Below are 71556 nucleotides of genomic sequence, written 5' to 3' on the forward strand. Positions count from 1 at the left end.
GAATATTCAAACATACATTAACAACTATTTCTTACTTTCCAAAATATATAATTGATAGAAATATTAATTATGTCCTAATTTATTGTATTTTAGTTGGTTATATAAAAAAATAAAAATTGTAATTTACATTATTGGTTATAAATACGGAACCTAAATTCAAATATAGTTATTCTGATTTTTTATAAAAGTATGATTTTAAATTTATAACTATTACTAAAATAAAAAAAATTATGGACCCTCTAAAATTTTGGACCCTGTTCGACCGCTCCACTTGCACGTGCTAAAAGACGGCCCTGTTCCGCGCATATGCACGGATAATCACCTAGTGAGAAACTATTGAAGAAAAAATACACATTTTTTTTTTGTGACCAACCCCATCATTCATTATGACCAACAAGGGAAAACGAAAAGATAAAATGAATCATTTTCATTAAATATTTCCGCATACTCTTTTCAATGCGTGTCTAGATTTTTCTTTTTGTAAAAATTTCCAGATACAAGATTCGACAACCGACAATACTATATGTCTTATGAAGATATACGCCTAACTGCATCATCTGAGTCGTCCTATGAAGATCTACGCCTGACCAGATTTACTTACACCATATTGAAGATCTCATGTAATCATTCTTTCCTTTCATAATATGCATAGTTGCCTAATAAATCGCGCTTTTTCCGGGACTTGAAACCTGGATTTGAGAAAATCTGCAATAAATTGCATAGTGTGGAAGTCGAACCTTAGACCTAGGTGTAGAAGCCTTTAGACCTTAACCATTAGGCTAAGGTGCTTCTACTACAAATAAACCATTAGGCAAAGAAAAAAAGTGGTGAATTTGTGTTGTTATATATGAAATTTCTGATGAGGTATAAATGTATAATACTCCCTCCGTTTCATTTTATTTGTCGTTCTAGATTTCGACACACAGATTAATAAAACATTTAAGTTTGTATATTAACTACACCTAACCAGATTTTAACCAATAGAAAAATAGCTTAGAATAAAAAATTAATAAATTTTGCATTGAAATCATAAATCGACATTTATTTTGAAACAAAAATTTTGCTCTAAAACGACATTTAATTCAAAACGGAGGGAGTATATTACAAAAGAATAATGTTTTCCCGTGTGCAAGTGTATTTAGTTTGGGAATGCGTTTATAAACGCTCCCCCAAGTTCGAATTCGGTTTTTAGCCAAAAAAAAAAAAAAAAAAAGTTCGAATTCGGCGAAGCAACGATTTTTTACGGTGCATCCATGCATGCATAGGTGTAAAGCAGGTTGAACCAGGTTCCTCCAAACCGGTGCTAGACTGCTAGGCCCAGTTTAAAATTGTCGGTGGGCTGGATTTCCTCTGTAGGGCTGACTTATGACTGGAATTAGTCGGAAGTCTCCACTGAACAAAAGCTATGGAAGAGATTAGGCGACAAGTCACATTTTATGGTTTTCTAACTTTACAAAAAGACAACTATTAAACCCTTTTCATTAGTGTTTCCTGTTAACTTGATTTCATATCATTATCATTAGAGACCATTAATTACAAGGGTTAAAAAGGTAAAAATGTCATCTTTTATCATTTTTGCATAGAATTATGTGAACGTCAACAAAAACTAACGCAATAAAACGTCTAAGAACATCTCTTAAAACTCTGTTTTTTCTTCTAATATAGAATAAAAGGAAATAGAAAATAAAATTATTTTAACCCTACTTTATTTTTTCTATAATGGAGTAATAAATAAACAAAATATAGATTATTCTATTTTTTTAAATAAACTCTATTATGGAGTGATATATAAAATTAGGTTGAATCATTTTTTTATTTTATTTCATTTTATTTTAGAGTAAAAATTGAGTGGAACTAGAAATGCCATAAGTAAATTTGAATGGATGGAGTATCTTTTTAAACCAATATTCCATGTTTTTCATATAGATGGCCTCCAAGGCTCCAACTAGTCAAACTTATCGAAAAACAATTGCCACATTAATCCATCAGTCATTCTCTATCTACTTCTTGTTACATACTATGTCTGTTACTTAAAAAAAAATATCACTTCAATATTTATTTTTTGTTAAAAATATTGTTTTAGAATTTCAATAGTACAATTTATAATACTTTTAATTTAATATTAATTATAAAATGTATTCATCTAATAATTAAATTTATTTATCTTAAATACTATCGATTGAACATATGTTATTAATTATTGGTTAAACAGATGTCATTACTATTCAAACGCATTTCAATTATTTTCTTAGTATGCGTAAAAGTGTCTGAATTCCTTTTTATGAAATGTAGAGAGTAGTTTTGTCCCTCGTTTTCCAAACTTTCAAACTATCTTGGAAAGGTGCTCGGGCTTGAAGTTTTGCTTCCCCATATAGCCATTCATATTTGAAGTTAAATTGTTATCGAGACCACATTTTCAGAATTTAAATAATAAAATATGGACTGTTTTTTTTATAAAAAAAAACCAAAGTGAATCTTATTCATATTTAAAATCTCTTACGTTAGTACTCCCTCCGTTTCATATTATTTGTCGTTCTAAGTCTTTGCGCAAAGATTAAGAAAACATTTAATTTTACATATTTCCAAAATAAAAATACTATTACCAATACACATCGACCAATATAAAAATAGAATAGAGAATATTTTCAATAAATTTTGCATTGAAAACCGAAAACGACACTTATTTTGAAACAAAAATTTTGCTCTAGAACGACATATAATTTGAAACGGAGGGAGTATCATGCAAAAGGAGTTTGAAATTTATGTTGCTGGTTGAAGTTTTCCCTTTTGTAGTTCAGAAGGTGCGAAATAAATAGAAACAATATTTTGTTAATCATCAAGTTTTACCATTTTGTGGAAAGATTAGGAATCATAAGTAAAAGTAGTTCTTGAAATATGTAAACACAAGAAAAATCTAGGGTTCATAGCAGCGAAAAGAGCCTTATTAATTTATCTACAAACATATATCACAAGCTCCTATTAAAACTAAACATAACATATCCACACATTAAGCCTTTTTACAAAAAGGAAAAAAAAACATACCCACACATCAGTACAATACTTATTATATATTACTGTAACTGATTAGATGTTTGCAAGAACATCTTTGTTTCAAGTATTTCATTTTAATTTTCTTAAAGTGGAAAAATAAAAAATTATTGTGTGGATCTCTCAAAGTACTAGGAAAAAATGAGGAACTTTTGTGTGGTGTTCAAGTATTCGGGAGATCATATATATATATATATTTTTTTTTTCTTTTTTGAACTACAAAACTAAAATCTTATAGTATATCAACATATATAATTTTCTTTTTGTTCAACCATTGATAAATTAAAAAAAAAAGGAAATTGGCCTAAACTTGGCCCAAACTCGAGTCCAATACAGAAGTAAGGACGCCTTTAGACCAGCCGCAACGGCGTCTCACACCAAATCCTTAGCTCGTTAACATATGTTAACACGTGTGGGAAATATTAAAAAAAGAAGGAATGGTAAGGATCAATCCTTAAATAAGGGGTTTACGGATCGAGTCCGTATCGACGTGGCATCTAGTCATTGGGCCGAGCAACGTAACGAATCCGTACCCCTTCGACTTCGCAGTCACCTTGTCGAGGATCAATAATCTCCGATTTCATCCTTCCGCCGAAGTCCCGCCGCATCACCAGCGAGTTTATCTGGCCGGATCCAAAAAATTCGAAGAAGAAGTCGAAGAAGCGATCCAGTTTCTTCGATCTGGACGAAGAATTCGAGGCTGATTTCAAAGGGTTCAAGGATGATGATTATTCTTCTTTTGACTGCGAAGATGTAACCTTCGCGGATGTGAAGAAGCCCTTTTTCTTCACTGCACCTACCAAACTCGTAGCTTCCCGTCCAACCACCTTTGCCACCACTGGTAACATATTTTCAGATATTCATAAAGTTTCAATTTTAATTCTAAAGGGTGGATGGATGATAAAGTTTCAATTTTAATTCTAAAGGGTGGATGGATGATAAAGTTTCGATTTTAACAGAGATAGGATGTGTGTGTTTTGCTAAAAAGTGTTGCCCTGTTTGATGTGTGTGTTTTGCTTCTCTGTTTCTTCAGCTATGGTTCATGAGAAGAATCTTTTGTAGCTTGAATCCATAAAAAATCAGTCAAAGATGAAACCCAATTCTTCTGTTCTCTGTACGAGTCTAATCCTTTTCTCTGTGTGTGTGTGTCTGCATTTGCCTTCCTTCTACAGAATTGCTAATGGTGTTGTCACTGCAGGTAAACGCTAGCTCTCAGTTCTGTGGAGTAGCGGAGATGATAGGACCTGTGGATTTTGAGAAGAGCGTTGATTACTGGCAACAAGACAAATGGAACGGACAGTTCCCGGTGAAGTGGCACACCATCAAAGACGTTCCAAACAGTCAGTTCCGCCACATTATATTGGAGAACAATGACAATAAGCCTGTGACGAACACTCGAGACACTCAAGAAGTAAGTCCTCTCAAGCTTTCTTGTGTTATAAGATACATCTTTTTTTTAAACCAACTTGCAGAATCACAACCTAAAAAATAACTACAGGTGAAACTAGAAGGCATTGAGATGCTGAAGATTTTCAAGAACTACGATGCTGAGACTTCAATCTTGGATGATTTTGGGTTTTATGAAGAGAGGGAGAAGATAATTCAAGAACGGAAGGCAAGAAGGCAGCCAAGCTTGCCATCTACAGGAGAGTAGGAGAAAACGAACATAAACCCGCTGCTGCTGCTGCATTGCAGACAGACTTTATCAAGAACATGTCTAAAAGTTTTGCTCAAGTCGTCCGCTTGGAGGAGGGAAGTTTTACACTGTGTTATAAATTTCATGGTATTCAGTTTCCAGCTTCATAGATTTCACTGTTGTTATGTTTTAGGATTTTGTATCAATCGCTGAAAATTGTTGGGTTTTGTGGTTTTGTTACAAAACGCTAAGGACTCTAATTAGAGTAACACCATTGGACTTGATCATTTTGATTAAGTCCTTAACTATTCAAAAAAACAAAAAACAAAAAAATTAATGCTAAACTAATCTTAAGGACTCCACAATGGAATCCACCATTGTGGATGCTCTTAGAGCCACTGTCAGAGCGTGGGCTCTTGAATTTTCAGATCGAGAAACATGCAGAAAAGAGAGAGAATCAAACACCGAGGGGATCTGCTTGATACACCGACGATTCCGTAGATTTCCTTGGTAGATTTCTCTGACGAGAGTTAGACAACATATATAATTAATCTATAAGTTTCATTTGTTATTCTTATTCCTCGATCGCAGTCCCTTCCTAGCTATCTTCAACAAATCACGAAGCAGAATGCTTAATTTATTTATTAAACATTTATGATTTTATTATTAAACAAACCTTTCATACATATTGAGTAGCTTCATAGCTGATGCTACTACACTTAGCTTCTCAAACATAAAAACTTCCTCATGACACACATATCTCTTTACAAACTCGGACAAGGCGTCTCCTTAGTCTTTATTTATAGTAATTTCAAAGACAGAACTTAAAGGCAAACACACAAATATAATTAGGGATATATGGGATTGAGACAAGAGAATTCATCCTCTATTCTTCGGACATGAGATGTGCATCGATCTCTTTGGAGACCTCGACGGCAAACTGGAGGAGAGTCTCAGGGTGAGCCACCTCCTCACTAATTTTCTCGTACTCAAAGTGCCAATGTAAAATACTTCCAGGTTCACCTTCATTAGGGGTCACTTGAAAGGTGATCAAGAAACTCTTGTACTCGTTCATTAAATCACCCTCTAACACCCTGTACGTGGCCCGATTGTTCTCCGGGTCTATTGACTCGATCCTCTCTTTCATTACTCTTGCCTCCCCATCTGACCATATATAGCATATTGACACATTATTATAGGTTTGAGATTGTTATAAATCTTACATTTGAATAAGAGCAGACAATATATATGTATGGATCAATCCACCCGTTTCAAATTAATTTTGATTCAAAAAGTTAATACTATATTTTAAAATAGATTCCCTATGCATGTATTCATATAACAAGAGAATTGTAGCGTTGACTTGCCGTGAAAGTAATTCCAGGTTACGATAGCACCAACTTGGCCAATTTCGCCTTCGTGCAGCTCAAAGCCCTGAACTAAGGATGGAGAAGCAGAGGGGATACGGTGTTTCCCGACAAACATGCCATGCACCTTCTCCGGCGAAGATTTTACCTCCACGGTTGTCTCAATGATCCCGACCAAACTTGATGCTTCTGCCATTTTTGATCTCTCGGTAAATTGCAAAAGTGTCTTTAGGGTTTTGTTTTTGTTTTGAGTATGAATCTGTTCCCTTCTAAGCTGTTTAACCCCTTTAAATAGAAGAATTAATGAAGCGAGAAATACACTGGAATTTATTTTATTACCGATAATTTTGATTAGTTCTTACTTCTCTTTGATCACGTTAACCTATCTGGTGCTAATTGATAAGACTGGATTATAAGTAATTAATAAAAAAATGTAAACGGTAAAGCTATATAAAATATCATTCGTAGCTCGTTCATACACATTGAATGAGTACTATTAGTGGGAAATCAGTCAGTTCGTGAGTCTTAAGATAATAAGACAAAATGATACAGGTTTAGGGTTTCATAAATCATGAACCATATTCGTTAACGTTAGAGCATCATTATTGGTAGTCCTTAGGATTAGATCCTTAATATACATATATGTATATGTATATATTGTATAAGCGTATATATATGTTTGCTAAGGACTTTACGGAAACCAAAGTCGAAAGTCCTTATTTAAGGAACTTTCGGTTTTGGTTTCCGTAAAGTCCTCAGCACACATATATATACGCTTATATAATATATATATACATATATGTGTATTAAAGACCTAATCCTAAAGACTACCAATAATCTTGCTCTAAGAGATTATGTAGTGCAACCATCGGTTTGCATCTACGATAATACATATTGTTTTGTGTCGATCTAGACAGAAAACATAGTACAATTCGAAGCTTGGAAGAGTACATTGATGATGAACCTAAGATTGGTATAGCGGCATGTAACTAATCTAATTTAAAAAGACAGATCATTCAAATTATTCAATGACACAATTCATTTCAGTTTTAAATTGATAAATTTCTTGAAAAGTTCTTACTCCGAAAATAGAAAGATTTTTTTATCGATTTATTCTTGGGTTCACGGGTGAACCTCTAGGTTCACCAACCAATAGGATTGTGTCATTTAAGATTCAATATCTTTTAAAAAAGGAAACAAAATATTATCGAATTATATTATACTTTTAAAATAAAAATTAAATAAAAATTATATTAATCACAAAAAAAACTTTTTAATCTAAAAAAAATATTTTCATGAAATATTTTTAACGCTCCCAACAAACATTAAATCTTAGACTTTTGGATAAATCTTAAATTTTAAGATTTATCCAAGAATTTCGGATTTATCCAAGGGTTTAGGGTTTACCCAAAGGTTTAGGATTATGATTTAGGGTATAGTTTTTTTGTTGATTGTGTTATAAATAGTTTTTTTTTAAATCAAAGTTTTATAATTTATCCAAAGGTTTACTAAAGGATTTAGGGTTTAACATTTAGAGATTAGTGTTTTTTGTGGTATTAATTTATTTTTTGAAAAAAATATTTATTTTTTGAAAAAAATATTTATTTTTTGCATTTTTAGTATTATTTTATTTATTTTTACTTTATTTTTTATTTTTAAAATGTAATATAATTTGACAATTTTTTTTCCTTTTTTAAATGATGTCAAGTTTGAAATAACTAAATCCTATTGGTTGGTGAATCTAGAGTTTCATCCTAGGGGGTGAACCCAAGAATAACTCTTTTTATCAAATAAAATATCTCTGGATAATCCCTAAATGATCATTCTGTCAATCCTGCAAGATCATATCTTTTGTAAATTGATAACACGTTATAACATAATATTAAAAGATCAATAAGCATTATTATAAATCGAGAAAGATTGTATATTTGGAAGCTGTATTCTCTTGAAGTGGAACAGAAACCAAAATTAATAATTTAAAATATCTCCCATTCTCTCTATAAAGTAAGGTCGGAATTTGATTTTAAAATATTTGATCACTAACCAATAGCTCACAGTTTTGACTTTCGAGCAAATAAACATATCAACCCTTATTATTGTAAATTATAAAATTATACTCCAGGCAACGTGTAGACAAAATTTTGAAAATTATTTGGTAAAGTCACCATCGGATATTGATTTTAAAATTTAAATTTGTAAAGTCTAGGGAGAATTGGTATTAATCAAATCAAAAAGTTATTTTTGTCCATTTTGATGGATCATGTTTTAGTTTATGGGGCTACTAGATATTTTATGATGAAACCAAAAGATAAAAAGTGACTCTAAACGTAAATCACTCATTTGATGCTCCTATATATAAATTTCAAATTGTCAATTATAGTCACTTAGATATGATGCGCGTTGTATGAGGCTATATATACCAGCGAAGTATATATATGAATTGATTATATCATTTGAGATAAATAAATTTAACTATTAATGAAGTGGTTTTGTGTATGTATCGCATGAATTGATTATGAAAAGTATAGAGGGTACACGATGACTGAATTATTTATGTATCATATAAAAAGTTCTTTTTTGGATAAACATCATATTAAATGTGGTTGCGCTGAAAACATCCTTTCTTGCTTTGTAAACTCTACTTACTGGTTAATCAATTAGGCGTTCAAAAAAAAAAAGATTCAGATAAATGTATGTAGTCAAAAAAGGTTGCTTGCCTAAATCCAAATGAATTTGATAAGTAAATCTTCATCTTATGTTCACCGTCAGACTGGACCATCTCAAAGTTAAAAAAATACATTTCTCAACCAAATCATTTCTTACCTCAAAACACCCAAAGTTAACTAGCATAGCATTATTACTATTACTGTTCATAAATCATCAGGACGATCTATCAAGCCTATAATAAAAAGTTTAAAACACATGGCTCACAGAGAAGCAACCGATATACTCAAAGCAATAACAGTGACTGATTTTTTTGGTTTAAACAAAGCAATAACTATACGGCCGCACGGTTCTTCAGTGATTTGAACGCTAAAAGCACCTCAAATGGTGATACTTTTAGAATATCTTAGTAATTAAAAAAAAAAGAGAAACTAGAAAAGTTTTCAAAACACATACTTTTAAATCTATATTATTAAAAGAGAAGTACCCATATAAAATACCTCTGAGTTTTCGATGTTAATTACAATGGTATGCCACTGACATTAAATAATACTTCCTATTTTAATGATGTCTTTTTTCACTTAGATTAATGTGTTTTCTAAAATTATATTTAAATTAAATACACAATTAAATGATACTTCCTATTTTAATGTTTTGTCTTTTCCACTTAGATAGTTAGATTAATGTGATTTCCAAAATTAAATTTGAATTTAATACACTTCATTAACTTCTCCATTAAATCAATGTCAAATTTTTTTAAAAAATATATGATTTTATTAGACAAACAATTCTGGAAATTATAATATCAATTTTTCATTTAAAAATCTGAACGAAAAAAGTATTAGCAAATTTGAACCGAAACTAGATAATATCCAAACTTGGTATCTAGAGAACCATAACCAAACTTTATCCGAACGAAATATTTTGGATATTTGAATATATTTAAATCATATTTATATACTTCAATATGTTAGCTATTTTTCGAATTAATCTCTAAGATATAAGTTATTTTAAGTTGTTTAAAATATTTGAAATATAAAAAATAATCAAAAGTTAACATTTAAAGTAGATAAACAATAATCAAAACATCAAAAATACTTAAAATATATATTTATTCTTCATCCAAATATTCAAGTTAAACCTATTTTTAATTTTTAACTTAGGTACTTTGGCTTTAGATTTAGAGAAATTTAAAGATATATAAATTTTGAAAATTTAAAAATAGTTTAAACGGGTTATCAAATCCGCAAAGATCTGAATCAAACCGGAACCAAAGGTTATAAATACTCGAATAGAGTTAGAATCTTTAAACTCAAAAAAACTCAAATCCGAATAAATTTTAACCGAATTCGAGTGGATATCCAAATATCCACCTCTACCTTAGTCAATATAAAACGATCAAATATTACAAATATACTATTTAGTATAAATAAATAAAAACTAAAACTAAAAATTAATACCCGTGCGGTCGCACGGGTCAAGATCTAGTACATGTTATAAATTCTCTGCACAAATGTCAGTTTATAGGTAAACTTAACACTTCGATTTATTTAAATAAATAAATTTTATAAAATTATTAGTTATAAACTCTCTGCACAAATGTCAGTTTATGTTACCCACATTCCTAATATCACTTTTCATGTTTACCTTAATCACATTCAATTTCATTTTTAAAGAGTTAAATAAACAACTAGGGTTCATTAGTCTAGATTTAGTATTTAGAATTAAGTAGAGAGTTTTTGGAATGTGGGTGTAGGATTTTGAGAAATATATAAATAAATACCTAATTTTTAGAAAAAATTATAAAGAAGTTCAAATTCGAAAATTTAAATTTGGAAAACTATAAAAAGAAATTATCTTTTCTTATCTTTTTAATTTTTTAAATAATTATTTATATTTATATATTTACACAGCAAGATATAAGAATATTTTGAGAAGAAGCAATTGTTATTTGTCTTTCATATAAATGCAGAGTTACAAGTTTGGTTTGCAGAGGCAGTTTGAGTCTGTTATAAGTTGATGACAAAAAAGGATTTTAACTCTTTAATGAATAACGTAATTTTAAAAATATTTCTTCAATAAATGTAAACATGATTAACGATACCAATAATACCAATAATACAGTAAAAATGAAAATTTCCATTATTTATCCAGTTACCGGTGCGAGATTTAATTCATTGTATTTGATGAACAAAATATCGTTCAATTCTTTGACGTTTGCTCACTCATTACTCTATATATAGAGGCTAAGGAAATCAAAAAGATAACTCACTCCTCTCTAAAAATCCTGACATTTTCCTAAAGTAAGCAAAAATCATGGCAGAAGCTACTACTTTGGTGGGAAAGCTTGAGGCAGATGTGGAGATCAAAGCTTCTGCTGGAAAGTTCCATCACATGTTCGCAGGAAGACAAGGCGAATGGCTTAAAGCAACTCCAGGCAAGATCAAGAGTTGTGAGTTACTAGAAGGCGACTGGGGCAAACTCGGTTCAGTGGTCATGTGGAACTACGTTCATGGTAAGTCATTGGATTCATTATACACAGTCTCATATACATATATACTAGGTGCTGACAAAAAAACCATTTTCTTGTATATAATTTCGTTTATTATAGTGTTACAAAAAAAAAATTCGTTTATTATTATAAGAATATTTCCTTTTTATTATATATGTATTTGTAAAATATAAGAAAGGAAACTAAAATTAATAATTTAATTGGCATAAACTATTAAATACTAGTATTTAATAATGGCAAATATATATAATATATTAGTTTATTAAGAGTGTTTCTTTAATTAATCATCATAAAAATTAACGAGAGCAAGTTATATGTATAATTTATTTTTTATAACCATTGGATTTTAAACCGAAATCTGAACTGTTTTTTTAATATATAATCTCATTGTGAATCTCGTAGTAACAAAAGCTGCTTAGAACAAAAACAGATCTCACTCAAATCTTGATTGAAAAGTCTATGAGAGTATTGAGTCAATGCCCCAACCTATATAAGCAAAAGCTTAACAACTGGTGCAGATGGAGAGTCAGCAATGACCAAGAAGAGAGTCGAGGCAGTGGATCCGGAGAAGAACCTGATCAAGTTCAGAATTGTAGAAGGTGATGTGATGAAAGATTTCAAGAGTTTTGTGTCCACAATCCAAGTGATCCCTAAGAATGGAGAGCCTGGTAGTGTTGCGAAATGGCAGATGGAGTACGAGAAAATAAGCGAAGATGCTGGTCACCCTGAAACTATCCTCCAGCTTGCTGTTGAAATTTCAAAAGATATCGATGAATATCTATTGGCAGAAGAATAGACGGTTACTCTTCGTGTGTGTGTTGTGTGAGTCTTTAAGTCTTTAAAGCTGCAATAAATAATGTGCAATAAATAATGTGCAATAAATAATGCAATCTTTGAAGAACGGAAAAGACCTTTCTCTCTCATCTCATCTGCTTTCTCTCCCGACTTCTCATTATCAGATAAGCTTTTGGGTCCGACGTCTCCGGCGCGTGCGAGCGCGTTCTCCGGCGTCGGCTCCCCCTTCCTCCTCCCTTTACTCTTTTCTCTTTGCTCGTCCGGGATCTATCCCTCTCTGCTGCTTTGCTTTTGGTTCTGGCTCCGGAGGTTCCTTTGGGTTAGGCTCCGCTCGAGAGGATGCTTGGCCTGTCGTGAGCTTGCTGGTGTTTGGAGTTGTGGCGCAGTGGGTGTTGGGTTGGGTCTTGGAGGAGTCGGATTTTAGGGACAGTCAAGTGGATCTTTGCCCTTGCGAGACGACAGTTCGACGAGGAGGTTTTCGAGGCTTCGTTTTTCAGATCTGGTTGTAGATCCGGTGGTCTACTTATCCTTGGTTTGTGGCGGAGTGGTGGTGGTCGTGAGACTCTGTCTTGTTCTCGGTGTCGAGGAAGGACAAGCCTCGTGTGACCTTTGCCGTGGGTGTTTTGGAGGTTGGTCTACTCGAAAGCGGGCTTAGCCGGCGGTGTTGGCGCGTGTTAGCCCCTCCGGTGGTGGTCCGTAGTGGTTCGGATTGTCGCGGTGTCGGTGAGGTCGTCAATGGCCTATCTGAGGCGACATTTCGAGTCCTCACCCATTCCTCTTTCCTCTTCCGGTTCCTTGTCTCCAGTCATGCCGTAGAAGCTCGTCGACAAGCTTCTCGGTGTTTAAGCTCTTGTCTTTCATTGTTTGTTCGGAGTCGTTGTCACCGGCTCTGTTTCCTGTCCGCAAGAGGTTTCCGTTCTCCGGTTCTCGGAGGCGGCGTTGGGCTTGGCATTAGAGGCTCGCGTGGTTTGTGGGTTTTCTTTTGCTTTGGTGACTCCTAATGGTGATTCAACGCATCCCGATGCTTCAGCCTTCCCTTGGCGGGTTCGAAGTAGTGTTGTTTCAGTTTCTTTTGCAGGTTCAGAGCTTTATTGGTTTCAGGGTGTTACGGTAGTCTCGTCCCGTCTTTTTGCTCTCCGATTTGGGCTTCTTAGACCTTTGGGTCTTTTAGGCTTAGTTCGGTTATGGCGCTTGTGGGGTTGTACAGCGGGATTGGAGCATTTTTCCGATGGTATGTCTTCCACTCCCTTCTTCATTAGCGTTATGTGCTTCACGGTGGTGACGATTATAAGCTTCGGCGAGTTCATCGAAACCTAGCTACTCCAGAAACGACGCGGGGACTCCCGGCATCCTCGGTAACGAGGAGAACCTCACTTCTTCGTGGTTTTCGTTAATGGTTGAGAACAGGATTCGATTTCTAGGTTTATTAAAAACACTCTAGCGGAATGTGCCGGGTTTAGTGGGTGGGCGAAGCTAGTTGTTGTAATATATAGGCATGGAAGCTTTTGTTCGAGTCGAGTTTGTAATCGAAACTAAATCCCGTTTTTACGGATGATTATAATATATTTTTATTAAAAAAAAAAAAAAAAAAAAAAAAAAAAAAAAAAATAATGTGCAATGTCCGACTTTGGGTACGAGGTATATGTATAATAATGTGTGTGTCGACTAATGCGTGTATGTATAATATTACGGCCGAGTTATGTTTGAAGTTCTTAGTTTGAATCGACGTGTAATAAAAGCAATTAAAGCTGCCTACAAGACTGTTTTAAGTTTATGTTTGCTTGTATTTGATGTACTTTGTTAATAATAAAGGACATTTGGTACATTAATAACCTAGAATATGAAAATGTCAAAATAGCGTATGTAGATTTTTGATTTCTGTGGAAGATATTTTTGGAAAATAGCCAAAATCTGCCTCTTTGCCATTCAAATGTACAATGAGCCATGGCCAAAATGTTTTCATCGAGTGCCGCCTTCCAAATAAGAGGTGGTGAAGAAGAGGCAGATTTATCATTGAAATTAAGGAGAAAAACTGAAGTTATCTGAAATTTAAAAAGAGTTTAGGGAAAATCTAGGAACATGAAAATATATACGTACATAAAAACAACTCTTAACAAAACTAATACAAAATAGTAAAGGATTGTTCGTTTATCGGGAATTTGATCCTATAACACAAAACTATTATTAACTATATTAATAGTTAGATTACACCCTGTACAATATAGTGATACATATTAATTGTCATTTCATCCCTACATCTAGGTTTGTGTAGGATTATTTTTTTTGTTTATGTTGTAATTATGGTTTGAGAAATTTTGCTTTTACCACATTTTTAGTGTCATTAATCAATCATGTTTATCTTTGTTAAAGAAACATTTTCAAAAATAAAGTTTCTATTTAAGAGACAAAAGACTATTAAACTCTCGTTTTACAGATATATAAACATAAATAACTACTTAAAAAGTAAAAAAAAATATAATATTTTTATAGTTTTCAAATTATAACTTTTCAAATTCGAACTCTTTTATAAATTTCTTTTAAATTTCTTTTTTGCAAATTTTCTTTTAGAGATTTTAATATTATTTTTGAATCTATTTTCTATAAAAATAAAAAAAAAGAATTTATGTATCTATTTATATATTTACTAAAATCATAAACTCCACGTTCCAAAACTCCATATCTCAAATAAAGGTAAATGTGGTTAAGATAATTATGAAAAATCATATTAGAAATATGGTAGTCTTGATAATTTCTCATAAATAATTAATTAATTACATAATAAGTCAATTCACTTATCGATAATTGATTTTAATTTGAAATCATAAAAATAATGAAAATATCAGCACCATCTAATATTGGGCCACTCCGTGAATGATATTTTTTATAATTGTCTATGTATTAGTGAAGTGAATTATTAATGAATGAATTAAGTTTTACATTGGTAGTTGAAGAAACAATTAATTAATACTCCCTTCGTTTTCAATTAATCCATGTTTTAAAAAAAAAATTTCAAAATATGTATTTTACATCTTTAATACAATTTTTAATATATAATAATAATAAATTGTAAATTTCAAGAAAATCAATTGTATTTATCAAATTTTGATTGGTTGAAAGTTATTGAAAATGATTAATCACAAAAGACTATACATTTAATACTAATACTTATTGTGTTTTATTAATAAGTGTGAAAAACTCAAAACACAGATTAATTTAAAACATAAGGAGTATACAAAGAAACAAGACCAATATGAACAATTCCATCAGTTGACTAAAAAAAAGAACAATTCCAACGTATTTTCAAATTCTTAAATTTTAAGGTACTTTATCTCCAATAAAATTTCAAACCTTCAAATTTTGAAATTTTGAATAGCTATTCAAAACCTAATAAATAATATTTACGTTTCATTTTAGTCAATAAAAATATTTAACCTGCCTATAATTTTACTAATATTAGTTACATAGTTTTACTCTTTTGCATCATATTAATCTTTATAATTATATTTTGCTTAAATATTCAAATATATTATTATTAATACATTAATATGTAAATATGTTAAAATCAAAACCAAAATTACTAATATAAAAGAATACTAGTAAAATATAAATATTAGGTGTATGTATAACCATTACGTAACTCTATTTCTAGTTGATATATATTTTTAAGAAACTAGTGATTTTTTATTGTTTAGCTATAAAAATTTAGTGTCTGTAATGAATTACTCCCTCTGTATCACATTAAGTGGTGTTTAAAAAAATTCTTTTGTTCCAAAATAATTGATGTTCTCACTATTCTATGTAGAATTTAATAGCATTTGAATTTTGTGACCAACTACAAAATGATGTTTTTTTTTATTGGTTGAACTATTCTCATTTAATGATATTTGTATATAACCAGTGTACATTTTATAAAAGTTAGTATTTTCTTAATCTACGTGCTAAAATCTTAAACATCACTTATAGTGATAGAGAGAGAGAGTATTATTAATGATTTTTTTTTAAGACTACCATGTGATATATAAAAACATTTAAACATATTTATTTTTTTTCGTTGGAACAACCCATATTCAAATCGTCATTATGAGGATATCTTTCCTCGAAATGAAATTTATAGCTAGAGATGACCTTTGGTGAGTTGAAAACCCAAAACATAATAAAATCAATATCATGATTGTTTTCGTGGCCCCGTGGTGATCAGGGGCTGTCTCTCTTTATTTCCTCCTTTCTCCGTCTCTCGTCTTTGTTTGTTTCCCCTCCTTTCTCTTTTATTTTCATGTCGTAATAAGTTAAATTTCACAACATTAAAATAACTCAGAAAATGGTATAAATTTTAATATTTACACCCAAAAAAATATCTTCTCTGCAGAAACTACAACTTTAGGATGTCTTCTTTGGTTAAGGTAATTCTGAACTTATAGAAAGATTTAAACTTATTTCTAAAGAAGAGTAGGTTAAGGTAATTCTGAACTTATAGAAAGATTTAAACTTATTTCTAAAGAAGAATACAGTCTACGTATAGATTTTCTCTTCGATATTCAGATAGATCCAATAGATAAGGTTCAGATGCACACGACCATATGAAAAAATGTAATAAGATACATTCAAACTTAAATTTCTTAGCAACCCAAAACTCACCTACCATCAAACCATGATCACATGTCTTTAATCTATATATAATAGCAAACCTGTTTTTTAACCAATGACGTCATCTATTTTTTATAGGAAAAAAATCGAATATCAGACGATGGAGTTTGTTTGGACAAGATAATCTAAGATCATCATCAACACTGGTGGCTTAAAAAAAAGTGCTAAAAGGTAAATTTTTTTTTTCTGAGTGAATAAAAAAAAAAAATTTAAAAAGATCAATTGTGGGTCGCCACGCATCATGAAGCCCACAAAAAACCCAACACACAGACGCTTAATTAAGCGATGTTTTCCTTCTGTTTCTTCTCTCTCCTTCTTTTCTTTAATTAAAATATTGTTAAGCAACCATTAAACCACCCTGGTTAATGGTGCTCTAATGGCCTTTATTTTGTTTAAGATAAGAGTATGACGTCTTTGAGTCAATCGGCATCTTCAGACCTTATCGATTCAATTGTCGTCTTCAATTCACATGTCATAGCTCCTCAAAGTCCCGCTTACACAAATTGGATAACCGTTATTATCTCCTTCAAGAGTCATCTCTTTTCACAAACTTATTAATAGAATTAACAGTACAGGTTTCAGTTTGTTGTAGTAGTTCATTCATCAGATGCTCTCATTTGCTCCTTCTCCCTCTTCAGATTTTACTTTTCTCCGCTTCGTCAACACCCAAATCCGGTCATATGTTTTTTGGTGACAATTCATAGATGTGTTAAATCATTCTTACGTTCATCTTCTCGCAATCCATCTTTCCATCCAGAATCTCAAAATTGTTTCCGACATAAGCCATGCGTTTTATAAATGTTGCGACAAAAAGCAGCGATTGGGAATTACATATATCACCACGGCAAGTACAGAAAAATCAAGTCAACACAGATTTTCTTATTCAGTCAAACCCAAAAAGTAGGACGCTGAAAATTAATAACGAGTAACCACACCGGTAACTCCGCTTAATGTCTCTCTCTGACTCTGATAATCTTTTAGCTGACTGTTTTTAGTTTCATATCTATAAGTTTGCTTCTCTTTTCACCGTTTGGTATTTGAATGTCTCTGTGATCCATTCTCTTTTTGAATGGTTAGTAATGTGGAGAGGAGATGGGGTGAATTGCATCTTATTTTTTGGACGACCAATCCGCTTGTGACTTTCCTTTTCTCTCTTCTCTTTTGCATTGCAGTCTACTCAATTTTCATTGTTTCATATTTAGTTTCCTAATTCTGTTTCTTTAGTAATTGATTCGCGATGTTCACCAGAAGAACTCATATGCATGTGCATGCGTTTAAGTGGGGAAGTTTGTACTTGAAGAAGTGTAAAGATCGTCAAGTTTCTATCAGATTTCAATATTTACAATGCTAAAAATCATTGCATTACAATAAATATGAATCTATTCGTAATGTAATTATCCTGCCATCTGTCCCTCTGTAAACTAAGACCACTAATGTAAACATATGAAGAAACCAACGATGTATGCTTTTTTTCTTGGACAGCACCAACGATGTGTTCATTAAGATGTTTATAATTTTACTTTTAGATCAGCCATGCATAAAACTTGTCATGAAAGCTCAACTAGGATGCAGAGAGTGTAGGCAAAGTGAACATTCTGGATAAGAGGAAGGTTTAGGTATCCCTTAATGCATAAACTATTTCTCCAGTATCCAGGCTGGGATCCCTGGTGAGAAAAGGAAAATTTAGTGTACATTATCATTGTTTTGGTCGTACGTAGGAGATTTTAAGAGTTATAAAAATATTTATTGCTATTTGTGGTTATAATTTAAGCTTTAAAATGTCTGAATTGGAATACTTATATGAATAGCTTTTAGTAATAATATTTATAACATAATTTCATTTATAGGTCACTTTCAAAATACTTTCAAATTGGAAATAATAATAAATAATTCTATTCTACTTTGTCCAGAGATTTGAAAATAGTACAGAATCTAAAAAGTTGTAATTGTCTAAATGAACTCTTGCAATTGTTTAAAGTTATTATTGTAGTTATTTAGATAAATATCTGTAACTATTTAAATGCCTCAACTTAATGATAACAGAACTTTTCGGGTCCCTATCAAATGCAGTAGTATATGAGATGTCGAACCAATCCTAGGTGATTTCAATGCACTGAGAATACAAATACATGCTTAATCTAAGTGCAAACCAAAAGTGAGATGAGTTTTAAACTAGAGCAATACTAAAATGCAGTAAAACAGTAAACTTTCTTTGATTATGAGATGGGAGAACTCATGGGAATAGGGATTAGATTTTGGGTGATCAAGTTTTGAACTAAAGGGGATGACTTTCAATCAATCTAGCAATCTTAGGCCTAGGCACAATACTAAACAAGCTCTATCCCTAGATGAATATTCATTTGCTAAAGCAACTCAAGCATCAAATCCCTTTGGTTGAATATTACTAAAGCAATCATTAAAATCAAGCCTACTAGCCATCTTAACACCTTTAACAACAAATTCCTTTGGCAAAGTGTGTTAAGAGCTTAGAAGAGTTGACTCAGACATTTCATCAAACACCTTCCGGGTGTGAAATGTCTAGAGATCAACCTTTGAGAGGCCAACTCAAAAGAAGCAATAAGATCACTCTACTAGCAAGGAAATAGATAGATAAAACATAAAACCCTTTAGATCTAGCTTAATCACCCTTGATCTCCCTAACCCATGAATCCTAAAGTGGACTACTCACTAATCACCATGATTCCTCTCAAACCCATAAGAGATTCAAGCTTAATCATGAAAAGAAAGAAAATAAGAACTTAAAATAACTCAAGAACACAAGAACAAAGTGATGATTTGATTCAAAGGAAAGAACTTTTCACCAAAAGGTTTGTGTTTTCTCAAGAGATAATAAGATAATCTCATCATTTGGGTCTAAAAAGTATTTATATGATCCTTCCAAACCCTAATGGTTGATAATAAAAAGTCTAAAAGCCCTTAAAAACATTACAAATCGCACAAGTCAAAAACACGCAGCGGTGTCACGACCCTGCGGCACAACCCCGCTCCGGCCATTTTGCTTCGTTTCTCGCTGTAAACCCGAGCGGACTTGGTGACCCCGCTCCGTTCACTTGCTCGACCCCGCTCTGACCTCCACACCGGTGTTGTGACACCGCTGCAAGACCCCGCTCCAGCCTCATCACCTCGCTTCTCGTCGTCAACCCGAGCGATGTATAGAACCCCGTTGCATCAGACTGCTCTACCCCGCTCTAGACACCACATCGGAGTCTTGTACCCGCTCCAAGCACCCCGCTCCAGCCACTAACTTGCACAATGCCCGTCTTTCACCTCTTTTGATCCATAACTGACCTCAAACACCTCCAAGAACTCCATAGCATGCTCCAACACCTGATAAGGACTTATGCATGCAAAATACAACCTAAAAATGCCTAAATCCTATTCTACATGATCAAAATATGCAAGATATCAAAGCTAAAAACATACAAATGCACAAGATATCACTTAACTACCACAATCGTTTGTACACACATAAATTATTTGTATATTTCGCATTATAATAATAGAAAGAAGCTTTTTTATAGCGTCTAAATATATTTTTTTCTAGGAAAATAACTTATTACTCATTCATTATCTAAACTGATGCTTCATAAACATCATGATTACTCATTAAATTGATATTTCACCTTTGTTTAGCGAGTTAGACAAACTTTAAATATTAATAATTGATTATGTAAAAATGTCCTAATATGAAGATATTTGTAAGTTTGATGGTGAAAATCATAGTTATTTTTAGTTTCAAAAAAAAATCATTGTTATTTTAGAGATGTATTTGTATATGTTATTTGACAGTGACAAATAGTTTAAAATATATCAATAATAAGCATTAGTTTGAGATACACGTGTGTTTTTCTCCTTCATGTTTCATTAAAATGAAAACTGCTGGAAATATCATAAATTGGATGTCATTTTAGAAAAAAAACATAAAAAAGTATTTATAAAATTATACTTTTAAAATTTTTAAATTATAGAAAATATTTTTGTTTTAAAATTTATAATATATATTAGAATATAATAATATATACAGCTTACTATTTCTATTATTTTAACTTAAATTTTTTATTGAATATTTTTTTTATGTTTATACTTCCATAACCGTCTGCACATGCGAACGTCTCTGGATACTTTCATAACTGCCCGCAGTTACGAATATAGCCGGAACTGGGTTTTGATTCTAAGAGTTTCGGAACAGTTCGAAACGACTGAAACATTTTTTATGATTTCTTCAAAATGTCAATAACTAATATATATCAACTATAAATTATGTGTTTGCTGGTGATACCGGAGAAATCTGCTGCAATTTCAGTGTTGCCAAAAATTCAATTTCAGTGAGGCTGTAACAGAAAGTAACGGGCTTTTATTTTGTTGTTTCTCAGCGAATGGGCTTCACTAAATTTTGGTATTGTTCTATTGCTCGTGTTTAAATAGTATTTTTTTTTGGCATCGTTTTTTTTTTTTGTCAACATTTTTAGCATCGTTTAAATAGTATTATATACTACTATCTTGAGCTATATTTATAACAAAAAGTTGGTGGCACAAAATAATTAAAGAACTGGTGCTATAATTTGACCGTAAACCCAGTAAAATGATAGGGGGTTAGACTATTTGCTTGTTTGAAATTGCACGGGATAAACTCTGTATAAACAAATTATTTTTATTTAATATTATTTATTTTACATTTTTGCATATTATGAAATTACAAATAATAAAATATATTAAATCATTTGTTATTATGTATATAATTAAATTAGCACAACAGCATAAATAAAAGCAATCATTTTTATTTATTTACAATTATTTTTGAACAAAATTTAATTTACAATCGTCTTATGGTCAATAAATCTAAATAACCACTTGTATATATTTTTATGGTATATAATTAAATTTAAAAGTGATATTAAAATTGATATACAATATATATTTAAATATGCATATATTAAATGAAACATCCTAATCATATGGGTTATTATTATATGTTTCTTTTATAGGAAAATAAATAAATTATTCATAACAAAATTTTCAGTGTAAATTTTAATAATTTCAAAATTTATTATCATTCTTTAAAATTCATTGCAAATTTTGAAATTAAAATATTCATATATTTTATATGGTATATAGTTTAATATATATATATATATATATATATATATATATATATCTTATTTTCTATATATGATTTTGTAATCATTTGTATCTTATTATAATAAAATTCTTAAACAATTGATCAATTTAAAATTTTTATTATTTATTAGTAATAACAAAATTAAGAGCCACATAAAAAGAAACATTTATATATATATAATATATAAATATATTATCTTACATATATTTTTATATAAATAATATATCAATATAAACACAGTATGATAAATGTTGAAAAGTACAAAATATATAGCACCGTATATTTTAAATTGTATATACAACAGTTTTATTATACATTATCATAAACCTTGATCCCTAAAAAATAACAATACATTTTTGCGGATATATAAATCATATTCTAAAAATATGGATGATACAATTGATTGTTTACTAGATAAAACAAAACTACTTAATAAAACTATAAAATATTGTGTTTAGAAATGTTGTATTAAAAATTATTGAAACAAATAAATTTAAAAATATATTATCATATATACAAATAAATATTTATTTATAAAATATAAAAACAAATATGCGGGCAGGTGCACGCGCATACGTGGATCAAACTCTATTCTATCTATATTATCAAAACAGAAGTACAAAAGTAAAATATCTCTTAGTTTTTCAATTTATTTACAATGACATGTTACTAAAATTGTTAATTAACTTTAACCTACCTTTTACGATTATTTATCTCTTTCTATTTAATTAATATATTTCTAAAATTAAATTCTAACTAAAAATCATGGTAGCAATAATTAATAAACCTAGCTTTTAGAATTATTTATTTTTCCTATTTTATTTAATATACATGTTTGGAAATAATTAATAACCAGCTTTAAATAGTTAATCAACAATATTGATTTAGAAGATATATAATTATATAATTATATTTTTATTATTTGTTAACAATAACTAAAATAAGAGCCACAAAAGAATGATTTATGTAATATACAGATTAATATAAAATATATTATATTACATATATTTTTATATAAATAACAGTCCAATATAAATTTAGTATCATAAGTGCTGAAAAAAATAAAACATATAGCACCATATATTTTAAATACTATATAAAACAATTTTAATACATTATCATAAAATTTTGGTCCGTAAAAAACTAAAAATACATTTATGCGGATATGTGGGTCATGTTCTATGGATGATACAATTGATGGTATACTAGATAAAACAAAACTATTTAATATAAACTATAAAAATATTATGTTTAGAAATATCATATTAAACAATCATTTAAACATGTAAATTTTAAAATATATTATCACATACAAATAAATATTTATTTATGAAAAAATAAAAAATAAATATCTGCGCGAATGTGCGGATCAAGCTCTAGTATATTAAAACTGAAGTACAAAACAATATTTATCTGTTTTTAATTGATTTCTTACATATTATTAATTTTAAAAACTAATATTAAGTACTTCATTTTCTTTTTTCAAATAATTCTGACATCATTTAGTACGAAAGTACAAAACTGAATTTACCTACTTCTTTTTTAAGTATTTTATTGCTTCTTCATTTTTTCACTTTTCCTTACTACTTCATTAATTGTATTTCAATAATTATTCGACATCATTTATTTTAGGGGTTAACCACAATAATTTATGGTTTGAATGTAATTGTTTCATTGTGAAAGAATTCAAACTGGTTAAGAAAAAAAAATTATTTAGACATGGCATGAGGTACCCACTCAACGATTTTTTATATCAGTTTTTTTGTTTTAAAATTAAACTCCATTAAAACATTATTCATTTTTGGACAAGGTCTGAGTCGGATCCTTGTGTCCGGGTAGGTTTGTATAAACCTAAAATATCCAAAATTTATGTGTGTTTATAATGTCATCAAATTATATGTAAGAAAAAGTTGAAATCAAAATTTGTACAAGTATGTGGTTTAAACTCTAGTTAAATAGTATCAAAAAGGAAATAAAAAGAACCACTATGGCAAATAATAAACTCATTTTGAATTTATATCATATTTTCTTTAAAATTATGAAAATCATTGGAGATGATTTTAGTACGTCAAAATTCACGTTCATGAAAGTAGTAATGTTTTGAAAGAAAAATAAAATACATATTGGGAGATCTCGGGGATTACAAGATCGCCCCGAATATATTTGGATGTAACTATTAGGAAATATATCATTAATGTATAAGTTAGGTTTCCTATTCTATTATGTAAAAAACTTGCTAGACAAGTTATGTAATTTGTATAAATAAGTCTATTGGCTAAGTTAATAAGATGAGAGAAACTATTATACTACTTAGGTTTCCTCCAAACTTGACATGGTATCAGAGCCAAAGATCCAATATCCTATGGGTTATGGTTTTGTTATTCTTTTCTAAATTAAAAAAAAAAAGAGTTTTCACGTTTGCTTTCAGTTTGGAATTTTATCTGTTGATTCTTTTTCTATTTGTGACAACGAGTTTGATTATCATAATTAAGCTTTTTTTGGTTTTCTTCTTCTTATTCTCTTTTGGTTTTGTTATTAAAAAAAAAAAAAAAGACGAGAGAACGTGGTCTCATACTACAAAAGAGGGCTACTTATAATTGATGACACTACGTGAATTATGAGCATGGATCTTTGATGGTCGGTTCATATTCACATTTGGAGTTTTACAAATCTTTATGACTATTAATCTACTACGAATTTGGTGGTAGTTACGAAGATGATTGATAATGACTTCAACGGGTATATACTGATCCGATGGAGTGATGAATTGATGATGTTGCTGCTGTAGACTTTGAGCATGAATCAGAAGGGTTCGTTCAGTTCACTTGGTAGCATGAGATTATGAGATACACAACTACTATAGTATTCTTCATTGAATCGATGATCGTGGCGAGGTATAAGCGCTATTGATGACCGTGACGAGGTATAAACGCTACTGATGGCCTTATGGTAGGGTATAAACACCATGAAGATGATTTGATGATTGTCCAATCTCATACGTGTTACCACGTATGAGCTTGCGGGAGGGTATTGAGAGATCTCGGGGATTACGAGATCGCCCCGAATATATTTGGATGTAACTATTAGGAAATATATCATTAATGTATAAGTTAGGTTTCCTATTCTATTATGTAAAGAACTTGTTAGACAAGTTATGTAATTTGTATAAATAAGTCTATTGGCTAAGTTAATAAGATGAGAGAAACTATTATACTACTTAGGTTTCCTCCAAACTTGACAATACAGAAACAAAAAACGAAGACGAAAAACAGTAAAAAGAAGGTAGTGCTTTCGAAAACTCTTCCATCGAATAAACGCAAAGGAGTGACAGCCGTTATTAATACCGCCTGTCGTACGTTCTTCCACAGACCTAACCACACACACAACACTCTCTCTCTCTTTGCTACCGACTTCCGAGACAAATAGAGAATTCTTGTAAAAGCTTTTACCTTTTAGAGGAAAGAACAGTGCAGATCTTAGAAGGATCCGAAGACCCACCACCAAAATAAACCAACTATAACCAAGTCAAAGTCTTATTTTTACCCACAAGACAAAAAGTTGAGTTCCAAAAACCCTTTTTATTCTATCTTCTCTCTTCTGTCCTTAGAAGAAGTCTCCAGCTTCGTTTGACCTGGACTGTCCCAGTTGTTTTGTTTGTCTTCATGTTCGTCTGTTTTGTGGCTTCTCTGAGATGACTTACGTGTTGGTACGTGGAGAGAGACAAAGAAGGAAAAGTAGAAGATGGGACATGACCATCAAATATTTCTTCTTCTTCTTGGTTGTCATGTTTCAGATATGCTTGTCCTCATCATCAGCTTCTGTTGATTCTCGTCGCCATTTCGTCTTCCGGCCGCCGAGAAAGACTCTGGTGTACGCAACGACGCCGTTTCGTGGGCCGTTGAACAGAGAAGAGTACATTTATGGAGACGACAAGAGAGTAGTTCACACGGGTCCCAATCCTCTCCACAACTGAACTAACTTTTACGAGCTATTATTATCCACTACTCTCCGCACCCACCCTACGAAGACTACAAGAAGACGCAAACGCTAGACGCCGATCAAGACCCAAACCTACCTTAGTGTAAAATCAAGAATGTCATAGATTTTGTAAGTTAGAATCCTCTTTTTGTATGTCATGGAGCATATAACCATTTTAGCTTTTTGTGTACGGTTAGTTCGGTTATGTAGAACTCTACTAATGTTAGTATTAAGAGTTTAAAGGTTACTCACCACTCATTCCTTAAATTTCATTTTCCGTTAAAATATGGTGTTTTTTGTTTGTTTTAATCAAGTCATGTAAAGGAGGAGATTATTTTATCTTATGTTCTACATAAATAAAGAAAAAAAAATCGAATTGGCTAAGTATTAACCAACGGATATAATGTGGTTGTGTTTCCTATAATCATCATTTGGTGTTTTAGCTCCAGTCCGTATTAATTTTCTTCATCTGCCTTCATGAATCCTTTTTTATTCAACATACACCTACCCCTAGCTACCAAATGAGTTAGTATGAATAATTATGAGTCTCAATAATTATCTCTATACTAGTATTACTAGAACCAATACTGGTACAGTGATTAGATCAATCAACTGCTCATCATGACTATTCATTTGACAAATCTGCAAAGTGCATAAAAGATCCTCCATGACTCCATCTTACACTTATGTATACAATTATAAAACTCAGCAATACATGTGTATGTCAAAGTGGTTTTTAGTATGAAAAAGTGTAATTTGACATTGTTACTAAAGAATTTGACATTTCGTACCAACCATTTACAAACATGGTCTGGGGGAACATTTTTCTTTTCTTTTTTTTTGCCACCATAGAACGTTAAGATACAATACATCTCCGGATTCAAACAAGATACAATAGTTATTATGAACAAGAATTGGATTTAAGGATTCAAATGGATAGTAGTATAATTAGATTGAATTCATTATTATTTTTAAATCCACTGAAGTTGTAAACATGTATAATGAACACTCCTAACAGATTAAATGTGATTTTACAACCCCTGATAAAAAAAAACTAAAAAAGTGAAATATCTTCCAAAAATGTTTAGTGAGAAATTAATGCAAAAATAAAGTTTACACATGATAAAGAAAATAGTTCTGTGACTTTATTCACAGCATCCATAATTTCTCTCTGACTAGATTCTATTTGAACTATTTTAAAATTTTATCGTCATCATTCATTATTTATGTCTACAGGTTTAAAATTTATGTCTAGTAAGTGGAGGAATTAAAGGGATTGAAGGACACCGGGGTAATATTAATTTGTAATATAAAGCATATACGTATGGAGTAGAGAAATGGTCAGGCCATGGCTGTGACGCTGTCCACCGTCTTAATTGCTCTCTGCCTCTTTTCTTTACCGTTCCCCTCTTCATACGCAGTCGCGTCAATAAATGTTCATAATCTTCTTTTTTTTTAAGATTTGGCACCGCTAGATAGATCAATTCAGAAGTGAGCAAGACTCCTTTCTAAATAAAACTTTGCAACCAAAACAGATAAACATGCCCAAGTCCAATACCATGTGGTCTACACACAACGTTTAGTTACAGTGTGTGTTTTTGTTAAAAAGGAATTAATGACATTATATATATGAAAAACATGCACTAATTAAGACAAAAATCAAATGTCATCTCAAGAAAAGGGGAAGACAAAATCGGTTCAAGAGTAGCAACATCGAGAGCCGACATGATAAAGATTGAAAACATGACGGAAACTTGAATTTTTAAGACCGGATTTGTTTTGTCAACCAACGGAGACCAATAACGTTAGGAACTCATCGTGAATTGTGTAAACGAGATTAAAATACAGTACTCATTTGGTTACATTTAAGTATTGAGCAACTTATACTTATAAATGTATCATCGCGACAGATAACGGTCTTAATTACGATGCTACTTTTATAGAAGTCCCAAAGATTCTGTAGCTATAAGTATCGGTCAAAGTCTCAAAGATATTCGTTCATAAATGCCCCCATTTGTTAATTAATTTCATAAGAATGTGTGTTCTTGTTAATTTCGGCATACAAGTAGCTAGGTCTCCAGCTCTTTTTCTTAATTGGGCGTAGAATTAATAAATATAGATACTAGTTAATGTTTTTTTAATAAATGTAATGAAGAAAAGTATTTACTCCGATTACAGTATTACTTTTTTATGTTTCATCCTAAGGGTTCAAATAGTACAGCATAAGTAGGGCTGTGTATTTTATCCATTAAATTTGATTCGTTTCGATTCAATCTGAAAATTTCGGATATCCGTAAATTTTCGAATCAAAGCAAATGCTAAAAATTAATATCCATTTAAATCGAAGCAAATCACAAATATTAAAATTTTGGGAAGCGAATATCCGATCCGAACCAACAATATATAAACACATGTATATCTTGATTATATTAAAAGAGTTAAATATAGAAAATTATATAATTCTAACATATAATTTGACAAATTCCATTCACATTATTACTTATATAAAAGTATTACATAAAAGGAAGAAATTTATTTTTGACAATTATAATTTTTTTCTTAAGTTTTATGTTATTATAATTGTTAACTAAATTTAAATAATTTATAAAATATGTAGATTCACTGCTTCTTTTAATTGGTATCATATATATCATGAAAAAATTATTTTACAAAACAAATTTGTATCAAAAATTTGAGATTATTTGTATTAATCAAAACAGATGAGATATCCGTAGATATCCGTAAATATCTGTAAATATCTATTTATTTTTTGGATATCTATTTTTCCAAATATCTGTATTTTTCCGAAGCAAAGCAAATCGAAAAATTAGATATCCATAACATACGAAGCAAATCACAAATACCTTCAAAAACCCGAATAACCGATCCGTGCCCATGCCTAAGCATGAGAAGTGCAGTTTATATATACATACAATTCTCCTAAATTAAAATCAACATTAAACATTTTCTGATTTTAAATAGAAAATAGCAAAAAATCTGCATGCATTTTGATATTTTTCTGTCTTTTACCCAAAAATGCAGAAAATATACATGCAGATTTGATCTTTATACTTTTGGTGTTGTTCATGTACTTTCTTCCTTTTTGATCAATAAATAATATTGTTAAGAACATTTAATTAAATATATTTGTCTGCTTTTATATTTTTGTTTTATTTTACTTACAACTCTAATAATACGGAAATTCTCATTATTTACGTATTTCTCCTTTTATTTTCATCATATAATTTTTTACATTACTTAAATTATTATATTTATATAATATGTATTTTAATAATATGTATTATGCAAATATATAGTAAAATAGTTTAAATATGTATACTATGAAAAAGAGATGCATTTCGTTTAATTCTAATGTTTTTATATTATGATTTAAAAAATGCAACAACATGGTTTTAGCGTAATATTTATTGTTATTTATATTTTATCTTTGAGAAATTGTTAAAAATACCACAAGTTAAGTACCACTTTCCAAAAATATCAACAATAAAAAAAATATACTAATATTTGGGTTTAAGATTTAGTGATTATTGTTTAAGATTTAATATTAAGGGGTTGAGGTTGGATTTATAAATGTTCTATAAATATTGAAAAATTAGTTTAGTTTGTTTTATCACAAATTTATGGTATTTGTGAAAATAATCAATCATTAATGGTAAATTTGAAAAGTGATATCAAACTTTTGGTAGAATTTAAATTTTCCCTTTACTTTTATATCTTATGTGTTTTGATATATTTTATTGTAATTTTATTATTTAAATATATAATTTTCCTTTTTGAATTGTTTTTAGAGTTTAAAACTCTAATAATTATTTGATTTACATGATCTGTATGATCTGCATCTCTCACTTGATTTGCATAATGTGCACCGTTTGAACTGTTTGCATTCCAATGCACATATTTAATAAAATTTCTAATTTTGTCCTTATTTTCTAATTTATTGATTTAATAAAACTAAATAAATTTATATTAAATAGGAGTAAAACCGAAAGTTTGACAATTTAGTTAAATTTTCTTAATCAATGTGAAATTTTTTTAAACAAAACATATTATAAAACAGAGTGAGTATCAAACTTCATCCATTATTAATTTTTTTTATCTATTGTATTTTTGTAAATGTCAAATGGTTGTACACATCTAAATGCATTTATCCTATATTGTTTCAAATCTAGTTTCTTTAATATATTTTAATACATATTTTGCATGTAAAATACATATTTTCAAACATATCCCATTTTTTCTGTGATAATTGTATAGAGTTATCATATTTGTACTGGGATAATTGCTTCAGCCCAGTAGAGCAGCAACACTGGGCCCAACCCATGTTCGACCCAATAATATCTCAGCGTAGAAACAGAAACGAATTAAACCGGCCGACTGTTATGATTGGAAGAGAATATGCCTTTGGAGTCGAAGAAGAAGATTCGTGACTCATCATATCTCTCTCTCACTGTCACCTTTCGTCTTCTTCTCCCAGCTTTTTCTCCCTGTTTACAACAACTCTCATCCCCGTTTCGTTCGTTTCACGATCGTCATCAATCGCAAGGTTTGTTCTCTGCTCTTATTTCTCTTTGATCGTCGTCTCTTTTCGAATTTGAATCTGTGCAATGCTTTCCTGATCAATTTTATGTGATGAATCGGAATCTAGATAATCCATGAACTATTGGCCATTAGCTGAAAAAAAAGAAAAAAAAAGAAGTTAAATCTCTCTGGCTAGCTGTTTACAGTTGGAGTAGTCTAAATTTAGGAGGATTAAAAACCTAATTTGTTATCTGGCACAATACAGTTTCAAGATGAACAGATTGTTGGTTTGGTTGATTGCAAATCAATTTTGAATGTTCCTAATGATGATTTTTGTTTGTTTGTTTGTTTCTTGTGGTGATCATAGCAGCAGCTGAATCAATCAGTAGCAACAAGCCAAGGCTTAGACCAGCAAAGTCCTTTTGCTGGCTAAGTTTTAGGTTTTGCGTTTGTGATCTTGAAAAAAGAAAAAAAAAAGATTCCACATGAGCCCTCAAGGTGTATCCAAGACTAGCAAAGCCCTTGAGGGTATCCATGGGGTTCATGTGGTCTCTCATTCCCCTTTTGGATTCGAGAGTATCAGCCAAGTATCTAGCTTTGAATCCTCAGATGCAGGAACAAAACAGAGTCTATTCATTGAGTAAGTTTATCGTCTAAATAATGAATTTTTAAACATATTGAGATATGTTGTTATCTGTGTCTGAGGTTAGATATTTGATTCCTTTTTTTTTCATCTTCTGCAGACGTGTCTGGCAACAAAGACCACCATGCCTAAGACCTATCCATTGCTGCATCCACGGTATATTCTTATAATTAACATCTTTGTTCTTTCCTTGCCCTTTGCAGATCATTAAGTTGTTTCAATCCATGTGTGTTAACACATTCACAGGTGATCAGAGTCTCTTAGAAACAGCTGCTAATGTAATCACATCGCTCCCTTTCATTTTTCTCGGTATGCAAACCCCAAGGTAATCATCCTTTCTTGTTTCATCTTATTTCAGATCAAAGAATCGTAGTCTTTCTAACCAAATCAGCGATATATAGGAAAAACCTTAACATGAAGGTGTATGCAAACTCCTTGATTGGAGTTGGAGTCGCTTCGAGTTTATATCATTCTTCGAGAGGGAAGCTGAGGAAGTATCTAAGATGGGCTGATTACACAATGATAGCCACAGCGACAGTAGTAAGTCTTTTTACACATATTTAACATGCCTAGATGCTAAAGTTGTGGAAGACTAATTATAATAAAAAATTTACAGTGTCTATCAAGGGCTCTTAGGGAAGAGAATCCAAAGTTCTTGATGGCTGCATCAGCTTTGGCTCTACCCTTCCAGCCTCTCGTGGTTTCAGCCGTTCACACCGGAATGATGGAGGTAGCATTTGCGAAGAGAGCCTTAAAGGATCCTGATTTGAAAACGGCTCATAACGTACACAAGATGTCTACGTTGTTGGGCGGAGCTTTGTTCATAGCTGACGATCTTTTCCCTGAAACACCATTCATTCACGCCGGTTGGCATCTTGCTGCAGCCATTGGCGTTGGGACTTGCAATAAGCTTCTTCAGTAGTTCCACGATACCAAATATATTTATCGTGTAGTTGTGGAACTACTGCCATATTCTTGGTTCAGAGAAACCACGGTTTCACTGAGCTGAGCTTATTAATCAGCCGACATAACTAGTTTACTTTGTAGTCTTCTTATCTTCAATGTATCATATGATGTATGGAACCAAAACAAGTCGCTTGTAATCTTTAGAGAGCCAGTACTTTTGCTTTTCTTTCTCTTTTCTCTATATTCTCCTTCTTGGATTCTTCAATGTATGGAACCAAAACAAGTAGCTTACTAGCTTGTAATCTTTAGAGAACCAGTACTTTTGCGTCTCAGTCTGTCTTAGAACATCTGCATTGGAGAGTTTGTCTCTCAACAATTAATTGATTTCAAAAAGTAGAAGTATAATATAGAGAGAATAAAGTCGATATGTTTTTTTCCTTTAATTCTTCTCTAAAAACGTTTGATAGAGACTGCTTGGTCTCTCAACATCCTTTTTTTTTCTCGGAAAGATTTTGATTAGAAACTGAAACATACAAACAAAGATGGGGGTTTATAAAACTCCGTGAATCTTAAGCCGGCAGACGACATGAATGTCTCCGGAGTCTAAAGCCCACACATGGGAGATAATTTAAAAACGATAATCACAAACACCACACAAGAACGAATCAAAACTGGCAAGTTAAACATAAAGGATCAAAATAGCTGAAAGCTTAACAGAAACTACAAAAGATAAGATAAGTACGACTGAAACCGGACTTCTCACTTCACCCTCGCCACAGCATGTCATTGGGCTGTCGAAGCCGTGAGTTCCCTCCAGAGCAATCAAAACCCGCTTTAACAGAACAGCCGTAGACATTATTGAGCCATCCAAAAGAAAAGCGGCAGTAAGATTCCTGCCAAACCACAAATAGGAAGATCCAGCATCTACAAAGGAAAGGGGTCACAAACAAACCATCTAACTCCATACCCGAACCGGTTACAACAGATCAAGGTAGACTGGTAGGGGATCTGTAAGAGACGAACCGAAAAAACTGTCGATTGAGGTGAGAAATCTCAAGAGCGTCAATTACAAGACCACTCAGGCATCTTCGAGAGAGAGAATATACAAAATCAAAACAGAGCTTCTAGGAGAAAGAACCAGAGGACCCGAGTGACCACAACCCAAACCAATCAGCTAAGAACCAAAAACGCCTTGTCAAAAGGACATACAAAGACAGCCGGTCCACATCGGAGAGAAAGAAAGAACAGAACCGTAGCTATCACCGCATAGAACCTAGATGAAAGTGCACAGATCCGCCAAAAAGATAAATAAAATACAAAAGGAGACCGGTTCCAGTGCTAAGAAAACCGCCAGAACCAGAGAAAGATGATCAGATCTGAGGTCTCTCAACATCCTATTCCATTGTTTAAAATAATACCAGTCATTTTCATTTATATTTTCAGACAAATATAATTTTCTAGATATTTTCAAAATCTGTACAAAGTTTAATAAGTTTTTCATGTTTAAAAATTTTATAAAACTGTTTTCACTATAATGATTTTAAGATCTTTGCCCATATATGTAATATTTTGAGGTTTTTGCTTTATGAGTAAGATTGTAAAGAGTTTAAGGTTCAGTAGTACTAGAATTTAGTAGGATTATAAAATCATTAAAATTTAAACTTTTTGAATAATTATAGATTTTGTCACTATATAATTATTAAATCAGTAACATAATATTAAATCAACTAAACCAATAACCATAAAATTTTAAAAAAAATCAACATATCATTACGAATTTAGTTCCCACTAACCAACCCTTTACTAAATAGGAATGTTTAATCTTACATAATCATGAACTATTGATAAATTTTATATCCAACTATTTATTCTCATTATTTAAGGAGATAATTATTTTATTTTTATAATTGTATCTAAACGATATTATTTAAACATGATCATCTTTATTTTTTGCATCTACTACTAATTGGTATATTATTATTTTTGCCATTGGATTTATTTTAAATATACAAACTGCTATTTTTTTAACTAAGAACTAATAATATTGAATTTTGTAACGTCCACCCTCTTCTCGCCTCGCAGCCCACTTCTATCGTATACATATAATAATACTCAACAATTACATAATGCATTTGAGTGTGTGACAATAAAATACTACTATATGAAAATGATCGACTAATATTAACATAAACGCTAATTAATCATATTCTTAATGTTTGATGCGAAAATATGCCATTTTCATTCATATTAATTAATGATTGATACACTTTTATTCATATTCTTTATATATATACTAAACAAAAATATTTAAATCCAGTTCACACACTGGGTTTAAAGGGTAACAGTTTCAATATACTAAAACAGAAAAATAGAAATCGGTCCACTAGAAAATTCAATGTATAAATATTTTTTGGTTCCTTGGCATAAAAATAATTCAGTTCATGGTTCAGAAAAATTAACCAGTTCATTATAATTATTTTATCAATATATAGAGGCTTGCTGGTTCAGTGTAAATGTATAAATATTTTGAATGTTCAAAAATATTTTAAATCTATTCTACTAAATCAGGATCATGACCCATTGATAAATATTATGCTCAACTAATTTTTTTTTATTGAAAAATGCTCAACTAATTATTTTCATGTTTTACTCTTTCAAAAATGAATATAACTCCTTACATTATGTAAAAGCATATAATATTATGGTTTTAAAGTTAAAAAAAATGTAACTCCCTATTTACTACAAAAAGACATAACTCCCTATTTCTTTGTAAAATAGCAATTTAATAACCACATATTACTTCTAAAATCAGCATTAATTATATTAAAACTGTTTTTTTTTCTTTTTGACAGTTTTTACACAGTCCTAATAATAATGCTATATATAATTTTTATTAAATTATTTAAAACTTAATTTTATCTTATATTACTCTACTCAAATCCGTCCATGTATGATTCAAATCTGTTTACAGTGGTATAAAAGCATTTCAACTTAAGGTTTGTCATAATATTTAACATATATTTTTAGCAACAATACAATTGAACACCAGTTTTTCAAAAAATCATTATCACACTACAACAACATAACTTACATCTCAGCCCAAAGTTTTAGATTTATTCAACCAAAAATTAATTTATTCAGATTTTAAAATATTTTACATAGACATTAAGTTTATCAATTAACAAAGCACATGATATCAAAATAGGGCTTAAGAGAGGGTTTAAGTGAACTTTTAATAGAAATAAATATTCATATAAACTTATTTAGCTGAATGGATTTTAAATAGATTGTTCGATTAAAAAGTAATTATCAAATGTGGTTTTACTTAAAGTTAGTGAAGACCATATTAACCCATTTACATATATTATATTTATATATATATAACAGAATAAATTTAAAATATATATTTTTCAAACATTTTTCAAAAAAAATATTCGGCTTTTGGTGTGGGTTGGATTTGTATTGGTTTTCGGATATAACACTTTAAGAATCATTCGAATATATAGGTCATGTCTAATAGAGTATGAGACTTTGATTTTCGGGTTGATTCCGAATCAGTTTTTGTACGAATATTTTTAACTAATTATGTTATGTAACTATTAAAAAAATATAATATGTTGTAAACTTTAGGAATAAAGTTTAAGAATAATTTCTAAAATGCACATGACACAAGTGTATAGTTATGCAACTTGACATATTTAATATAGTTATCAAAAATTATATTAAATTAAATTAATATTAAACACAAATATGATTACAAAAAATAACATAAATATAAAAATTAAATTTTTCAAATGACAGATCAGAATCTAGTAATCATTAAATAGTAACATAATCTTAAATCAACTAAACCAATAACCATAAAATTTAATAAAATTCAACAATTATTATGAATTTAGTTCCCACTAACCAACCCCTTAAGCTTTGATCCCACTAACCAACCCCTTAAGCTTTGATACCAAATGGGAATGTTCCATCTTACGGACGCCGATAATAGATATAGTAAGAAGAATACACATTACTACTCAAATCAGTTCCGAATCTAGAGCTAATAATGTTGGTTTGGGAAGTACGTAGATTTGTAAACTTGTCACTTTTGATCCAATTACCTTAACCAGGATGATATAAACTATCTGATAGAACCGGAGGAAAATAGTAAACCGGATCAAGGTCTGTTAAATAAAACAAAAACAGTTAATGGGTCCCAATATAAGTCCACTTTGATTGCAAAAGCCGAAAGGCATGGATGTATTGGAAGAGTGGCCACCAATAAACATAGACATTTGGGAAATCTGGAGTCATGCATGCCAACTATAACTTGTTAGTTATATCGCACACAATGCGTGGAGTATATATCTACCATTCGAAAAATTATATAAATCTATAAAGCTAAGAATAAAACTTTATAATCTATTAAAAGAAAAACTGAAGTGTGTGTTTAGTTATAGTGATATTATTGTATTATATGCATTTTCTAAAGTGACCATCTTTAAATTTTATTCATTAAAATTATATGTTATGATAATATGTTTAATTGCCTTAATGAATATGATATTGTAATTGGTCAACTAGGGTCTTTAGCTTATTTCCCTAAAGTTAGCTAGACCTAATATATTTTGTGAGACACATGAATAAACTCAGAAGTCCAATCAGAGACACTTATGTAATATATTTGTTAAATAATCAACTATATTCAACTATGTTTTTTTGTATTCAACTATGTTACATTAGTTAAATTAATATAATTATTTAAACCATAGTTTCCGGAACTTTCAAGAAAAAATGTTAGAGTATTCATGCTTTAGATGGTATATTATTAGGTTTCAGATATTAAACAACATAGTAGTACTTTTTATAATTAATACGGTATTAGTTAATACGTTTTACTACATTTACAACAAGATCTATTTAACCTTAGACCATTCTCGTTTTTTCCTAAGATTATTGTCTTCGTAACGCTCAACGCAAAACAACACTTCGGCCACCCGTTACTGTCTCACCTAAAACTCTACAAAATATCCGTAAATTTAAGTTAAAAGAAAAAAAAATATCCGTAAATTTTAATTCGAGAAGTTATCTATTTTTATTAGAAGTAAAAAGTCTGGATAACCATAATTCTACGAAATAAAAGTAAACCACAAATATTAATATTATGAACGGATATCAGATCCATTATATGCATATTTTATATATTTACAGCATTTTTATTTATTAAATTTATTAAATAGTTTATTAGAATTTAAAATATTAGATAAGTTTTTATTTTTATAATAAAATGTTATAATTTTGAATTTTTATTTATTTTCTAATTTTTATTTTACTTTTACGGATCGAATCGGATATCCAGACAAAAATTTAATTTTTTTATCAAAACAGATTAGATAATTGATTATTAAAACAAAACAGATTGGATCACGAATATCTCCAAAAATCTCTTCCATCCAATACCATAATGAATTCTACAACTCGGAAATTAAAAACTGGTAAAACACGTAATAATTGATCATACGAATATGATTTGACCTAACAACCCTAGTCAAACCCATTTCGTCCGCCAATTACAGGTAAATACACCTCTTTATTTAATTATATTCCTTAAAAAAAAAATACTATCAGCTTACACTGCCATTTGTTATTTTCATTTATTTTGGTTTCATTCACCAGCTTAAGACTTTTATCTTTTGTCGTGTTTTGGGACTTTCTTTGAAATTTGATAATTCTATGAGGCTTAATTCCTTATTCCACGCTTTATAACAAAATCTTTCTCCTTTGTCTGGCTTTTTCTCCTTTGCTCTCTCACATGTGTATATACACACAAAAACACATACACACACTCACATTTCTATTATCATATAATACTTCAACTTTACCTTTCTCTTCCAAAAAAACTATTTTCTCTTCATCAAATTATATTTTGATCATTCCAGCTTTTCCTCATCCTCTCCTCTATGGCCGTCTCACCTAATTCAAGCTTCTTAGAATTAACAATATCAATTCCAAGCTTCTCTCCATCTCCTTCACTCCCTTCATCTGGTAAGATCCAACGATTAATCTTAAAATCATCTGTTTTATATGTATGATGTAGATTTTAAACAGTTATTTCTATGAAAAAAATATCTAAATCTATATTTTGGTAGGTGACCACATGGTGAGAGATTTGGACATAAATCAAACTCCAAAGACGGAAAAAGATCGCGAGTGGATCATGATCAGTGCAACACCGCATGTCTACGACGACGAAGACGGCAACTCTGGTGGCCGACGGCGCAAAAAGCTCCGTCTAACCAAAGATCAATCGCATATTCTTGAAGAGAGTTTCATACAAAACCATACCTTAACCCATGTAAGTATAAATCATAAAATTTGATGGTTCCGTATATGTTTTGTTTACGTTGAAAAAGGAGAAAGAGAGATGGAAAAAGAAAAAGAGAGAGAGGGAGAGAGAGTAATATTTTCATGATCAAGTCTGCTGATTATGTTTTGGTTGGATGATGATGAAACCACAGAAACAGAAACAAGAATTGGCCACTTTTCTGAAGCTTAGTCAAAGGCAAGTTGAGGTGTGGTTTCAAAATCGAAGAGCAAGGTACGTACTTGGATCTACCGCTTTCATATGTATTGCATCATTTGTTATACACACATATATATATATTATATATATATATATAATAATAATGAGGATAAAGGGCTTGTATATCTTATACGGTGAGGCATGTTATATGTAGGGTTTTGGAATTAGAATTTTGGTGATTACAGGATATATGTTAATTAATGAGAGTGCGTTGACAGAATATTTATATATAAAGGGATCGTGTGCGATCGTTACTTAGATTCTCAACATCATTCACCATATATACAATAATAGTTTTAGAAAAATCTAGTAAAGTGTAAAGGATCTCTTTTTATCCAAGTGTTTCACGTTGATTCCCACATCTATAGTTATCACGCATTTTATGCGACACATGAAAAGCCCGTACTCTTATTTATGTGACTACGTGTCTATATATAAATGTCCCGTGATTAAAAATCAATATATAGATATAGAATCTAATAAATGCATCAACAAGAAAAAAGCGATAGGGAACATAAGGGACAAAGTTAAAAACAATGAATGATGTGTTTTTTATTTTCAGCCATCGTTGGCCAGACTATAATTATGATGTTTGTTTCACATAGTTATAACTTATACATATTTCTTTAATGAAACATAAACTTGCACACTGATCACATACCTTTTTATCATTGTTTTTCTATATCAGTGTTTCCCTTTATGTCTATATATTTCATGTCATATATTCATGATATATGCATAATAAATCACATGAATGTGTGTATATATGTATATATTTATATACGTACATTTGTACATAGTGCATGCATATATAGTATATGGATACATGTTGCGTGGCTGTTTGTTCATGGAGTCCATAACCGGGCACGAATGTGAATTTGATGCTTGCCGCCCTCAAAATGTTTCCATTTCAGTTTCACAAAAACTTTCGTGTTCTACCGTTATTTTTTTTTGTCAAACTATCATTATTTTTTAGTTTCATAAAAACATAACCAGAAGGTTCTAACGTTTTTGCTACCAAAATATTTTTAATTTCCCAAATTAAAATATAAAAGGTATTTAGTAAAAACGTTTTAGTAGTTTTGAGTCTTGGTCTAAATAAAGTTTTAGTAGTATGTGTGCATGGAAAAGTATCAATAAGAAAGCACTTGTGAAACAACAAGAGTGTGGATTTTAGCAAAAAAAAAGAACAACAAGAGTAGGAAGCACTTTCTAGATTAATATGATTTATGACGAGATGATCATACGTATTGGCATTTGTCAATCAGGCAATAAAATCACTTATGACTTATATAGTATCACATGTGATCACATAGTTCACAAACGTATATAAACATATAGCTATAGCAAAGGTCGGTTGAATGGTCTCACAAAAGTACTAAACTTTTCAAACACCAACCTCGTTAAGCGTGCATTAAAATATTTCAGCCTATGGATAGATATCGTTGTTATAGGATAATACCTAGAAACTATAAATGACGTAAGCAACTTTAAAGTATGATCATACAAATTTTTATATAGGAGTAAGCTCAAGCATACGGAGATGGAATGCGAGTACCTAAAGAGATGGTTTGGGTCACTGAAGGAGCAAAATCGACGGCTACAAATAGAAGTTGAAGAACTACGAGTTCTAAAGCCAGTATCCACCTCGGTTTTAACCATGTGTCCTCGATGTGAACGTGTGACCGCTGCAGCAGATCATGACTCTAATGCCGTGAAGGAGGGAACAGCTCCGAGAAGCCAGTCACGGATGACAATTTCCTCTTCCTCTACCCTGTGTTGACTGGCTCGGTCAAAAGTCAAAGATTGAAACGCCTGTTTAGGTGTAAAAAGTAAAGATTTGATGATGGTTAGGAGGATCTTGTTCATAATTCTCTAATTATTTATTACACCAATGAGCCAAGGGAATTATTTAATATTAGTTTTATAGCTTTTCATGTTTTTCTTTTGTATGAAACTTTTTTTGGTAACTTCTTATTTCAAAGACAAATTAACTATAATAATTTAAAGTTGAAAATCCGTGTACTGTGCGGGAATATGAATTTAGCTAGTAATTGTTAATGAGAAAAAATAGATAGATTTAAACCAATACATCTTTCAGATTCAAAACCACATGATAAAAAAGATTTTTCGTGTGCGTCGGATTGAATAGATGTTGGGTGTTTTTTCTATGTCAATACGACGAAAGTATAATACTGAATGCGAAACTAGATATATTAGTCGTTTCTAAGGAAAAAAAATCAAACTAATAGGTACATTGGCAAGTGGCAAAGCAAAACAATATCTCACTGTAGACAGATTGTTAAAACATCAAATATAAACGTCATCGTTATTTGACTTCCACAAGTCTCAAATAAGGCTGCAATTTATTCTTTGATGTAAATAGGTTATCCCATTCTTTAATCTGTATACCGGTGGAGTCATTCACCTAATTCACCTGATGTTTCATTCCAAATAATTTTTATTTCTTTACTTCAGGTGGCATTGATCAATTATTTTTTTCCATCTTAAGATTATATTGATAAAAGGTCCAAGGCCAACATATTGTAGGGCCGACACCCCCAACAACATAAGCCCAAAAAATACACTAGATAGCACAGACAAAAATACCCAACGGGCTTAAAGCCTATATGACCTAGAAAATCCAACCATACCGAATGACAGATACGCCGGGAGAGAACGCCACATGTGTCCATCTTCCTCGAGACCTGAACACGTGTCATCCGATCTCTTTCCACACCGTCACCGCGGCGGATCCTCTTCCAGAGGGTACGGCCGATATCCACCAGCCGTCGCAAGCCTCGGAACCAATCAACTGACTTCTCGCTTCCATCGAAGCCTGAAACTGAAAACGCTTCGCCCAACATTTTTCTTTTAAAATCAAATCATCGGAGAGTTCTATCGGATCTTTACCCAAGATCTCATCCCGGGTCCTCGTGTTTCACTTCTTCCCCATTACCACTTTCTTCACTGGAGAACATCTATCAGGAACTCGAAATCTCATCCGGATCTGAAACCAAACCTCACACACAAAACACCAAACAGAGAAAAATCGGAGCATAATAGAGTCTCCACCTAAAACACATCCTAAAGCCGACCGTTCTCCTTTAACAAAAAAAAAACCACGATGGAATCTAAGCCGACTGTCCACCGTAAAGAAGGTGCGACGACGGAAACAAAGAGATCCACTCGAAATCCGAAAAAACAAAGCTTAGAAAACAGGGAAATGTCGCCGGACCGATGGTGGCTGTAGAAGCCCACACCGTCGACCGGAAAGACTAAAGACAACGGGCTTTTCTCTCTACTTTCTCTCTCTCTTTTTTTTTAAGTGAAAGTTTTCTCGGCATTGATCAATTTTCAATGTCCTTTTTAAAATAAATGCTTTTTGATTTTTAGCATGTTGACACTAACCGTTTGTGTTAAGTTTATCTCAGCCCAAATCTCATAGTTAACTATTTGACGGAGTAAATCATATCAAGTTTCACGAGTTTATAATACATGCATTCATATTTTCGAAATGAAAGCATGCATTACATGATGGATGCATATCTGCATGATATATGCCCCCTAGCCTAGATGACAAGTCCACTGAGGGCCGTCACTTGTCTGTCATAGATGAGTTGGACGACCTTTTTACATTACATGTTTAGTCAATTACTAAATCAGTATCAGTAAACTAAAAAAGGATTTTGATTTTTCTTCTTGAGAAATATGAAGATATAGACTTTTAAATTTGGTTACCACTTACCAATAAATTATAATAATAATAATCTATATTGTTTTAAATTTTTTGTTAGGATCTGAAATCGGTATCTTTGGAGCAACGTCGTCAAACAACCGATTTGGGTTTTCGTGGGCAATAAATAATATTCTTAAAAATAAGCCCAATGGGCTACATTTTAGCAAACATGAAATGAAATCTTCACAATATATTACTTTATGAATTCGAATATCACTGTCTAAATTTGGTAAAATGATACTATAGTTTTTTTGGGTCGAATGATACTATAGTTTCTGGCTGCAAAAAATCAACAACAAACATGTTTACTAGGGTCTGGACCGTCTGGTAGACACTACAAAGCGCTATTGATTATTAGCTATTCTTTCATTTATTTTAGAAAACATATTATGTATTTTTATAACTATTTTGTTTTCCTGTTGAGAACATTTGAGACATAATCCACGTGTTTAAAGAAGTTATTAGCATCTTTAGTGTGGGCAGGTCGCTCAGGAAAAAAAAGCAATAGAATTGTGGGTTTCAGTCCTTAACATTTTTTAACAGTTTCCAGTCTTATTTTCACTGCAAATTATGTGATATAGTGTTATATGTACTATATACTAAAATGTCAAGTCCCCGATTCAAACAATATAGGGGCTAATTTCGAAATAAGAAACATATTGCTTGTGTTATACCCAAAATTCATTTCTAAAGGTCAAAAAAGTTTGGAAAGAAAAGTAGACGGAAAGAAGCCTCTCTTGGCCAAGAAGCAAGAGTTCCGGTGCGGATTCGAATGTGACACCAAAACATTAAATTTGGTGAAACCTCCTTGAAACATTAAAAACCACTATTCCATCAAATTTGATGTATAGTGAATATTGTTATACACAAATTTAATGTAACACTATTCATTATACCAAATTTTTAATATACATATTTTGTTATTTTTCATTGAATAATGTAGTTTAATTATTATTATTAATTAGTTCAAATTTGTAATTAAACATAAATATATTGTATTATTTATATTTTTATTTTATTTTCGAGTAAGAAATCATTAATTTATTATTATCATTTTGTTTATGTTATAAAAAATAACATATCATAGTATTTTTATATTTTATTTTATTTTCAAATAGTAAATCACTAAATAATTATTATCATTTATTTTATTTTAAAATAATGATCATAATATTTATTTAAGTTATATTTAATATGATTAAATTCACCAAACTTTAAAATAACTATATTTTATTTTATAATAAATTTAAACTCGTATTAATAATTTATAAAAATTATATTAAAATAAATATATTATTTTATGAGCTTTTATAATTAATGTTTTATAATTTCTAATATAGTATTTTATATAAAATAAATACATGTATAATATTGTTAAACCAAAAAAATATAAATGTAAATAAATTTATTAACATATAACTACAAAATTTAATAAACATAATATCAAAATGTGAAAAACAATTATTTATCAATTTCAAATAATAAAATATAAAATTATTAAAATATAATACATCAAATAATATATAATATTGCTTTGTTATAATATTTATTGTAACAGTCGGAAATGACAAAAAAATTGACATAAAAACACTGATGGGTTGGAAATGCCCTAAGACAACTCAGTGTGCCAAAAGAATGCGTGTTCGAATTACTGAATTAAGAAGTCTGTCCATGTGCTTTTTACGTGCATTGATTATGGACAATGGACATGACGCTTGCATGTTAAATGTCCCACCATATTTTTACCATGCTAATGTCCAAGTGTACTTATCTCATTGGTCAGAGATTTTGGTTGATGCATTTTCTGGCCAAAAACCAAAAAAAATATAATCCTTCTTATTTTTAACATATAGTAATATTTTGGTTGAATGCACAAAAATTAAAAAATTTACATCATTCTAAACAATATTTTTTTAAAGATATAATTTTAAGATTATTCAACCAATGATAAAAAAATCTTATTAGTTGAACAATTTTCAATAAAGTTAAAATTAACCTTAAAATTTTAAAACATTTTACATTTTAAAACAATATAAATCTTCTAAAATATCATATAATTTGAAACGAAAAAATTACTTGTTAATGAAAAATAGTTTGTCGTATAATGTGTTGCGAGTCTTATTGACATAAATAATCATATAATCAAAGGTCTAAAAATTAGATTTTTAAAAACTGAAGGCCGAAACTATTTGCAAATATGGATTATTTATTCTGGCGGGTTCCCCCAGTAATTGATGATCATCATTTTGCATGGATATTATGGTATATTTGGAAGGCAAAGAATAGTAAAGTTTTTAGTAATTTGAATATTGATCCACAAGATACATTTAAGGTAGCCGAAACTGAATTCCGACTCTGGGCAGAAGCGCAAGGTGATTATTCAGCCGGCAGCCCCATCTCATGTATTAGTAGCACCACAAGTCCCAACTAATACAGGTAGATGGTGTTTCTCAGATGGATCATGGAAAGACAAGGATAAGTTCTCGGGTCAGGGGTGGTACAGTACTCTGCCAGGATTTGAGGGTTTGAAGGGAGCAAGAAACACAAGGGCGAGTCTATCTCCACTGCACGCAGAGATTGAAGCTCTCATTTGGTCAATGGAATGTACGAGGAACTTAAGGCAGTATAATGTTACTTTTGCAACGGATTGCTCGCAATTGGTGAAGATGGTTTCGGAACCAGATGAATGGCCAGCGTTTGCAAACTATTTAGAAGACATAAGAAGTCTGAGGAGCAATTTCAATACTACGGAGATCATTCATGTACCAAGGACGAATAACAAAAAAGCGGACAGTCTAGCACGCAGTGTAAGAAAGCAATCGTCTTAAGTCGTTCACATGGATGTGGATCCCCCTGTTTGGTTAATATAGTCAATATGAGTCTGTAATGTTGCTAACAAAAAAAAAACTGAAGGCCTATTCATAAAGCAAATTGGGATGGGACTCCCAACCCATAATTTGAATTTTGTATAAAAATATTTAGTGCATATTTAATTAAAATAGAAGAACAAAACACATAAACTTTTTTTTTTGTAAAAGTTCAAAACACATAAACTTAAACCAACTAAATGTAATATGTTGCCAAAAAATATAACAATATAGATGTTCAACAAAAATAATTCAGTTGCTTTTTTAAAATGTGCAATGGTTATAATAAATACTTTTTGCATAAACAAATAGATATTTATATTATATTACAAAAATGTTATTTTAAAATTTATATGGAGCTTCAAAAATTTCAGGATGGCCTTGGAGATTACAAAGTCTCAATCGTGTAACCCAAAAAAAAGGACCAATCAATCTTGTGCGTTATAACATGTGCATTTGATTTTCACAACTCACCGATCTGTCATTCTCTTTTTGCCATTTGTTAGCGAACTTTTAGTCTTTGTCCCAGATTATTCATCAATAATTGACGATCAATGCTTTTACTGTTCAATCCTTGAGTGTTAATTTAAAAAGTTTATTACAATTTCACCCTCTTTATATCAATGTTTAAGTCACCGGTGGCCAATGGCCATCATTGATTACTTTCAGAATTGCCTAAATCACTTCAGCGTACCACTTATTTTTTAAGAGCTGGAACCAATACTGAAGGATTAGTAGATTTTACAGAATTGTCGAACAAACTACACAACTGATTTTGCATGGGTAAATGCCAAATTTCTACGAGTGATTCAATCGTGAGTATAAATGTAATTTATGTTACGAAATTCGAAGCACGACTTGCAACTTGAGTAGTATATTTAAGCAAGTTGAACTTGAATACCAGTAGCAAACATCAATTAAACTCGGTTAGAATTGTATATTATTGCATTTGCCTGAATTTACAACATTTAGGTTGTCAAAGTCCATTAAGTCAATGGTCCAAGCATATCATTAGGACTGGGCGTTCGGATACCCATTCGGGTCTCGGTTTAGTCCATTCGAGTTTTGGGTTTTCGGAGTCAAAGATTTCAGCCTCATTCGGATATTTCTAAATTTCGGTTCGGGTTCGGTTCGGATCTTTGCGGGTTCGGTTCGGGTTCGGATAACCTATTTAAAATGTTTTTAAATTTTCAAAATTCATTATGTACTTTAAATTTTCAAAATCTATAAGAAAGATAATATATTACATATAAATTTTCATAACATATATGTCAAAATACCTTAATTTAACATATAAATTGGTTTTCTTTGAATATTTGGATAAATAATCAATAGATATTTAACTATTTTTGGTATTTTCAGTATATTTTAGCTATTTTAAACATTTACTTTTGACTATTTGCATATATTTTCGAGTATTTTGGAAAACTTAAAAGTATCTTATATATTTTTAATATTTTAATATACATTATATATAAAAATAATGTATATATTTAAGTATATAAATTTATTTCGGATACATTCGGGTACCCAAAATACTTCGGTTCGGATCGGGTTCGGTTTCGGTTTTTTAAATACCAAAATTTTAAACCCGTTCGGATATTTAATCAATTTCGGTTCGGGTTCGGTGCTACTTTTCGGATTCGGTTCGGTTTTTCGGGTTCGGATTATTTGCCCAGTCCTACATATCATCATCAAAAATTTAATATGATCGCTCCTCCAAGGCTCCAACCGTACTTTTTTCTAGCGGATCGTCTAGCTAAAGTCTCTCTTTCTCTTTCCCGTGTATCAAACCCGTTGGTGGGCTGAAAACCTATTAGGCCCGAGGCCTTTAATTTTAATTTTAATGAGCATGTGTTACAAAAAAAAAGGCTCCAACCGTACTTTTTTCTCCTTCCTTCTGTGTGGTTGTTCGTGTGTCCTTTCTATCCTGTAACAGTTGATAAGCTACGTTGCATGGAATCGCTCGTCAAGCTCTGATTCCCGACTCGGAACTGGAAGCGGAAACGGAAGCGGCAGGAAGCGCTTGGAATCGCAACAGAAGCGCGATTCCCAGAAAATGATGATTGGAAACGTACGTTTCTGATTTGGAAGCGGCTACTTGTTCATCGGAAATGTGATCTGTATTTCAATCACCACTGGTTTACAAAACAAAGAAGACAAACTACGTGGACTTGCCCATGTATTTGTTATTTTAGTTTCATTTACGTAGGCCTGGCCCAATTTCATTGTCATGTATGTTCAATCGTTTCTTTTCAAAATTATTTAATAAAAACATTATATAAAATAATATTCAATGTGCTGTACAGTGTTATTTTATAAATAACTTTGATTCACTAATAATCTGTTTTTTAATTGGGAAGATTTTAATAATAAAAAATTATGCTTGCAAACATAGTTTCTTAGAAAGCTTGCAAATATAATTTAAAGAACATAAGAGGTTAAGTTTCAAAGAAAATACATAATAGGTGATACATTTAATTTTATTAAAATAGATTAGGTATTGAAAACTTAGAATGTACTAAAAATACAGTTAGTAATAAATATCATTGGTGGAGTTAGGTGAATATAAGTATGAAGATAAAATTTATATATTTTATTGTGAACATAGTAAATTCAGCTTTTTATTAAGTTATTCAATATATAATTATATATATATATATATATATATACCCGCTTCCAAAACGAATCCGCTTCCTAAATATTTTCAAAAGTTCTCTTCTACGTTTCCAAACGTTTCCGCTTCCACGTTTCCGCTTCCGATTCCATGTAACGTAGTTGATAAGAACATATCTCAAAATATTTGGAAGCATCAGTCATATATTAATCTAGACCTCGTTATCGTTCCTAAAATTCCGTATTATTAACGACGAAAACTAAGTTAAAGTTTGACTTGGAATCTAATTATTCGATGCATGAACACAATTTTAATAAGCAAATATTATTAGTTATAATACTAAAGAGAGCATTTTCAATATTTAAACATACAGACTTTAGTTTCTTTTTCTATCAAACTTACTTCTCTGTATATTAAGTTTACTACATGAGATCAATTCCAATGAGACACCAAAATATCAAATTGAATGTAATTTCATCTCTAATATTATACCAGAAATAACACTATCTCACTAGATTTGGTGTAGAGTGAATAGTGTTACACCAAATTTGGTGTAACACTATTCATCACACCAAATATTTTATATATATATTTTATTATGTTTCATTGAATAGTATAATCAATTAATTATTATTATTATTAATCAGTTCAATTTTGTCTCAGTTATTATTATTAATCAGTTCAAAATTGTAACTAAATATAAATATAATATATTATTTATATTTTTGGATTATTTTTACATAGTTAAAATAATTGTTACTTTATTTTCAAGTAAGAAATCACTAAATTATTATTACCTTGTTTATTTTGTAAAAAATAAAGTATCATAGAAATTTTATTTTGAAATAAGAAATCACTGAATGATTACTATAATTTATTTTTAAAATATTGATTATAATTTTTGTTTATATTTAATATTATTAAATTCATCAAAATTTAAAATATTTTGTTATAATATAGTTAAACATGCATTGCTAACCAATACAAATTTTATTAAAATAAATATATTTTTGTTATGTGCTTTTCATAATTAATGTTTTGTAATTTTTAATATAGTATTTTATACAAAATAAATACATGTATAATATTTGTTAAACTAAAAATTATAAATGTAAATAAATTTTATAAACATATAATTACGAAAACTTCATAAAAATAATATCAAAGTGTGATAAAACAATTATTTATCAATTTCAAATAATAAAATATAAAAACTAATAAAACAAAAACATTAAATAAATATAATATTATTTTTTATGTAATATTTGATGTCATGGTTGGAGATGACAAAAACAATTTGATACCAAAATATCAAATTTAATGTAATTTCAACATCAAATTTGGTGTCATGGTTGAAGATGCTCTTAGATACAAAAACTGTGACATGTTTATGAAAAATAGAATTTCAAAAATAAAAAGATAATCGAACAAACATGAAACGTTTTTTCTTGATCTGATGGTGAATACTAGGTGTTTTCTGATAAAATAATGGAACAAATAGGGTAAAGTGTATTCTAAAAGTATCATGAAGTTTGTAAAAAGATGTATTACGAGGTGCTTCGTAAGCAAGTAATGGTCTGGGAACCACGCTTTTTGAGACCGGATTGTAGATAGGTAGGTGCGATACATGTCTTTTAGGTTATTGAAAGAGGTGATAGACGCCACTTTTACCGGTTAGACTCTAGGACCTTCCGATTTTTAGATATTCTGAAAAACTTAATGTTTTACTTTCAGAGACCTTTCCGGGTGCAGCTAAAAGAATGTACAAGTTAAGTCATTCATCGATTGAGCTTATTTCTGAGTAACTAAAAAACTACTACTATATTACCCCCCCCCCCCCCCCCCAAAAAAAAAAATGATAAATTGCCTGCAATAATATATATACATATATAAATAGATATATATCACATATAATAAATATACTTTGTGTATACTACGTCATTTTCGTAATTATTTATTTAGTATTACCTTTTTTCTCGTATATCTTTTTGTACTAGCTTGAAAGATTGAATATATTTCTAGACTAGTTAATGAAAATGGTAACGCTGACATAGGAATATATTTGATTGGTTATTTGAAGCCTCATTATTTAATATATGTATAGATTGGTTCGATATAAAAACGTACTTAATAATTAACGACGACTGTGTATAATTTGGTTTTGCAAGGACGACATAATTTATTTATCACAGATCGCAATTAATCATTCGTGTTTGGACTTATGCAACCAAAAAGATACAAACACACTAAGTCACAAGAAGGTCACGACATTCTTTGTCTCGGCCATTTATTCAAATGGGGCTTTAGCTGCGTTTACCCGTGTTTCAAAAGAAAAAAAAAGGATTTAGTTGTCTACCTAAAAGGTAGTTTCATATAAGAATATAAAATAAAATAAGACATTTTAGTCATATAATAAGGGGAACTAGATGACAAGTTAACTAAATCAAAACGGTAATCCTTAATTCCTTATTTCATAAAAAGTTCAGATTTTGGGTTTATCTGGAAAAAATAGATGAGAAGAGACGTGTGTAATGTGTTCAAAAAAAAAAAAAAGAGACGTGTGTAATGAAGCGGAATTAGACCGTAGCTTAGGATGAGACTATAGGCTGAAGATTATGATGCTGTAAGGAGTAATTGAGTGTTGCCTACTTCAGAGCATCTCCATCAGCAAATCTCTCCAATCTCGATTCCCTAGGTAGTTTTACATTATTTTTATTTTATTTTTTCGTTTGACTTTTCTTTTTTTCTAAAAAAAAAAATTAAAATAATACTCAAACCTATCGCGGGCCGACACCTGTCGTGGGGCCCGCGGAACAGTTAAGAACCGAGTTCATCCCACTGAACTCCCAAGGCTCAGATTCATCATCAAATGCATATTATATTATTTATTTTTTTGGGAAACGTGTGAGCCTCCCCCCACAATCCTTCGATGGAGATGCTCTCAGTGGACAAATGAGTAAACCTAACAACAACATATAGAGACACTCGACGCCATTAGCCAAATTCCATTTGAGCCATCTAATCCCTTGTTGGATCTTCTTTGTTTCCAGCCCATCTTGTCTCCATAATTTTTAATGATTGATTTCTTTTTTTATTTGTTGAACACCAAAAAATATGGAATTTCGAATTTTATTATGATATCCAGCTATTATTATTTTTATTACTGGTTAGGGTTTATTCGCTATTCTTCATATTACGAAAATGGATTCGTTCGAGATTGTGAAAGAAAAGTAAATTAAAATATACAAAAAAGCAAAGAGGAGGGGACAAAAAGAAAAAAGGTATGTCTGTAATGCCCATCTCCATAAGTTGAATGCCACATGCAGACCTTCTTTTAAAGATCTAACTTAGGTGCTATCTGTACAAGTAAAAATGTTGCAGACTTCAGTTTTACAACTAACTTACATTAGTATTAACGGGAAACAATTTCATTGACTAGTTGAGGTGATAATTTCTTTTTGCTTATTTCATCACCTAACACTTTGCTCAATATGTGCAAATAAAATAAGTCATGTAATCAAATTTATATAATTACTTATCTAAAAAGCAACAACCAGCGAATAAGAATAATATTTGCGCTAAACAATACAATGAAACAGGTTAGCTTTAGTCAATTACAATTTTACATAAATGAAACACTATTTAGCATATTTTACCAAATGCACTTGTAAGATTGTTCTCACTTCTCAGACGAGAGCAACTACTGTATATATATACAAATGATGATAACTTTTTTTTGATCAAATACAATTATACAAACGATAATAACTTTTAAAAAGAAAAAAATAAGAATGAGAAAACATATATAATAAATAAATAAAAAGAAACTTTGGGTTGTCAAGTATTTGCTGTATAAAGAGGTGTAAAGTGGCCATCCCTCCTTAAATTATATCCTCAAAGCCAAAGTTGCTCAGTCCTTCACACACACACACAAACAGATAGCTCAAAGTCGCCTCTCTAATCCACAGGAAGTAAAAAGATGATCTCGTGGCACGATCTCTATACGGTCCTCACGGCCGTGATACCTCTCTACGTCGCTATGATCCTCGCCTACGGATCCGTACGGTGGTGGAAAATCTTCTCACCCGACCAATGCTCCGGAATAAACCGTTTCGTCGCCATCTTCGCCGTCCCTCTCCTCTCTTTCCACTTCATCTCCACCAACAACCCTTACGCCATGAACCTCCGTTTCATCGCAGCAGACACCCTCCAAAAAATCCTCATGCTGGCCCTCTTAGTCCTCTGGGCCAACTTCACCCGCTCCGGCAGCCTCGAGTGGAGCATCACGATCTTCTCCCTCTCCACCCTCCCCAACACCCTCGTCATGGGAATCCCTCTCTTGATCGCCATGTACGGCGAGTACGCCGGTTCACTCATGGTCCAGGTCGTCGTCCTCCAGTGTATCATCTGGTACACCCTTCTCCTCTTCCTCTTCGAGTTCCGCGGCGCCAAGATGCTCATCATGGAGCAGTTCCCGGAGACGGCTGCTTCCATCGTCTCCTTCAAAGTCGAATCCGACGTCGTTTCTCTCGACGGCCACGATTTTCTCGAGACCGACGCCGAGATAGGAGACGACGGGAAGCTTCACGTCACCGTGAGGAAGTCAAACGCTTCACGTCGTTCTTTCTGTGGGCCCAACATGACTCCAAGACCGTCTAACCTCACCGGAGCTGAGATTTACAGCTTAAGCACCACTCCTAGAGGCTCAAACTTCAACAATTCAGATTTCTACTCGATGATGGGCTTCCCCGGGGGCCGTCTCTCAAACTTCGGCCCGGCGGATATGTACTCCGTTCAGTCTTCGAGAGGCCCCACTCCGAGACCTTCGAACTTCGAGGAGAATAGCGCTATAGCTTCCTCCCCGAGGTTCGGGTATTATCCAGGAGGGGGAGGCGGGTCTTACCCGGCTCCGAATCCTGAGTTTGCTTCCGCAACCGCCACCTCTACTGGCAATAAAGCAGTCAGTAAAAATCCTCAAACCGGGGGCAAGGCGAGCAATCATGACGCGAGCGCCAAGGAACTACACATGTTCGTGTGGAGCTCAAACGGGTCACCCGTTTCTGACCGGGCGGGTCTTAACGTTTCCGATGGAGCTCCTGGCTCGGGATCAAACAACGAACAAGGTGCTAAAGAGATCCGAATGTTAGTCCCCGATCAATCTCAGACAGGAGAGACCAAAGGTCAGACAAAAAAACAAAAGTTCAGTTATGTCCAAAACTCAGTTTCTAAGTTCGGGTTTGTTATGTGTTATAGCTTTAGCTCGTCCGGCGAGTGGAGAGTTCGGAGGTGAACGGTTTAATTTCACTGGAAGAGAAGAAGAAGGAGAGAGAGCAAAAGACGCCGAGAACGGGTTGAACAAACATGTTCCTAGTTCCTCGGCGGAGCTACAATCAAAAACAGGACTTGGAGCCGACACCGGAGGAGGCGAAGCAAGTCATGTGAAACATATGCCGCCGGCGAGTGTTATGACGAGGCTGATACTGATCATGGTGTGGAGGAAGCTAATCAGAAACCCTAACACTTACTCTAGCCTCATTGGTCTCATTTGGGCGCTTGTTGCTTTCCGGTTAGTAACTTAATAAAAAAATTCTAATTATATTTCTTGAGTTTGAACCGACCGGTTATTCGGAGAAATTGATTCTGGTTTTGAATATGAAGGTGGCACGTGGCAATGCCCAAAATCATTCAACAATCTATCTCCATTCTATCTGATGCTGGTCTTGGAATGGCTATGTTCAGTTTGGGTAATTCATCTTCCTACTCTGTTTTATTCCTTTTTTAATAAAAGAAACTATTTTAAAGGATAAAATTCCTTATTTTTGTTAAACATATTTATCAGTTTACACGATAAAGGAATTAAATGATGGTCGTCCATAAAATTTATACGATGTTTTGTCATTTGAACAAATATTAGGATTGGAAACTAAAATTAAAATTTTAAAATTGGGGGATGGACCATCCGACATGTGGGGCAATGGAGTGAGCGGCTTATTAGATAAGTTGTAATGGTGGACGACATGGTCTCGTGTCGTTAATAGTCGTCATGGTCCCCATTTTTATGGGAGTTGATTGAATTTGTAGAGATAAATTTTGTTTATCCACTAATTTTCGAAATTATAATTACATGTGAAGGGTTGTTCATGGCGTTGCAACCCAAATTAATCGCGTGTGGGAACTCAGTGGCAACATTTGCGATGGCGGTTAGGTTCCTTACGGGTCCGGCCGTCATGGCGGTTGCTTCTATAGCCATTGGATTGCATGGTGATTTGCTGCGTGTTGCCATAGTTCAGGTAAAAATATATCTCACACCACACTTTAATAACGTAATTTAGTAAATGTATAAACATTAGTATTTGTTAATGTTTTTGGGTTGTTGCCAAAAAAAACTTCATATTTTTGTATGACTTTTTAGGCCGCACTGCCTCAAGGGATTGTACCCTTTGTGTTTGCCAAGGAGTACAATGTTCATCCTGCTATTTTAAGTACAGGGTATGTCATGGAATTATATGGTTAATGTTCAAAAGATTACCAATGTTATTTTAAAAATTTAACATTGTTAAACCTGATGAATTTGCAGGGTAATATTCGGAATGCTTATTGCGCTTCCAATCACGCTGGTTTACTACATTCTACTCGGGTTATAAGGCGTCGATTATGTGAACCCTTTAATGGATCAAATGTAGAGAGAGAAGGAAGACAAGAGAGTGATTCAACTTTTGTGTGGAAACAAACTAAAGCTTAGAGTATATAAGTAAAACTAGGGAGAGTAGCATGATTTAAGGATGATGATGCCTACATTACAAGCCAAGAAACCCTTTCTTCTCCGTATTTTACATATAGAATATTGGAGATAAAAAGAGTGAGACGATTTGACGCAGATAACGAGGAGCAAAACATGGGGCAAGGAGACAAAAACAAAGATTAAATAAAAGATTGGAGGAAGAAGACAACTTGTTATTATTGTAACTTTTATTTGTTTTACACAAATCGCTTTCTGTTAATGTGTTCTTTTTTTGTTTTGACGACTCTGTTATATGTGTTCTTTGTTTAGATTTCGGGTAACGATTATTTGATGGCGGTGTAGTTTTTTTTAAGTGAAGAAAAGTTTGTTTTTGAATCTTCACTGGTTCAAGTTTTCTGATAAGCAAAATAACGCTTTTGAAGTAATATTAGTCGTGCTATATTGCTAAGATTTTAGAAATTTTGTAATATAGTGGATAGATATTAAATTGATCCTTGACCGCTGTGATAATGAGAGTGGTAGTGGAAGAAATGAGTTAGGGGCTTTGGCACTGAAAGCATTTCGTGGTATCATTAGTTTAAGCTGATGAGCGATATAATTATAATAGCCCATGTGTGTAGGGATGATGAAAATTATTAAAGAAGGTAAAGAAAAAGGCAGAAAGATAAATAAAGTTCAAAAGTCTATATAAAAAAGTTTAATAAAAGCTGCCTTTTCTTTTCTTTATTTGGTTTCTTTTGAGTTTTTATTTAATTATTAAATAAAATGGAGTATGTTTTCTTTCGTTTTGTCAACAAAGTAGAAAATGCATATAAAGTTATAAACATAAATTGACTGAAAATGACCGGTTTTAGCTCATACTCCGGCCATTTCTTAGTTTAAGAGAGACTTCGGCCATTTTTTCTCCTTTGCGCATCAATTTTATCTTCATAATATTTAAAATTAAGTATCTAGACATTAAGTTTAGTGGATATAAAGTACTTCAAAATATTCTTTAGAAAATTATAATGGATGAAATCCTATTTACAAATCTACACTGACGTTTGCACTTTGGATTATAAATTAATACGCCATCTAAAACTAAAAACAATATACCAACACTGATTATAAATAATCCAGTTAGCATTCCGAGTATTACCCTGCAAATACTTTAAAATGATATAACACATTTAGTAAGTTCGAGTATAAATAAAACTGTATGTGAGTTGAAATCGTATTAGACTGTTAAGATCAGCCTTCCAATTAAACTTTTTGCATGATGTATTTATTAGTGTTTCGAAACCAGTGATTCATACACACTATAACCTAATCCGGACGTGAAAACGATGGCAGTAATCACTATTCACGGATTAATAAGTAGTAATTAATCAAGTAATTAGTGGAAAACGTTGATTGGGCTCCGAGTATAATTGAATGTGTTGTCGCATTGGATAGGAACATAATGGGACGCAAATCGAAAGAAGTCTGTAAGCAGTTGATCCACCGTCATGGCTTATAAACTGGTCGGCTAATCTATTCTATTAAAATAGAATCCTAAAAATTATCGACCATAGGATGTTCTCATTTAAGTTTTGGCTTGTTTCAAGTTTGTTAGGATGTGACATGATTTATGGACCATATTTATTTATTAAAGATATCTAATTATTAAAGATTTGAAATAAATATCATTTTCAATAAATCGGTTACAGAATATATATGTTCCCGGTAATTCAGTTACGCAATATCCATTTTTTAGATTCTTTCCTAATAGACTAGCTGACTTATATTAACAGGTCACGTACCAAACATAAAATTACTTCAGTTTGTCGTGGGGCTAAACTAAAATTTGTCAACATAAACTGTTTTAAACTTCCATTATTTTATTTGTGGTCTACTATTTGACACATTTATTTAGAAAAAATCCACTCAAACAAATAAAAAATCATTTGACATGAGGATATGTTATGTTCACTGCTTCTTTTTTTCTATAGCATAGTTAGGTTATATGCATTATTACATTTAATGCTAAACTGTACATATTTTATACTAAATTGGATATGTATATATTTCATGTTTGAAAAATATTTAGAAACCGTTGAACGTTAGTTTCTAAATTTTGATTTTTATTTGACATAAAAAATCAAAAATATTTTAGATTATTTTAAAAAGTTGTTAAAAGTTAAGACTTATGACATCTAACAAAAAAATATCAGAACTTAAAAATTTATAAATATTTATATGTCTAATGTGAATAGTAAAATTAAACTTCAAATCTAAAATATACCAAAAGTAAAACATCAGTAATAAGTTGTCGATAAAAAACCGAAAAACCTAATTTCTTAATTAAAATTTATACAAAATATATTTTTTAAGAAATAAAAAAAATTGTCTATTGGTTTTGGTTCAACCGGTACCAGATTTTGGGTTTTAGTGGTTTTTAGCGAGTTTTAGTGGGTTTTTAAATTTTTGTTTTTTTTTTACAAAACCCAAATCGGATTTATATTGGGCCACCGGGTTTACCGGTTCGACTGCGGGTCCGAGTCGGGTTTCAAAACACTACCTAGACGTTAGCACATTGTATAAATATTATAATCCATCTACATTCATAATCTATCATATTTTACCGAATAATACCAATTTCAACAGAATATAGTATGGACTTCAACAAAATATGTAATCAAAAAATTTTAAATGGAAATTGAAATATCTCAGCACCTTATCATTATATACCTAGACGCAAAGTTTTTAAACCCGACCCGTACACTGAACCAAATGACTCTCCGGGTCATTGGGTCGACCGCGGGTGAACCGCAGGTTAATATATAAATTAATTTTTATTATATAATAATAATATTAGTTATGAAATATATATATAGAAACTAAAGTTAAGTATTTCTTAAATATTTTTATGATAAAATAATAGTTTGGATATGTACATATTTTATGCTAAGTTGGATATGTATATATTTAGAAACCGTTTAACTTTAGTTTCTAAATTTTGATTTTTATTTGACATAAAAAATCAAAAATATTTTAGATTATTTAAAAAGTTGTTAAAAGTTAAGATTTATGACATCTAACAAAAAAATATCAGGACGTAAAATTCATAAATATTTATATGTCTAATGTAAAAAATAAAATTAAGCTTCAAATCTAAAATATATCAAAAGTAAAACATCAATAATAAGTTATCGATAACAAAACCGAAAAACCTAATTTCTTAATTAAAAATTATACAAAATATATTTTTTTAAAAAATAAAAAACTGTCCATTGGTTTTGGTTCGACCGGTACCAGATTCCGTGTTTTAGTGGTTTTTAGCGAGTTTTAGTGGGTTTTTAAATTTTTAGTTTTTTTTTACAAAATCCAAATCAGATTTATCTTGGGCCACCGGGTTTACCGATTCGACCGCGGGCCCGGATCGGGTTTGAAAACATTGCCTAGCGTTAGCATATTATATAAATAGTTTTCCATCTCCTAATACCTTCTACACACAAAAAAAAAGAAGGTAAACTGATATGTCTATGGTTATCTCAGACCCAACGATCACTTTACCCAATGATGTCAAACCATAAAATCAAACGTCAGATATATTATTTTATAAATCCATAACATTTTGGTCTATATATATATTTCATCTTTTTTAACAACAACAATATTTAGGAATTTGTCATGTATAATTTACATTTATAATGTGGAATACTATAAATAAATAACATATAATAATTAATATTAAAAATATTGAAATATATCAAGCTTTTAAATATTTAATGCACAACTAAAAATCTAAAATTAAAAGAAAAAATATCATGTACTATATTTTACTTTTTGCATAATAAAAAAATCGATGTACATCATACTTATAACCCCATCACAGTTAAATATATGTACGAACATGTATTGTATACATCTAAATTACATTTAAAATATTATATACCTATATTATACACCACTAAATATCTTTAATAATTAGAAAACATATCCACGCGCAAATCATCGCTACCCTTTGTCATGAAAAAGAGCAAATCAAATGATCCAATCTCAAATCATTATTACGAAGATATGTATCGTGTTTATTATATATTGTCAATTACAGATAAAATCAAAACATAAATACAAATCTATATCATTTTTGAAAAAAAATGAATAGAATTGTTACGCCCTTGAAAAGGGCGGGTCAAAATCTAGTTTATTATTAAATTGATTATCAAGATTAGCAGTGTCTACATTTTAAAAGTCTAATTGGACCAACATGCGTTGCACAAGAGTCTAATGGGCTCCGTGCACCTCTATTCCAATAAATTATAGTAATAATATTCTCTCTTTATTTTTTATTTTTTTTGATCAACATTCTCTCTTTATTTTTAGCTTACAGTATTTCTTGTTATCATCGAAAATTCGCTCCGGAACCAGAAACAGTTATCGGCTTTTTCGTCATGTATTTTGGACTGGATGGAAGGAGCTCGTCTCGATGATAGTAATAATAGATTAGTACCAGAGCCGTCTCAAATTATTTTTGGATCCTCTTCAAAAAATATTATTGGTATATTTAATAATGTAATAGAGTAGTTTTAAAAGTTTATATATATTTATTTTATATACATTTGACATAATTTTTGAAAATATAAGCTTTAAATTTAATAGTATATCTAAAAGTTTAAAGTTTTATATCATAATTTATATATTTGTATTTAAAATTCTTATTTCTTTTTTAAACAAATTCTTCGGACCCTGTTCGACCGTTCCACTTGCACGTACTGTTAGACGGCCCTGATTAGTACCATAACTACTACGAACGATTCATCTTTATCTAGGATTAGGACTCCGAGATTTTTCTAAAAAGTTTGTTATTTTGGTTATTCTCAGTTATTCAAACTATTTTTAAATAATATAATAGTGGTTTGTTATTGTCGGAACAAGAAAAACCTAAACAGTGCATGATTAACTGAACCTCCCATAAAATGTAACAAACTTTTTTTTTATTATTATTTTAGGGAGAGCTAGGTACATACATGTATATATGTGTGTAGTTTGTGGACTATAAGCCAAATGACACTAGAATATAAGAAAAATTTCAAACGACTTTAGGAGTACCCAAATTCAGAAAAATCAACTTACTTAGAGAAAATGGTATTAAATTTGATCATCTCAATCCAAATGAACAAAAAGAATCGGATAGGCTAACTGCTAAATAAAATGTATTTGAATATAATTCTTTTTCTTAGAATAGTATTTGAATATACTTCTAAAATATAAATATGTATATAAAATGCATACATAGTCAAAAATCTCACGTATCACAATTAGTCCAATATGGTAACATTCAGATATATATATATATATATATAGTTACATATGTGGAATGACTAAGACAATAAAAATGAGAAATTTTTGGGTTTATCCTTATGATGAACTTGTAGGTTCACCGACCAATCTATACTATTAAAGCAGAATTCCTACTAGGATTCTGCCCTTAATTTTTAGAACTATTTACATGCTATGCCATTTCCTTATTTAAATTTTTAAAAAAATAATTTCGACCAAAAATTAAACACACGTATTGTACCATTTAGAAATTTAGATATTTACCATATATACTATATTCTCTCATGTATTTAAGGAATATTCCAAAAGCAAAAAAAGTCAAACACTCTAATTATATCTCCTATTCAATCAGAATACAAATTATTCGTTGCTTAATATTTTCTTTTTGGTGAAATCGTTGATTAATATATATATTACTTGAAGTACTCATAGCTTATTAAATATATAATTAGATGAAAAAATATTTAAGGGATCGACATCCTAATTCATGTTTTTTCCTACAATAATTAATAATATTATTTAAATCATTGATCATCTTTTTTTTTTAAAAGGTGATTATATTCCAATGAGTATATAAATTGTACACATAGTAATCATCAAATACATACCTATTTAAATCGACAAAAAAAAATCATGTTAATAATAAGTCATACATCATTGATGATTATTCTTTAGTGAGTCATAAATGAGATGAATCTAATTTTATAAATATTATCTTTCAGATTAAAAATTATAATATTGTAACAATATATCATTCTAAAACATTTGTTCACAAAAAGAAACAAAAAATCGAACTTCTTTTTCAAACCTTTAAAAAAAATTGTTATAAGCATCAAAAATAGTAACAAAATATTGAATTTAAACTAAATGATGATAATTTAAACTAAATGATGATAAATCTAGGTAAATGATAACATGCGCATATTAATATATAAAATACTTACAAAAAAAAACTATTGTTACCATCAATTGAAAAGTGGTAAACAAACATAGGTCATCTCATTTAATTGAATAATCTAAATTGAATTACAATAATTAAAAATTAATTATCCAAGCTCAAACATAGTTAAAATAATTTATTACACAATTAAAAAGACAAATATTCAATGGCCTCAAATTCTACACATGTTATCAGACGACATTCGAGACAAAGCATTTCTATTTCTTGCTCGCTATATTTTTCAAGTTGCAGTCTATGCTATTTGGCATGAGAGAAATACCATATGTCTGGGAGACTACCCAATGCTTTGGTCAGGTATGCGCAGTTTGTTGGATAAACAAATCAGAAACAAAATCTCTGCCATAAGATGTATTAAGGGAAACCAACATGAAAAATACATGGGAGTGTGGCTTGGATCCAGTCAGTGATACAGCAACATATTAATCTTTCAATCTTTGTTTCACTGGTCTCAAATGTAATCTAGAATTATTTATTTAGCATACACATGTATATATTATAAAAATATTTTTTCGATGAATAAATTTAACATTTATTCAAATAAAGAACCAAAATAATAGTTAATTTATAAGTATAAGGAAGTATAAAGTATAAACTTATATTAATATATATAGGTTATTTATAATAAATAAATTAGATTTCAAATTGAAAAATCCCGCGCTTTGAAAGCGCGGGTCAAAATCTAGTATGATTTTATTATTTCATATTTAGTACTTTAAAAAAAAGAAACATAATATTATCAAGTTATATTATATTTTTAAAATTAGGATTTATATTATGATTTGTGCAAGGGTTTAGGGTTTAATATTTAAGGTTTAGTGTTTTGTTGACTGTGTTAAAATATATTTTTTAAATCGAAAAAATTTAGGATTTATCAAAGGGTTTAAGATTTAGCAAAGATTTACGGTTTAGGATTTAGGGTTTAGTTTTTTGTTGATGGTATTTTAATTTTTTTGTTTACAATTACTATTATTTTTTATTTATTTATTTTATTTTAAAAACATAATAAAACTTAATAATATTTTGTTTTCTTTTTGAAAAAAATACTATTGAATATAGAAAACCAAATTTTTATTAGTTGGTGAGCCTACAAATACACCGTAGGGAATGAACCTAAAAATGACTCGATAGAAATACCAGCATATGACGTTAGTTTAAGTCTTTAAGAAATAAGAACTACATATAAATTGACGTGGAAAGAAATGTCGAGCAAAAGATATACACGAACCAATTAAGGTCGGTTTATCGGAGCAAGTTTCGAAAGATCGTCTATATAAAACACGCCAATAGTTTCCGATACCAGTGCACCCAAAAAGAGTTTCCGATACTATTACTCTACTATTCACCATTACAAAAATAGAAATTTGAGAGAATGTCTAAGAGGATAAGTCTGTAAAAGAAAAAACAATCTCGTGGTTACTTTATCTTACCAAATTTGTGCATATCATTTAAAAATTATGACTCCAAACTATTACAAAATTGGAAGTTCCTTTCATCCAATGATTTGACTAAGGGTTCAATTGTTTTTCCACTCAGAGGTCTAGAGTTCAAACCTCAGAAAATATCAAATTTATGGAGAAACAGGTTACAGGAGATTTTCAGCTTGGTGAATAGCGTACCATCGAACATTGATCTCATAGGACGGCTCAAAGTGGTGCAGTCAGGCATGTATTCTCACAGGGTGGTAAAATTGTCGGCTGTAAAATCGTCTTTATAATATTTTCATCATTGTAATAGCATAATTAATCGATAATAATCGACCCAGAAGCTAAAAAAAAAATCTATTACAAAATATTATAAAAATATCTTAGAAAATTGGGAAATTGTCTAAAATATCATTTTCATAGTATCACTTTTTATGTTTACACTAACCATTTTTACCACCACTTTTAGTGAACGGTTTAGATTTAAAAGTTTAGGATTTAGGGTTGTTTATATTTGATGTTTTAGGATTTAGGGTATATAGTTAGAATAAATCCCTTTTAAAATTAGGGTATATTTCTTTCTTGTTTGCTTTCTCTTCTACTCGTGCGGGCTGTCTCTATGCTATAATTAACTATGCCCACTCCTCTCATGTGCTACAAATTCCTCTCATTGGCACCTTCTGTTACGTTTATCTCCTTTGGATTTTTCTCATTGGTTTCAGTGATTTGATCAAATCAAGCCATGTCAAGGGTCTTGACATAAACCGGAACGTCCGGCCTACAACACGATGGACAAAGTGTTGAGGTAGGGACGTGAAACACAAATGCACGATCCGTTCGTTGAATGAACAAACCGTTGAAGATGATTAATGAAACTAGAGTGAAAATGGACGTGCAATAGATAAGAGAGCCTTTGTATTATATAATTGAATGCAATGACACTGAATTGAAGCAACAAGAGAATGGATCCAATGGAAGAAGGAAAAGAACAACTGTGACTTAGTTGTCCCAGTTATGTTGAAGTCAATGGATCGGGTCACATTATACCTGTCGAAGAAGAAGAAAGAAAATATGTGGTTCAGCATTTGCGAATCTAGAGCCAGATAGTCTCTCTGTCCCTACACTTTTGAAACAAACCATCCCAACCCCCTTACCATAAATGTGAAATTTCTTTGTAGAACAAATGTGCATATTATTTATTGTCAGAATATGATATACATATATATGATGGGTCAAAAATTGTAGAGCTGTAAATTTTAATCAAAGCCCACAGGTCCCGCTCCGTTTGATCCGCCGCGAGCGGGTGCTAATTGATCTATTTAGAAGTTTTGAATTGCGGGTGCGAATTGAGATTAGTTTAAGCGGGATGGGTGTGGGTCAGCCGAATATGAGTCGTGGGTATCCGCTAACCCGCAAATTTTTTTAAAAAGTGATTTTTTAAAAAATAATAATTATTTTCGCTAAAATATATAAAATATTTTTTATAATTTTAACTATAAATACATTATTTTAATATTAGTTTTGTAAAAATAATTAATATATAATTATTATTATCTATGGGTCATGCGGTTTACCCACGGATTTTGGCGGGCGGATGCGGGTATATAATTTTTCATTTGCAGGTTATGCAGATCGAACTTTTGAATTAAAGAAACGATTTGGTCTGCGGGTTTGCAAGGCGGGTCGGAGCGGGTTGACCCCCGAATCCAGCACTAAAAAATTGGCACGTAACTGGAACAAAGATATATAATAAAATTCAAAATCCCGTTACAAAAAAAAAAAAAATTCAAAATCATAAAGAGCTAAAAACATTAAAATCATCTGGTTGTCATGGTATATGGTTGAGAGATATATTATATAAGGGTTAATCTTACAACAGCATATTTCATTTTGTTCAACCAAATCTTCATATAGATTCTGAGTAACTATCCGTTTCTACTTTGGACAAGTGTTTTTACGCGAATAAGGTACACAAGAAACGAAAAGAAGTTTATGATTGGGAAAGCTCTGAGAGGATATGGTGGTGTCCTCGTGTGCGTGGCTGCATTCTCGTGGCATACCATCACATAACTAATAATTGAATTCCAAATATATAATTTATTAAAAAGGCAAAAAGAGAAAAAGAAACGTGAACAGATTGAGAGTGAGAAGGACAGGTGAAGGTGGGTGTCGGCCGAACCACGGACACCGGTCGGAGTCTCAAGACAAAGGAAGCTTTGCGTCTGGGGACCACTCACATTCCCTCAATATGCACATGCCAACTACAACTCAAGTCTTCCTTTTAATTTTCATTTACCACAAGGAAATAGAATAAAAGTTTTAAACCACAGAGAATTTAGTGTAACATCCCCAGTTTGTTTGTGGTATATACTGAAATGCTAAATAGAATTGATTTGACTATAAAGTTTAAAAGGAAAAAAAAACAAAGGAATGTAAAGGCAAATACAAGTGTATCCCGGCATTAGTTTGGTTTGGTGTACTTCTTGTTGTGTTTTCGTGTTCTTTGGCTGATTTTCTTCACATTATCTTTGGTTCCCTATCACTTCTTTTTCAGTAAACGTACTGATCTATTTTCGATAGATTTTCTAGTGTACCGTGAATTCTTAAGTAGGTTGACTTTGCTATGGACGAATGGAGGAGAAGCTACCAGATGAAAGAGATCGCAAGAACAAAATTCAAACTACCATAGAAGACCTTGCCATTCGCTTAACCCTTTTATGTTTGACTCTATACAAAACTCTAAGAGTAATACTTTTGTAGTTCATACCCATAAACAATGAAAGAAGTTCATTCGCTACTAAACTCGGTTTTTGCTATGTGCCCAAAGTACAAATTGCACATGGTCCATAATGTTTTGGTATTAAAAATCTTTTTTTTTTCTGTCAAACTCTTTTTTATGACCCAGTATTAACAATATTCGGAAATTAATATCAAACTAAAATTAGGGCCTTTTATCGATATACACATGATCCAATATCTTGAGTGAGCCTTTTAATTATTTAAAATCACGGCCCAAGCCCACTAAAATTATCAGCCCAATCTAGAAATGCATCGTATGCTGCTCAACACGGTGTGGACCACACCTAGCTAGTAGACTTTGAAACTCCCAACGTAAAATCGTTACGGGCTCGAGGAAAATTCTTATCTGGATCCTCACAATTTTTAAATATAAAACTTTGGCAAAAAAATATGTAGTGGAGTTTTATCACGTGGCGTAACCCTGCCACTTAAAGAAAAAGAAAAAAACTAGATCAAATCTGCCGTCAGTTGAAGAAAACCGCCGGTTTACACTTTAAAACAAAGCATATGGACCGTTGATCGTGTTAACTCAAACCCGAAATAAACGGGCGTGATAACGGAGAACGTGACCATCCAACATCTAACGAGAAGAAGAAGACAAAAAAAAAGAAAACAAAAGCACATGACATGATTCTTTCACCCTTTCGTCTACCAATCTCGATCCCTCTTCTTCTCTACTTCAATGGTTTAACATTTTTCATTGAATGAGAAAGAGATACAATGGCAGGAAGCGAGATTCAAGAACCCTTTAGCCTTAGTTTTCAGGTAACTTCTTCTGCAGTTAAACTCTGTTTCATGCTTCTTGTTACTTAACTTGTATAGCACCCAAACTGTTTTTGCTTGTTTGGTCTTTACGTTATGTCGTGGAAGTTGTGGTCTTAAGGGTATCAATATAACATGAGCTCTTTAGGTTTGGTCTTTTTATTGGTTGATGAATCTTGATGCAGGGGAGTTCTGTACACTCTGGATCGATATCGTTTGGGAGGTTCGAGGAAGAAGGGTTATCATGGGAGAAGAGATCGTCATTTTCACACAATAGGTATCTTGAAGAAGTTGACAAGTGCTCTAAACCTGGCTCTGTTACCGAGATGAAAGCTCACTTCGAAGCTCATTTCAAGAAGAGAGGGATGCGAGTTCCGTCTTCTATTGAATCTCAGACTTGGGGTGTCCGTCAAACAGATGATGATGCAACTGAAAGCTTCGAGGATTATCGGTCTGATGGGAGTTTCTCGGAGAACACGAGTCAATCAGAGAGTCCTTGTAACTACGTACTCGACCAACCAAAGATTCAGTGTGAATATGTAGAGGAGAGTGATCATTGTGTGAGCTATGATGAGATTGTTGTGAACTCGGATGATGTGATCGAGCTTGATGAAGAAGGTGGTGTTGACCACGTGACTCTTGATGTTTCTTTGGACACCGATGAAGTCGTTCCAGTGGAGTGCATATCTATTAAAGAAGATAGCTATGAGGAGGATCTTGGACAACAAGAGACGCCACTAGAGATTGAGGTTCGAGATGATGATGATAAGGATAAAGATCATTGCACTGAAGTTCAAGAAACAGAATCAAGACTCGTTGAACATGTTCAAGAAAATGTGTGACTACTTGTTGATGTTTATTTAATACATTCAGACATCTAAACTTAAATATGTTTCTTGGTCTACAGGCATCTGATGTTACGGAAAGACCCTCCTCCTATGTATGTGGTCCAAAGTCTTTGCCAGATACAAAACCTATTAGTCCTAAAGCTGTGAGTGTGTCTAAAGCGTCTACAAAGAGACATGACGCAACTCCAAAAGCTGCTTCCGGGAGGACAAAGGGTTCCTCTTTAAGTGCTAATTCTAAAACAAAAGTTGATGCCAAGAGGTATTTTCTTACTTTTATTTCCATAGAGAAAAAAATTGTAACCTAAATGTTGATGTCAAGAGGTACATTTTTGTAAGACCTAATTGGTTTTGTGGCCAGCCAAAAGGAGCTACGACCGAAGAAAACTGTTGAATCTCGACCTTCAACATCTAAGAAAATAGAGACTCGAGCTCCTCTTGGCACAAACAGGTTTAATAAAAATACTAAGACCAACTCTAATGTTTTCTTGAGGTAATCGGGCTTCAACAATTACAATCTTAACCGTTTTGTCACGTGCAGACCCAAGACTGGTTCTTATTCTGCTAAGCTGGAGATGAGTACTTGTGCTACCAGTTTCCGTTTCAAATGTAGCGAACGAGCTGAGAAGAGAAAGGAGGTTTTTTTTTCTTTCTATTCAAGAAAGCTAGCATTTATTCTTTGATTAAAGCAAAAATCTTATGGAACCTCCCTTTTGGTTTTAGTTCTATACGAAACTGGAGGAGAAAATACATGCTAAAAAGACAGAGACAAACAAGGTTCAAGCGAAGACACAGGTATCATCATCATCATCTCCAAGTCTCTCTTTGAATTTTAGACTTGTCATGTCTTTTGACACTCAACCCCAAAAAAAAAAATCTGATTGGTTTGGACCAACATTTTGGATGCAGCAAAAGGCAGAAGCTGAGATGAAGCAATACAGAAAAAGCCTCAACTTCAAGGCAACACCAATGCCTTCATTCTACAACACCGGTACTAGACCGGTGTCTCGTAACAAGGTATGTCTGTCTCTACGGTTACAATCTTTGTCTGACCGGCAAGTGTAAAAAAAATTATAGAACTCCAAGAAAATAGCTACGCGATCAACTCAATACTTTAAACTTGCATTCTTTAAAACGTTTTCAGACCGAGCTATCTAAAGTGGCACCATCAAGACCACGAAGCACGACCTCAGCCTCCAAGTACTAACAGGGCGGTCTCAAGAGTTGGTGATAAGCACGGTTTTGAAGAAGGTAGAATGGTAAAGGTAATGGTGGGTAATAGAAAACAGAGTGAAGCTAAAGATTCGGGTTTGCAAAAGGGTAACTTTATGGCCGTTGAAACAAAACAGAAGCTTGGTAAGAGAGGGAACTAAAAGGACATGTGGTAGTTCGCCTTCCGTTGCCATCTATTATCATCCTATCCTTTTATTATTCTCTTAAGCTTAAACTTGTAACTCTGCTAAGTACGTGTTATCCCAATAAGAAAACTCTGCATAGTAATATTTTAAATCCTGACATAAAACAATTAATCTTGTCTAAGTAAATGGATAATAAATAAATATATTTAAAAGGGTGCAAGTTATTCTATCTACCAGTATATTATTTAAATTTGATTAAGCTAAAAATATTTAAAATTAGTAAAACAAATTTATCAGATTATTATAAATTATGATCATGTCAAATTGAGCTGTCTATGCTATGCCTCCATATACATATCCATAGTACAGATAATTTTATTAGTTATGAAATTTTTTGGACCATTATTCAGAAAAAAAAAAAACATTGTCCATTGAGGACTATGACCTATTGAAGTTTACAAAACAAATAGTTCCTTTGAACAAAGACAAAAAAAAATTAGGTGTAAAATGTTAAGGATGGTTAAGGTGGTTAAGATAACCGACGTAACGGTCAAGAGATAAGAGTGAAGTCGGTTGAAGATAAGTTCTGAAGATTGTGATAAGGACTGCGAAGATTATGTGATATCATAGAGATCATATTGTTAGAGTATCTTGTAACAAGTATATATGTACATGAGCTATCATCGATGTCAATACACACAACAGTTCTACAAATCTCTCTCTTAGTTTACATGGTATCAGAGCTAATCTGAAGATCCGTCTGAATCTAAAAGAGAGAAGAGAACGTAAAAAGACTTATCATGTCGAAAACAGAAGATTTAGCAGTCGCTGGTAGCGGTGGTGATGCGAGTCTGGCGGTGCCGGTCTCGAACATGACGTCGCCATACTTCCTGTCGCATTCAGACAACCCGGGTGTTTCGATCTCTCCGGTGTCGTTGAATGGTGACAATTATGCCGAGTGGGCATCAGAATTGGAGAACGCGCTTCGTGCGAAGCGTAAGATCGGATTCATCAATGGTACCTTGTTGATGCCAGATGAAAAGGAGAAACCGACGGAAGCCGAGCTATGGAGAACAGTCAATTCTATGATTGTGGGGTGGATTAGAGCATCCATATCCCCCGTGATCAGGTCGACTGTCACCTTCACCGCTGACGCTTGTAAGATGTGGAGCGATCTCAGGAGAAGATTCTCGGTTGGGAACTCTGTTCGAGTGCATCAACTCAAAGCAGAGTTAGCTGCGTGCAAGCAGGATGGTTCCAGCGTCATGGAATACTTTGGACGCTTGTCACTGAAGTGGGAGGAGATACTGAGTTTTCAGCCCCTTCCCAACTGCACATGTGGAGCTTCGGAGAAGATTGCTCAGAACTATGAAGAAGAAAGAGTGCACATGTTCCTCATGGGGCTTGATGATGCAAGGTTCGGAAACGTTTGTACGAACATCATCGGCATGGAGCCTCTCCCAGACCTTAACTCTGTGTATCAGAGAGTGGTAAGAGAGGAACGAAGACTCTTGACTTCGCGTACGGAGCCCAAACAGGATGCTGTCGGCTTCATGGCAAAGTCGGACTTTACTCAGTCTGATAGTTTGGTGTCAAATGGATCAGCATCAGCAGTTACTAGAAGTCGTGTGGGGACGTGTTCTCATTGTGGAAGAAGTGGGCACGACAAGAAGGATTGCTGGCAGATCATTGGTTTCCCGGAATGGTGGACCGAGAGGAATCAATCCGGTGAGCGAGGAGGTCGCGGAAGAGGAAGAGGTCGTGGCAGGAACCAAGCTAGGTCCAACGCAACACAGGCTTCGGCTTCCGCTGGATCAGGAGCTCAGGTGTTGACACATGAGCAGTGGGCGTCGCTAACTGCTCTGCTCGAACAGCAGAGACCGACTCCCATACCTGAGAAGTTGAATGGTAAGAATCAGACTGGAGAGGTAATACTTGACACTGGTGCGTCCCACCACATGACGGGAGATGTGCGTCTTCTTACTGACCTACGTATGATGGTGGGATGTCCAGTTCACTTCGCGGACGGCAGCCAAGTACAGGCTACACAGGCCGGATCGTTGAAGCTGTCTGATAAACTTGTCTTGGAAAATGTCTTGTTTGTGCCCAACTTGAACTGCACATTGCTTTCAGTTGCTAAGTTGCTCAAACAGACAAAATGCCTAGCTTTGTTTACTGATACCTTATGCATTTTGCAGGACCGTTTTACGAGGACCCTGATTGGAGCAGGTGAAGGACGGGATGGTATCTATGTTTATCGGGATGTGACAATGGCGAGAGGTCTCAGAGTTAAGGCTGCAGAAGACAAGACTTTGTGGCATCGCAGATTGGGACATCCCTCATTTGGTGTTTTGGCTTTTTTACCTTTTGTGTCTGGTGTTCTTGAAAGTTCTGATAAATTTGGTGGTTGTGAAATCTGTTTTCAATCTAAACAAACTCGAGGAGTATTCTCTGAGAGTCTTAATAAAGCTTCAGTTGCGTTTGAATTGATTCATGTTGATTTATGGGGCCCTTACCGAACAAAGTCCTCGTGTGGGGCTGTCTATTTTCTTACCATTGTAGACGACTTCTCCCGAGCTGTATGGATCCATCTGCTCCTTGAGAAGTCAGAAGTAAAGACAGTACTTCCTAACTTCTGTCGTCTAGTCGAGCGACAGTTTGGCAAGCCAGTCAAAAGTGTAAGAAGCGATAACGGAACAGAGTTCACGTGTCTGTCAAGGTACTTCGCTGAGAATGGGATATTACATCAGACATCGTGCGTTGCGACTCCTCAACAGAACGGAAGAGTAGAGAGGAAGCATCGTCACATACTCAACGTTTCCAGATCGATCATGTTTCAGGCTAACCTCCCAGTGAAGTTTTGGGGAGAAAGCGTGCTAACTGCCGCACACGTCATCAACAGAACTCCATCAAGTCTGTTACAAGGGAAAACCCCATATGAGTGCCTATACGGCAAAGCTCCCTCGTATACAGACATGAAGACATTTGGATGTCTGTGCTTTGCGCACAACATGAGAAGGGACAGAGACAAGTTCAAACCACGGAGTCGGAGATGCGTCTTCGTTGGATATCCCTTCGGGAAAAGAGGATGGAAGGTGTACGATTTGGAGACACATAAAATCTTTACGTCACGAGATGTGGAGTTTAGCGAGTCAATATTTCCATATCAAGACAAGGAGAAGATCACACCTAAGATTGGGGTCGAGCTGGTTCCAGGAACAGAGACATTGGAGATAATGCCTGAGACGAGGGGGAGTGATGAAGAAGTCATCATCATGAACTCTCTCGAGTCAAAACAGAGCACTGAAGTTAGTAAACCAACAGGTGCTGACGATCTAGGTGCAGAAACAGCGCAAGTGGAGAAGGTTGCTGACACAGTGGAAACAGGATGTATCGCTGCAGAGACTGTGGAACCGAGTGGCTTGACTGAGAATGAAACAGAGGTGGTGCAGGATACAGAACCGGCTCTTGGTAGAGGACATCGCAATTCACAGCCTTCAGTGAAGCTTCGGGACTATGTCACATATAATGCGAGATGTCTTCCCGATAAACATAGCAACCACGCCACTTCGCCGGCTCCATCAGCGTCATCTAATTCGTGTTCAGGTAAAACATCCTCATATCCCATCTCTGATTATGTTACTGACGCGGTTTTCTCCGAGAAACATCAGGCATTCTTGGCAGCGATCACTGCAGCT

The 71556-nt window shown here is 32.1% G+C and overlaps 8 protein-coding genes and 1 long non-coding RNA gene across 11 annotated transcripts; 7 read left to right on the top strand and 2 right to left on the bottom strand.

Moving 5' to 3' along the window:
• Positions 1–3424: 3424 nt before the first annotated feature.
• LOC130500421 (YTH domain-containing protein ECT3-like) lies at positions 3425–4929 on the top strand. 2 transcript variants are annotated; one of them, XR_008939052.1, is made up of 4 exons: positions 3425–3889; positions 4082–4162; positions 4247–4459; positions 4547–4929. XR_008939052.1 is itself a non-coding variant. In XM_056995481.1 (3 exons), the coding sequence occupies exons 2-3, from the start codon at positions 4283–4285 to the stop codon at positions 4700–4702; spliced, it is 333 nt and encodes a 110-aa protein (XP_056851461.1). In that variant the 5' UTR covers positions 3430–3889; positions 4247–4282; the 3' UTR covers positions 4703–4929. The 2 variants fall into 2 exon arrangements, 1 of the variants encoding a protein (XP_056851461.1); XM_056995481.1 differs by lacking the exon at positions 4082–4162 and having other exon boundaries at positions 3430–3889.
• A 395-nt stretch (positions 4930–5324) lies between these two features.
• Positions 5325–6308, bottom strand: LOC130500420 (MLP-like protein 28). The gene is made up of 2 exons (XM_056995480.1): positions 6052–6308; positions 5325–5848 (listed from the first exon to the last, which is right to left on the bottom strand). The coding sequence occupies exons 1-2, from the start codon at positions 6245–6247 to the stop codon at positions 5571–5573; spliced, it is 474 nt and encodes a 157-aa protein (XP_056851460.1). The 5' UTR covers positions 6248–6308; the 3' UTR covers positions 5325–5570.
• Positions 6309–10962: 4654 nt separating this feature from the next.
• Positions 10963–13854, top strand: LOC108834815 (MLP-like protein 31). The gene is made up of 2 exons (XM_018608138.2): positions 10963–11230; positions 11746–13854. Exons 1-2 carry the CDS (start codon positions 11032–11034, stop codon positions 12021–12023), a joined length of 477 nt encoding a protein of 158 aa, XP_018463640.2. The 5' UTR covers positions 10963–11031; the 3' UTR covers positions 12024–13854.
• A 9673-nt stretch (positions 13855–23527) lies between these two features.
• LOC108846339 (CLAVATA3/ESR (CLE)-related protein 17-like) lies at positions 23528–26042 on the top strand. The gene has a single exon (XM_018619567.2). The coding sequence runs from the start codon at positions 25498–25500 to the stop codon at positions 25777–25779; it is 282 nt and encodes a 93-aa protein (XP_018475069.1). The 5' UTR covers positions 23528–25497; the 3' UTR covers positions 25780–26042.
• A 4145-nt stretch (positions 26043–30187) lies between these two features.
• On the top strand, positions 30188–32201 carry LOC108844204 (uncharacterized). Of its 2 annotated transcripts, none has more exons than XM_018617426.2 (6): positions 30188–30348; positions 30694–30963; positions 31067–31122; positions 31213–31291; positions 31368–31506; positions 31583–32201. In XM_018617426.2, the coding sequence occupies exons 2-6, from the start codon at positions 30809–30811 to the stop codon at positions 31886–31888; spliced, it is 735 nt and encodes a 244-aa protein (XP_018472928.1). In that variant the 5' UTR covers positions 30188–30348; positions 30694–30808; the 3' UTR covers positions 31889–32201. The 2 variants fall into 2 exon arrangements, with proteins under 2 accessions (XP_018472928.1, XP_018472929.1); XM_018617427.2 differs by having other exon boundaries at positions 30192–30348; positions 30691–30963.
• Positions 32202–32373: 172 nt separating this feature from the next.
• LOC108844437 (uncharacterized) lies at positions 32374–33437 on the bottom strand. Its single transcript, XR_001948452.2, has 2 exons — positions 32840–33437; positions 32374–32765 (listed from the first exon to the last, which is right to left on the bottom strand). It is a non-coding gene; the product is annotated as an uncharacterized LOC108844437 (long non-coding RNA).
• A 4183-nt stretch (positions 33438–37620) lies between these two features.
• On the top strand, positions 37621–40378 carry LOC108846125 (homeobox-leucine zipper protein ATHB-X). The gene is made up of 4 exons (XM_018619334.2): positions 37621–37905; positions 38010–38215; positions 38379–38458; positions 39965–40378. The coding sequence occupies exons 1-4, from the start codon at positions 37821–37823 to the stop codon at positions 40224–40226; spliced, it is 633 nt and encodes a 210-aa protein (XP_018474836.1). The 5' UTR covers positions 37621–37820; the 3' UTR covers positions 40227–40378.
• An 11146-nt stretch (positions 40379–51524) lies between these two features.
• LOC108828238 (auxin efflux carrier component 3) lies at positions 51525–54785 on the top strand. Its single transcript, XM_018601855.2, has 6 exons — positions 51525–52846; positions 52920–53232; positions 53325–53410; positions 53799–53956; positions 54079–54155; positions 54244–54785. Exons 1-6 carry the CDS (start codon positions 51646–51648, stop codon positions 54308–54310), a joined length of 1902 nt encoding a protein of 633 aa, XP_018457357.2. The 5' UTR covers positions 51525–51645; the 3' UTR covers positions 54311–54785.
• A 10617-nt stretch (positions 54786–65402) lies between these two features.
• On the top strand, positions 65403–68087 carry LOC108827187 (protein WVD2-like 7). Its single transcript, XM_018600544.2, is given in 9 exon segments — positions 65403–65658; positions 65841–66491; positions 66563–66762; positions 66862–66951; positions 67042–67138; positions 67224–67295; positions 67410–67517; positions 67645–67698; positions 67700–68087. Coding segments are annotated over 9 exon segments (1491 nt in total). The 5' UTR covers positions 65403–65613; the 3' UTR covers positions 67874–68087.
• Positions 68088–71556: the final 3469 nt, after the last annotated feature.

The sequence above is a fragment of the Raphanus sativus genome, chromosome 9 (assembly GCF_000801105.2).
Source record: "Raphanus sativus cultivar WK10039 chromosome 9, ASM80110v3, whole genome shotgun sequence".
NCBI lineage: Eukaryota > Viridiplantae > Streptophyta > Magnoliopsida > Brassicales > Brassicaceae > Raphanus > Raphanus sativus.

Bases quoted from the DNA above. Each gene is read 5' to 3' on its own strand.
- LOC130500421 (XM_056995481.1), top strand. From the start codon at position 4,283: ATGATAGGACCTGTGGATTTTGAGAAGAGCGTTGATTACTGGCAACAA. The intron at 4,460-4,546 runs GTAAGTCCTCTC...AAATAACTACAG, and splicing joins ACACTCGAGACACTCAAGAA to GTGAAACTAGAAGGCATTGA.
- LOC130500420 (XM_056995480.1), bottom strand. From the start codon at position 6,247: ATGGCAGAAGCATCAAGTTTGGTCGGGATCATTGAGACAACCGTGGAG. The intron at 5,849-6,051 runs GCAAGTCAACGC...ATATATGGTCAG, and splicing joins AACCTGGAATTACTTTCACG to ATGGGGAGGCAAGAGTAATG.
- LOC108834815 (XM_018608138.2), top strand. From the start codon at position 11,032: ATGGCAGAAGCTACTACTTTGGTGGGAAAGCTTGAGGCAGATGTGGAG. The intron at 11,231-11,745 runs GTAAGTCATTGG...CAACTGGTGCAG, and splicing joins CATGTGGAACTACGTTCATG to ATGGAGAGTCAGCAATGACC.
- LOC108846339 (XM_018619567.2), top strand. From the start codon at position 25,498: ATGACTTACGTGTTGGTACGTGGAGAGAGACAAAGAAGGAAAAGTAGA.
- LOC108844204 (XM_018617426.2), top strand. From the start codon at position 30,809: ATGAGCCCTCAAGGTGTATCCAAGACTAGCAAAGCCCTTGAGGGTATC. The intron at 30,964-31,066 runs GTAAGTTTATCG...CATCTTCTGCAG, and splicing joins AAACAGAGTCTATTCATTGA to ACGTGTCTGGCAACAAAGAC. The intron at 31,292-31,367 runs GTAATCATCCTT...AGCGATATATAG, and splicing joins CTCGGTATGCAAACCCCAAG to GAAAAACCTTAACATGAAGG.
- LOC108846125 (XM_018619334.2), top strand. From the start codon at position 37,821: ATGGCCGTCTCACCTAATTCAAGCTTCTTAGAATTAACAATATCAATT. The intron at 37,906-38,009 runs GTAAGATCCAAC...ATATTTTGGTAG, and splicing joins TCCTTCACTCCCTTCATCTG to GTGACCACATGGTGAGAGAT. The intron at 38,216-38,378 runs GTAAGTATAAAT...ATGAAACCACAG, and splicing joins AAAACCATACCTTAACCCAT to AAACAGAAACAAGAATTGGC.
- LOC108828238 (XM_018601855.2), top strand. From the start codon at position 51,646: ATGATCTCGTGGCACGATCTCTATACGGTCCTCACGGCCGTGATACCT. The intron at 53,411-53,798 runs GTAATTCATCTT...TTACATGTGAAG, and splicing joins AATGGCTATGTTCAGTTTGG to GGTTGTTCATGGCGTTGCAA. The intron at 54,156-54,243 runs GTATGTCATGGA...ATGAATTTGCAG, and splicing joins CCTGCTATTTTAAGTACAGG to GGTAATATTCGGAATGCTTA.